We start from the raw sequence: 66,807 nt of genomic DNA, 5'->3' as shown, positions 1-66,807 counted from the left end.
CCTTTAAGCAACTCATATTTGTTTCCAACATCAACTTGTAGAGTAGCAAACATGGCGTAACATCACTTAAGAACAAAGATAATACAAATACTAAAATTTGAAAATCATCATGTCATCAAATGTTAAAAAAAATCACACAATTTTTTTTTTTCAAACGACATTCTACCCCCAACCTATTCTAAATATGAAAAGAAAATATGTATGCAGAAAGTGAAAATGATGCAGAAAAACTAATTAGAAATGTTTCACTTAAAATGATGGAAAAAATGTTTGAATTTTTTTTTAACTAAGAAGATGCGTTTCTAGAGTCATTATACTCCATATTCAGCCATCTTAATGACTCAAAAATTTGAAAGTATATATTTATAATGGATAAATTAGAAAGAAGAAGTTAAAAAAAAATGATTGTCAAAACTTAATAAAGAAAAAGAAAATGTGTGGATTGTTTTTGTTTATTTTTATTTTTTTACTTCAATAATTTAGCCTTGAACTTCACCTTTTTCAATAATTTGGATCCTTGAACTTCACATTTTTTCTCAGCTTAAAAAATTTAGCCACTCATTTTGAAAAACAAAACACTCATTTTTTTAAAAATAAACTTCTATAATATATTACAAGAAAAATGATTACACAAGAAAACAAGAAAATAGAAGGAAAAAAAAGAAAAAAATCCTTAATTTTCCCGTTCTCTCCCGCTCTCCTCGCACTGCTTGCATCCCCTTGCCTTTTATAGGCGAGGAATGCATCCTCTAATTTTATTTTATTTTTTTGTATTTTATTTTATTTTTTTTATAATATGTATACATAGAAAAGTGTGATGGTCATGTGGTAAAATGGCCACATGATAGTCACGAGCATGTCTGCTAACTTTTTCATCATTTTTTTAAATTTTTTATTATTTTTTATTTTTTATTTTTTATATCTCCTCAATAATGCATTCCAAATGACTCTAGCAATTCTTTTTTGCTTTCTACTTCTAGTTCCAACTCCTCTTTGTTCTTGAAATATATATACAATATAAAATTAAAATAAAATTAACATATTACAAATTAATTTAACAAAAAAATATTTTTGGGGAGTGTTAAAATAATTTGGGAATAATGAGTGCATTAATCGACATTGTAAGCGAAAACTGATAATTTTATCTGTATTAAATATACATTTTTTAGTGTCAATCACAGTCCTCAACCAACTTATTGCTAGGTCCTAATAATTTAAGTGATAAAAATTTAGCAAAATTTTAAAACCAAATTGATTTTTTTTTTAAAATTGTGTTTACTTCTTTCATCGGATTAATGACAACAATCAAATAAAAGTATGAGCATTATCTTTAGCCTAAAGAAAATCACACCCATATAAATCCGTAAAATGATCAATTATTAGAACTACATTAATCAAACTACTTTTAAGTATGATATAATAACTCCAAATCCTCACCCATAACGTTTTCTCTCAAAAGAAAATAAACCCCCAAAAAAGAAAATAGTCACTCTATGAAGTGGTAGATTCACAGAATAGTAAAATAATATCATATGTTCTCACCAAGATGAAAGAATAATGCCCACATAAAATGATCTCAAGTCAAGGGGATTACTAGCCAAACTAATTTATTTCTATTTTTTTTCATCACTGCATTTTTAGTCCATACTACCAACTTCTACTTTAGACTATAATTCCTTAAATTAAGAAGGGCTTCACTAGGATGTAACGTAAAAAAATAAAATATATGTTTGAAAAATAGAGGACTTTTGGAGATTGCAAAGTGCTTTTAACTTAGATTTTTTTTCTTTTTTTTCATATTATTTATTTTTTTTTTTTTTCATAGCAACGTTTTCACGAATACATGATCGTCCCTATTTTCAAATATAATTGAGTGGTGATATAAAGTGATACTCCACATTAGAGTGAGACAAGATGATAGGTTACGAAGGAAAACGTGTGTATACACACACACACACACACACATAAGGGGTTAACTATGAATACTTTATAATAAGGGTGGCTGGAAAGGTTTAAACGGATCAAAGATGGCCTTCTGTATCTTTTAGAGCTCTAAATAATCTTTCATATCCACTAGTTCAATGGACTTTCAAATACAGCTGCATAATTAATTTTTTTACTTCATTTTTTCACTTTTTTTTGTTAACTTTAAAGAAAATATAGAGATCTTTTATACTAAACTGTGAAGCTGTATAGGCAAGCAGGGTTACTCTTCTCGAAGGATAATTGGCTCAAAAACTCACTTTGACTTACCATAACATGTACATTCCTTCAAATGGCTTAATCAGTTTTACTCATCAAACTTCTCAATTATAATTCACATGCAAAGTGGAAAACATGGTGTAACATAACTCAAGGATAAAGATAATGCAAATACCAAGATTTGGAAGTCATCATGTTATCCAATGTTAACATATCACACAAAAAAATATTTTTTTTATTTATTATTATTATTTATTTTTAAAGTAAAAAAAATAATAAAAGAAGAAGTTGGAGCGATCACATTTGAATCGGTTGCAGAAACCTAAAGGAAATGATTAAAAAAAGAAAGAAAAAAAGATTTTTTTTAAAAAGCAAAATTCTAAGACTAAGGAGATGTATCTCTAGAGTCACTACACTCTATATTCAGCCATCTTCGACTCAAATTTATCTAAAGTTAGTCTTTACAACAAAAATTAGTAAAACATCACCAAGACTGAGACATTCCACAACTGTCAACTATTCTCCATATCTTACATGAGACATTGTCTTCAATGTCTGAGAAGAATGAAGTAGATTTAGAACACATTACCTAACGACTGTTAGAAAATATTTACAAACAGAAAGTTAAATCTAATTTACACTTCTTACAAGGGTTACTGCCTTCATGATCAGTTGACCACCAAAGTCATGGGATCTAGCTCCAGTTTCTAAGCTTGCGAGAGATCAAGTAGCTCATTAGCAATAGGAGCACAAATAAAGAGTTTTTTCACTGAGGATTGAATGAAATAATTATTGATTGCATGATTAAGAAATGCTATTAAGCCATCATAAAAGTTATTAACATTTAACAAACCGATGGGTTTTTTATGGATATTCAAATGAGCCTAAGAAGCAAATAGAATTAGCGCATCTAAAGTTGCAAGATCTCCTGATAATAAAATGAAGGTGTCAGCATGATTTAACATTTCAGATATTCTTACTTGCATATTTGAGACAACTAATTATTCTCTAGTTGTTGGGCTAGGCAGACATCCTAAAAGTTTTAGGGCTTTTGGAATAATGCCCAGCACTTGGCTTCCTTGAATGAAAATATCTTTTGAGATAAGTTTTGATAACCCTCGGTCACCTCCTCCATATACTAGATGTAGTTTTTTCTTTTCTATAGCACGACTAAGATCTATGGTTCCCTGAATGAACTCCTTATACTTTCTATAATGGAATCCAAAAAGTACATAAATGTTCTTAAGTTATTTGTTCGAACGAAAAAAAGATGCCTACAATTTAGCTTCCTTAAACGAAAATAACTTCTAAGATAAGCTTTGATAACTCTTGGTCACCTCCTCTAAATACAAGATGTAATTCTCTCTTTACCATAGCACAACCAAAATCGACGGTTGCCTGAATAAACTCCTTATACTTTCCATAGCGAGATTCAGAAAGCACACAAATATTCTTAAGTTGTCTGTTCAAAGTTACTGCTATTAGAACAATTTAAAAAAAAAAAAATTTGTGAGTGCTTGAAAAGGAGCACTTATTTAAAGATCTTGGTGACATACAAAATGATACACAGCTGTAAATGAGGTGGTATGTTTGTCAAATAACGCGTAAAACTTGTGGCTGGATAATTCGAAAGCAAACAGTAAAAAGAAAAAACAAACAACAATTAGATATAAAATTACAACAACAACAATAATAATAATGCAAAAGACAAAAGAGCAATAAAATAAAAGGATGTTTACTGGTAGTTGGATCGTGGTTCATATCTTCCTCTGATTTTATGTTCAGTAACGACTTGAACGTCCTCTATGGGTTTAGGATAGGCTTCCAATATATTTTTATTATAAATTAGCAAACATGGTCTTTTAGAGTCAGATTTCTAAGACTAAACTATGCACTATCCTTTTGGAATAGCTTTTATAAATTATGAATCTCACGTTGCACATATTCACTCGGATGCATCTTAAAAGATCGTAAAATATTATCTAATGATTCTTTATTCATGCACTCCTTAACGAATTTAATTTTATTTTCACGATTTACAGAAACCATACCTAAAGTTTTACAACATGGTTTATTGTAAGTAAGTCTTACACAGTTAGGATATTTACATCCGAGCTACTAAGCTCTTTTATTTTTAACAAATAAGCTTTTACCAACAAACGTCAGAAGAAATTCCATTGATTATTAACAAACTAATTCATTCACAACGAGTTTTGTAAATCTTCTTGAGAGCATTTTAAGGGTAAGAAGGAAAACACTTACGTAATTTATGTTGTATTCTTCCATACTTGATTTTAAGGTTTTAGTTATTGTAGGAAATTAAAAATATTAACTCAAAAAGTCATGGAGTACCGTTACCCACCATTTATATAGGGAAGTGAATCAAAACATATCAAAGAAACAAATCAAGTCAAAAGTGAAGGAAAACAAAACAACAAAATAAAACACACAATGAGTACAATCAAACATGTAACTCACCTTCGTTCTTTTATTGAATTTACCTCAATTTCCAATTGGAGTTCATAAATACCACTTTCTATTTCCTTGAGTTGTCTTTCTAGATCTTCAAAGTGGGATACTAACACTGGTGGTCGTACGTAGATCCTAAATACGATGTGATTTACAAATTCGAAGCAACCTTCTTAGGTGAAATTTTACACGTAAAAGTTCTCTAAGATGTTTGAAAAGGATTATTCTCATGGAGGTACATGACATATATCAAAAATGGTGAAATGAAACACAATTGTCAAACAAAAACACTTAAACAAGAAACAACGTAAGACACTTCATTCAAGATAGAAAAAAGAGAAAAAAAATTAAACAATTCAAATGGCTGAGTAACAATAAAACAAAATGACAAAAAGTTAAAACAAAATGTTTAATCAAGATTTGGTATGTTACTCAAATTGATTTCAGTATCTACTTCACATGGTTGGCATTCTAGATATGGTTTCAATCTTTGACCATTAACTTTAAATGTGACACCATCCTTTGGATTCTCAGTTACTACGACCCATATGAATTTTTTTTTACAACAAATGGGTCACCCCACTTTGACTTTAACTTCCCTAGAAACAAATGAAGACAAGAATTATAAAGCAACACTTCTTGAGCAATCTCAAATGTTTTCCAAAAAATTCTTTTATCATAAAAAACTTTGGTTCTTGTCTTAATGATTATGGAATTCTCATATGCATCATTCCTTAATTCCTCAAGTTCATTCAATTATAATTTGTACACATTACCAGCATTATCAAGATTTGAACGCACAAGATCGACCTAAAAGAGGGTGTTTGTATTCATTTTTGAACCATTGAAAGTCTATGTGCACATTATGGCAAATCCTTGAGGTTTAAGTGTCTGTTTGCCTTTAGTTTTGTTCGACATATTATATGTATTCTTGCTGCCACATTGAGGTAAAGAGTTTCATACATTCGCATTCGTTTTTCAGCTGGGTTCATCCGCTGTATACTTTACTGCTGTGTTGTTTAGTATGATATTCACCGGCCAAGAGCACCTCCTCGAGAAAAAGCTTCCACGACCAGTTGACCAAAATGAGGATCCCCAGTAAAAGTACCAAACAAAGGGTTCCACAAGCAAGCTATTAGTCTGGGGATCCCCATTGAGGAGCAAGTCACGTCACTAACTTTCTATTGACTACGTAGCTACTTAGTATTAAAATTTATTTTATCTCCCTATTTGCGAATTCAAATTGATCACTTGTTTGAGGGTAATAAGGGGTAGCAACTTTATGTGTAATTCTATATTTCTTTATTAAGAACTCAAATGACTTGTTACAAAAATATTTACCTCCATCACTAATAATGGCTCGAGGTATTTCAAATATGGTCAAAAGATTTCCTTTTAAAAAATATATCATAGTCTTGTGATCGTTGTGCCAACAAGGAATCACTTCAATCCATTTTGAAACATAATCAATGGCAACCAAAATATATACAAATCCGAATGATGATGGAAAAGGGCCTATAAAACAATTCTCCAACAATCAAATATTCAATGATAAGGATGTGGTTTAAAGACATCATGTTTTGCTTTGAAATAGACGCTGTCATTTGATAATTTTTACACACTTTGCAGCATGCATATGAATCTTTACATAATATAGGTCAATAAAATCTACATTGTAATATTTTTGAAGTTGTTTTTTTTAAGAAAAGTGGCCACCACATGCTTCAGAATGATAAAATTGAATGACCCTACTTACCTTGTCATTTGGTATGAATCTTTGAAAAATTTTATACGAACAACATTTGAATAGGCATGGATCGTCCCAGTAAAAACTTCTTACTTTTGTTAAGAATTTCTTCTTGTCTCGGGAGCTCTAATTTTATGGCCTTTCACATTTTTAGCACCCTGTTTGTCCTTCATTGTCGGTTAAATTCTTGAAGTAGCAAAATCCATTATATCAATCATGTTTTGGCATCGTGTCTAGAAAATAAATATCTTTTTTATCACTTGTGAGTTGGGATGAAATTACCACTGGATATGTCTGCTGTTCTCCAAGATATGTATACTTTAATTCTTTTGGTAAGGACTTTAATTCGAGCTTTAATGCTTTATCTTTGTTTGGCACTTCAAGTTATATCATATCTGCTAGAAAAGCTTTCTTTTACATCTTATTTTTTTTTCACAGTGCACATATCTTTCAGCAATTCAGCATAAGATGGTACTTGTTTAATGATGTCCAACAAAGGAATGTTGACTTTGACTGTTTAAAGACTTCATAAATTTCTAGACTGTGGTTTGATTTCTTTGGCTTGACTATTGCTTGCTTGAGGAAAATGAGAGTATATGAGAAGAGTTGGTTATTTCTTTATAGGTTAAAGGTTCAATAGATTCTTTCTTATTCTCTAAAATTAAATCTTTATTAGTTCACGAGTGTCCAAAATGTGTTTTTCGACAACTTTACAATTACGAAGGGTTATACCCAATTTGAAATGGCTCATATTTTGGTTCCTAACAAACTTCCTCAAATCTCAATGCAAGTATGGATTTTCAAATTCAAAACCATGAAAAGTATGTAGAAGTTGAATGATATCAGGTTTGAAATTAAAACAAGATGTCTCAATGGAAAAAATTATGCATGATGGTGACCATATTCTAGTAAGACGCATGAAATTTCTAAGTGTCTTAAGCTGTTGATAACTCTATGAAATAAGAGTTATCATGACACTTTTAGACTTAAATCAATAATACTGAGAGAGTAAATAATGTGTTTTCATTGCATTTTTGTTATATTTTGCATAAACATTCATCTTAGTTTATTCGTAATAAATTTTGTTTGATTTAGAATAATTTGTGTGCTTAAATCATATGCATAATTATAGGTGTCCATAAGCTCAAATTTCAAGGAAGGAATGCTGATGCAATAAGCTTGCAAAAATAAGGAAAGAACATGGCTATAAAAGAATTGAAGCAAATTTGGAACAGTGCAGTTGTTATAGCCGTTGCTGTGGCAACCATTGCTGTAGCAATCCTAGAACAAAGACAGAGAAAATTCTGTGCGGGATAATTATAGAATTGCGATCTGCAGTTTCCTAATCTGACTTATACGCGACCTAGGATTCCGTTTACCCTAATTTTCAACTATAAAAAAAAACACACATCATAAGGAAAAGGGGAGCCGTCACCCAAAGAGAAAAACCATAAATAAATAAAAGAAAAACAAGATTCAAGAGAGAGATTAAGGGCTGCACAAGAAGAGAATTTACATAAATAAATCAAGAACTCAGTCCTTCTTATTCTTCTCTTGTTTTCTTGTTTACTTTTTAGTCTTGAAGATGTGTTTGATGGCTGAAATTTTGTTCTTTATTTTTCTTTTACAAATCATGAGCTAAATTTATTTGTGGTTGAGTGATAAGCAATCTTTATAGTTTATTGACTGAATTTATATGTTGCAGCATGTTTGCTGTAGCATTTTGTTTTGATATTATTTATTTTTATTCATTATTTTGGCTGATCACCCATTTAATGATACTAGCTAAGGAAGAGCCACAAAAAGCCTATCTTAGTGGAACATATCATAGCAATACTTGGTTTTAGATTAGGTTTCCTGGATTGAGTTTTACTTGATCCCAAAAGGGTCATGCTTAATCTAAAATTAGTGATAAACTAAATATAGATATTCACCTTGTAGGGTAAATAGAACTTAAGCTTGCAATATTATATCTTATGGTGGCATAACAACTGATCACTGTTAGGTTTCATATAGATATAAGAAATCCAACATGTGATAGCTGAGGATACATAAGGATTCTGCCCAGTGCTGTAGCAAATGCTGTAGCAACCGAGCCAAACATTAAAAAAATAGTCAAAACCATTAAGAGAGTTTATTCATTCAACTATTCTATATTTTCATTGGTTTTATCCTTGCGTTTGACGTCATAATTTACTTTTTTGCATTTTATTTATTGCGTTTTTATTTTAATTAGTATATTAGTTTCATTAATTGTTTTTTTTTAATTTAGAACAAAATCTGCACTGCTAAAACTGCTGTAGCGAATCCAATAACATCAATCCTTATGGAGACGATCTTGAATACTCATCATTATATTACTTGTTTTGTACACTTGCACATTGACACCAATAGCATTTGAATTTATATCCAACAGTTGTTCATGAAGATTTTGTGAGGCTTGGTTATCTCTGTGCTTTGAAACGTGATCAGCTCCAATGTCGGCCGTGTCTAAAGGTGGCGAAGATAATCTCTTAATTAGTTTGCTACTGTCTGTACGAGACTAACATCGTATGCAATGCTAATGATGTGTGTTAAACAAATGAGTGATGCATAAAATACTAAATGAAAATTGCACAATTAAAAAAAAACTAAAAATTAAATAAGCAAATAAATGTATAGAAATTAAAAATAAATAAATACGAAATAAAAATAAACAAATTGAAATTTAATTAACTGAAATGAAAATATTAGGCGGTTAAACCAGCCATATAAACAAAGTAATTAAAGGAAACAATTAACAAAATATAACGATGTAGACGGTATTTTAGAACCAGCTATATAATAACATATAAATTAATTGTGGAATGAAAATTACAAGAATAAAAATAGATAAACTGAAAACAAATTAACTAAATTTTAAATAACAATTTAGGTTGTTGAATCGACTACATAAATTAGCAATAAAAAAATACAAAGGAAAATAAATAGAAAGTGCAGAACTTTCTTTTTTTTTTAACGAATTTTAATAATTACCGACTGACTAGAAAATTAATTTAATTTTTAGTCCTTAATGGTAATTTTAAAAGTCTGAGTCCTTGTCTATAATGTCCAAAAGTCCAAGTTCACATAGACTTAAGTCCAAAAGTCCAAAGAATAAGTTATAATCTAGAGATCCAAGTTCCACTTCGATTTAAGGATTGATTCGCAAAGTTTCTGGGTTAAAATGAAATTATTCACAAGTTTTATGGCAATGCTATGATTATAAGAGAGAGAAGAGAGCTAATTAAAATTTTACAAAATGAATTATTAGAACCAAACAAAGGAATGGCGTAAGGGAGATGCTCAACATGGAAAATAATAGAGACGAGAATAAAAAACTAAAACTAAAATTGACACTAAATTTAAAAAACTCCCCAACAATGGCACTAAAAATTTGACATGACTCAAAAGTGTTATTACTCGATGAAACTAATAAGCAACTGAAAAAAGCACAAGGAATTTAAAATATAGTGGTCAATTTATTAAAAAAAGAAAATTAAATGCGGGAAAAGAAATTAATAGGAATCCATTTTAAAATATGTTAAGGTTACGGGATCCACTCTTGGATTTCAAATTATGGTTATAACAGTTTCTCAAATTTATATTTTGCATTTCTTTTGTCAGTTGCTTATTATGTCATTTAATTTTTAACTAACTAACCATTTGTGTGGATAAATATAGGACCGAGTACTTGATGTACCACAACTATATTGGAGTGTCGGTATCATGTCAAAATATCATATAATTCTGAAGAGATCTGTATTTATAAATTAACATGACATAAAAGAAACATGTAAGGAAGAAAAATACAAACAAATAAAATAAACTTTAACACTCACTTGAGAAAGTAATTGATTTAATAATTTGAATCCTTGAACTTTACCTTTCACCTTAGTTTAGAAAATTTAGTCACGAAAAATAAAATACTCATTTTATTTAATAAACTTCTATATTATATTATAAGAAAATTGAATATACAAGAAAATAGAAGAAAAAAAGAGAGAATGAATCTCTCAAGTTTCCTCTCGTTCTCTCCCGCTCTCCCGTACTGCTTGCATCCCCTTACTTTTTATAGGCGAGGAATGCGTCCTTTTCTTTTATTTTATTATTAGTTACTTTATTTTATTTTATTTTATTATTATAATATATATATATATATATAGAAGTGTGAAGTGTGATGGTCAAGTGGCAAAATGACCGCCTAACCATTACTAGCATGTTTGCTTACTTTTCATTCTTTTTAAAATTTTTTTAATTTTTTAATTATTATTTTATTTTTTACATCTCCTCAATAATGCATTCCAAATGGCTCCAAGAATTCTTCTTTATTTCTTGCTTGTAGTTCCAACTCCTTTTTATTTTTGAAATATATCTACAATATAAAATTAAAATAAAATTATCATATTACAAATTAATTTATTTACGTATTTGAGAAGTGTTAAGATAATATGGGAATAATGAGCACATTAATTGACATTACAAGTGAAAAATGATAATTTTATACTTATTAAATATACACTTTTTAGAGTCAATCACCTATCAAGGTCGGAATTAAATATGATATTGATGAAGATTTTGTCTTAATAATCATAGGCCAAGAGTGAGCTTTTGTGGTTGGGTTATTGTTGATTGCTTTAGATTTAAATAAGCGAATTCATGCATAATATTTATTGTGAGTATATATGTAACTATTTATGAAAGGAATAATGTTGTTCAAATGGATTGCCATTTTACTTTTTTGGAAGTTATTTTATTGTTATAGTTTATGATAATGAGTTATACTTTGGTTAAAAACTAATTTAAAATATTTTCTTAAATTTGTTTTCAAAATGACTTGAAAATACTTTTTTGTTCATAAATTGTTCCTAAAAAATATTTATAAAGCTTTGACAATTAAATGTCTTATAGGAGTGTTTTATTGATACTGAAAGATTGAAAAATTGTATTTAAGGTTTTGGCTCATTATCCATAGTTACCGTTATTGATATGACTGAAGAGTTATCTATAGTGTGAACACCTATTGATGATTATTGTGGGGTACAATACCCTGATTGAATTATTGGCTAGGTCACTAGGATTACAGGTGACACATTAGTTGTCCAAGTCAATGAGAGTGTAGGTGACACTATGTAACATGAGTTGTTGTTTTAAGTGAAATGATTTATTGAACAAATGGTTATACGTGCAAATGATTTTTGGCTAGTAATTGAATGAATGAAAGGTATTATTAATAAATGATTTCTTAAAGGATTATTAATTGAAAATGATTATTATATTATAACTTAACTGATTATGAGTTTTATTATACTGTACATATGAAATAGATTATAAAATGATTGTTTGTTTCTAATTTCTAATACTTCAAAATGATTATGATGTACTTTATTGTTATTAGTAGTCTTATGCATGAGTTTGCTTATTGGATTGATAGCTCACTTCTCATCTCCAACATTTTGCAGATTGATTTTAGAGATGTGGGTTTTTGAGTTTACAGAAGAGAATTTGTTAATTGAAAAAATTGGTATTTTCTTGATAAATAAATTATTGCTACTTTCTATTATTGTTTAGAGCTGAATTTTGTTTTGGAGGATTATTATTACATTTGTTGTTTTAGAGACTATGTTTCAGCTATAGACAATTTTGATTTTCTTTTGGGAGTAATAACAAGATTAATGTTATGAGGTTTTATTCCAAATTCCTTTAGAGATTCTTGGGCGAATTTGGAGTGTTACATTTATCAGAGCAAAATGCTATATAATTCCGTAGATATTTAAGGTCAATGATTAATAGCTTAAGATTTAAATTCCATAGAGGTCTTGCACATTTTTAAGACCGAAAGTAATGGTGAGGTTTCCTTTGGGGATATTCAAGACGTTAACAAATTTTCAAATGTATTTTTTGAGGATTTGCCTGGTTTGCCTCCTAATTGAGAAATCAAATGTTTTATTGATTGATTGCCTGGCACTACATCTATCTCCAAAGTGCTTTACCATATGGCACCTCTTATGTTGAAGGAATCAAAAGTTCAAATGCACGAACTTCTTGATAAGAGTTTTATCCACCCTTGTTGTATCTCCTTGGGGAACTTGATATTGTCTATAAAGAAAAAAAAATTGTCTTATGTAATTATGCATTGACTACCAACAATTTAATTCGATTACGATCAAGAACATATACTTATTCCACGTATTAATGATCTTTTTGATCAACTGCAAGGTGCAATAGTATTTTCCAAAATTGATATGTGATTTGAGTACCATCAACTGAGAGTGAATAATGAACGTTGCCTAAAATAGCTTTCTGAACTCATTATGGGCATTATGAATTCCTTGTGATGCCTTTTGGATTAACTTGCTCCATCAATATTTATGGACTTGATTAATAGAGTCTTCTGGTCTTTTCTTGATCGATTTGTCATTATTTTCATTGATGACATGTTGTTGTACTTTAAAATCATAGAGGAGCATGAGGAATATTTAAGGGTAGTTTTTCAAATATTCTGATAAGAAAGCTTCACTCAAAGTTCAAGAAGTGTCAGTGTTGGCTCCACTAAGTAGTTTTACTAGGGCATATTGTTACTAAAGAGGGCATCTCCAATTATGTAGGCAAGGTTGAGTTATGGTAAATTAGCCAAAACCAACTGTTGTTCTGAGATTAGAAGTTTTTTGGGTTTGGCTGGTTATTATAAGTGGTTCGTGAATAGATTCTCTAGTCCTACTGCTCCATTAACAAAGTTGATTAAGAAGAATGCTAAATTTCAATAAAGTGACGAATGTAAGATGATCTTCCAAGAATTAAAGAATAGACTACTTTCTACTCATGTTCTAACAGTTCCTTCTAGTAGCAGTGGCTATGTTATTTATACTGATGCTTCTAAAAAAGGGTTGGGATGCGTATCAATATAGCATAGTAAGGTAATTCCTTATGTATCTCGACAGTTAAAGAGTTATGAGCAGAACTATCCAACTTATGACTTCGACTTAGTAGTTGTAGTCTTTGCTTTAAAGATTTGAAGACATTATCTTTATAATGAAACTTGTGAAATCTATATAGATCACAAGAGTTTGAAATACTTGTTCATCTTGAAAGAATTGAACTTGAGGCAGAGGAGATGATTAGAGCTAATGAAAGATTATGATTACCTTAATTAATTATCATCTTGGTAACGCGAATGTAGTGATTGATGCTCTTAGTAAGAAATCATCTAGTTATTTGGCACATATGATCATTACTCAGGGTTATATACTAGAGGATTTGAAGAAGATAAATAATGAAGTTGTTTTACACAAGCAAACTGAACTTTTGAGAGTTCACCTACTTTGGTTGATAGAATTAAGATTGCATGAGGATCCACCAATTCACAAAAAATTTTAAGGCAGTGAAGGTTGGACATTAAGAGTTCATACTTGACAAAAACAGTGTTCTTTGTTTAGACAACGACTTTATTTACTAGCAAATGATTAAGCTGAAACGGAAGATTATGTGAGAGGGCCATGTTTCAAGTTCTAGTGTTCATTTCAGGAGCACGAAAATTTATCGAAACTTGAATCAAAATTTTTAGTGGAGGATTATGAAGGGTGATATTGCTGATTATGTTTTGAAATGCTTGATGTGTCAGCAAGTGAGAGCACATAACTATAAATTTTATAAATGGGTTGCCCTGCTCGAGTAAAACCTGTAAATTGATATGGGTTGTTCTAAATCGATTGACCAAGTCAACACACTTCTTATCCATGAAGAGTACTGACAAGTTTTGGAAGCTATGCCAACATTTTTTATAGATGAGATAGTAAAATTACATAGAGTGCTAGTGTTACCACTAATTTTTAGGGTGGTTTACAAAAGGAATTTGGGACCAAGTTAAGGTTCAACATGCCTTTTATCCTTAGATCGATAGATAGTTAGAAAAGAGTATCCAAAATTTTGAAGGCATGTTATGTGCTTGTGTGTTGGATTTAGCAGTTAAGTGAGAAGAACATTTTCCATTAGTGGAGTTCGCTTATAGTTATAGGTTCTGCTCTAAAACAGACATGATACTTTTGAAGCTTTATATGGATGGAAATGTAGGTCGCCAATTTGTTGGGATGAAATTGACTAAAGAAAACTATTGGGGCCAGAATTAGTTTAGATTATTGCAGACTGTTGAGTGTTAGAAAATGTATATTTATAAAGGAGAAAATCATCATTTTACATTTCACGTCTTACTAACAACCCTTACTTTTATGTATTTAAGCTTCTTGTAATTTAATTATGTGTGTTTTATTTTAATTAAGTATTTTATGTATTTTAGGGGCATCATAGTCATTTCATAATAAACGAGAGATCAGACGGCAAAACGGACATCACTTTTGAACTCAGGACGGTCGAAAACCTTAGGAGGAGCATAAAAGGAAAAATAGCATTGTTCACATGTACGGTATTATTCACGTGTACGGTACTGTCTACGTTACTGTTCACGACACTGTTCACATAGACGGATCGATGACGTGGCATTGACCGATGATGTGGCATTGACTAATGAGGTGTCACGATCCTGTTGGACTAAAATTCTTATGCACTGTTGATCGATAACGTAGCAGCATATCAGTGGACCAAAAATCTCGCGGACGGTACATGCATCACACAGGATTATTTTCAACCAAATCGCGTCACTGTTCAACCCGGGTCAAACTGTGTTACTGTTCATCCACGTGGTCAAACCGCGTACTGTTGACTGATGATGTGGCACAATCCTGAGCGTCCAAACTGTTTTTAATCCGATGGCCACGATTTACTCAATGTTTCTATAAAAAGGGGGCCTCCCCCCCTAATTGGAGATCTCTGAATCCATTTTTGGGATCCATTTTCTGTAATTCCTTCTCCATCTTGTATTTTCTACGTATTTTAATAAATTCTCATTTTGCCCCTAGTTCAATTATGAGTAGCTAATTTTCTTTCAAGCTTGGGTTGAAGGTGAAGTCTCAACATGTGTCATGGGCTTTATTTGGTAAATTTACTTTCTCTTTCCCTCTAATTGTTGTGGATGTTTTGACTTCTCGTCGACAAATAATACTAATCTTGTCTAGTACCGCCTTGGTTTCACCGGCTCCTTAGTACAAGGTTATTATTATTTGGCACGATAAGCCCTTAGCACCATATTAATTAGAGTGTGGTTCATGAGGTGTGGATTCCCCCCTCATGATTTAATTGGTATTAATAAGGAATATTTAGCCCATGATGCATGTTGATACGGATCCAGATACCCAAGTACGTCAATTTAATATATTTTTACTTCAATTTATTCTTGCCATCTTAATTCGAATTTTAGGATAATCCAAAATCCTTTTCACCACAAATCCAACCACCTTCATACAAAATTAATTCTACATATAATTAAAATCCACCTCCTCGTGGGATCGATACTCGTCACTATTGATCTATACTACAATAGATTCATGCACTTGCGAGTTCAATGAAATTTGCACAACACAGACAAAATTAAGTTGACACGAGAGTGTCTTCATATAGCTCAAAATAGGAGAACAATTATGTTGATCAAAGTAGAAGTGATCTAGTGTTCCAAGTTGGGGAGTATATTTTCTTAAAGGCTTCACCTTGGAAAGGAGTTTTCCATTTTAGGGAGAGAGGTAAACTTAGCCCTAGAACTATTGGGCCTTTGAGATTTTGGAAAGATTTGGCATAGTGACATATCGAGTGGCTTTGCCACTGAGACTTTCAAGGCTTCAAGATATATTCTATGCTTTAATATTGACTACTGCTGGAATTGAAGACTGCTGCTGGAAATCAAAATTTTCTAGCACCGGTGTTCTAATTCGAAAAATCATTATGATTAATATACAATGAGTTTTATTAACATATGGATAGAAAGACAAAGTGATCTAGTTTAATAAATTATAAAGTTCTTGCTTGGGACTCAATGAAAATAGTAGTTGTATAATATTCAATCTACACTGTTTATAGTTTTTAGGATAATATGATAGCATTACTTCCACTCAAAAACAACAGAAATCAATGTATGATGATACTTTCACAATTTTATCTATATAACACTCACAAAATCATTCAATCGATTACATAAAATCTAAAATAAAACTAGAGGTGCAAAGGATTATAAATACTTATCTATCTGCAAAACTAAATAAAAATTCAAGAACTTCTTTAATGAAAAATAGAAATATAATGAAAATCTTTTGCTTTTTCTATTCCAAAAAGTTATGAGTTTACTTTTGTATTTGCTGCTATATTCTTTTTTTTTTTTTTGTTAGCCTCTAGGATTTTGAAAAATAAAATAACGTAAGAGGAGTTTTTATAAAGGTAAACCTTTTAATACCCTCACTCATTAAAGGATGGATTGCTTTGTTTAAAAAAATATTTAATAAATTAGTAGGTCAGATAAAAAGTTAAGTAATTTTAAAATTTAAAAAATTAAAACACCCATAAATATCATTAGCCTAAAATACTATATTCTATAAAATACATATTAGAGTAATAATAATAATAATAATAATTAATTAGGGTTGAATAACATCTTTAAAGTGTGAATAAATATTTTATTAAAAAAATCAGTTATTTAATCGTTAACACGAGTTTTTATTAAAAAATATCTTTATTTTTATAAAAATATTTAAAATTATATATTTATATATTTTTTGTTGCAATTTATTTGACATTAATTGGCCAGATTAATATTATTTTATTAAAGAAAAAACAAATCAAACCATTCAACTTAATACTAGCAATTGGATAGAAAAAAAAAAAGAAAAAAAAAATTAGAGAATCGATCACTCTTACAGAAAATTGGAACAATCAGATAAATCGAAATTAGAAAGCAACAAGAAACACTTGGAACAATCATATATTATTTCCCACTTTACCAATCCTCAGATAAATTGGAAAACGAACCACCTTTCGACTTTGCCCATCTTCATTCCAAGCCCGTCTAAAGTTTTCTATCACATTTTCAGTCAAAAGCTCAACACCCTTATCCTTAGCCGTCTGATACGCTGACCATGACCTTATGTAGGAAAAGTAACCCTCCAGATCCATCGTTTTCTCTATAACAAACCGATCAAACGGTCCCGTACTATCCGCTCCATCCACAGGCTCAAATGGAAAATCAATGGTCATGTACTTGTTGTCCACCAATTTGCGTTGTGGCTCCCAGAACGGGTCAGAATCAACGGTGTAAAACGGTTGGAAAACTGCATCGACGGATACGTTCACTTCTGGGACTGTGTAGCACCATGTAGCTATTACACCATTGGGTTTCTTGAGTACCCATTTGACTTGGTTGTAAAACTGTGGCAAGTCGAACCAGTGCATGGCTTGAGCAATCGTCACCAGATCTACGGTTGATTGTGCTGCCACGTTTTGTTCAAGCTCAGCTATAGACATGGCTGGTGAAGTAAGCTCATATCGAATGTTTGGTAGCTTTGTTGCGAATTCTATTTGTTTGGGGCTTGTTTCCGTGCCTATAACATTTTCGAAGATCCCGGATAACTGAAAATTTGCGTGCACAAGACTTTTCATCGCTAATGTCACGTCACTTTCTTTTTTATTTCCCCTAAATCTCACAGATATTATAATTAAACTATTATTTATATTATATTAAACAACTATTATATTTATAATTAAATAATTATTAAGAGTAATTTATATTAAATTATAAATTTTTTAAACTCATCAATATCATTAATATTTGAAAAAATAAATTACTCAAGTAAAATGTATCTCTACTCAATTATTCAACTATTCTATGATTGACGGAAAAATTAAATCTTTACGTTCCAATATATGTGAGAGAAGCACCACTCACCGCCGAGTGGCTACTCTCACATCACCTAATTCATTAAAGTAATATTTACCCAAAATGCTTACATTAAGGCCACAGAACCGGCAGCCTTCTGTTGGCGTTTTGTGGCCAAGTGTTGGCTTCGGGAAAAAAAAAATCAGAAATGAGCCACAAAAACGGCAACCAATGGTGCCGTTTCTATGGCCCTTCTGTGCCCATCTTGGGCAGGTATCAGTGCTCATTCATTAATGAAAATAATTAACTAAAAAAAATGTGAATTGTAGACTCACAGATGCAGCGGCCTGGCCGCTTCCGGTGCCGACGTCCCATGCAAGTTCGTGATTGGTTGTCTTGGATGTTATGAATTTGAACAATTCTTCTGGGTAATTTGGTCGCGTTTCCGCGTATTGCTTTGCCTGCTTAATGAACAATTCTGCCATCTTTCTGTTTTTCTAAATATAAGTATTGAGAATTTTTTAGAATTGAGATAAATCTACTCATTTCGTTTCTTCTTTATATAGATTTTAGAATTTCATGGAGCAGACAAAAAGGAAAATTTTAATTAAAAATAAATTTGTTGGGGTTTATCTGGGGAAGCCAATTTGGACTTGGAGAACTTATGAAAGTATTCAATTTTGACCCGAATTTTTCCTTTTTCAACAAGATTCAAACTTGCCCCCCCCTTTTTTTCTAATTCAATTTGTTTAAATACGGGTCCAAGTTGTCTTACTTTTTGGTCCTTTGCTGTAAAGAATTTAAAAATAATGGGATGGCAAATGGGATTTGTCTTTGTCACGCTCTGTTTTGAGGCCTTTGCTACAATACATGGATGTATCACATACATGTAAGGAATAAAAAAAAATTAAAAAAATTAAAAAAATTATTAGCATTGTTTAGCTGCCACTTGGCAGCCAAATATTTAAAAAAAGAAAAAAATTGGAGCAACAGGTAAAGAGCAACCAGTTGCTCTTTGAACGATTAACAAATTATGAAATAATATAATAATAATAAAATAATAAATATTTTAAAACAAAGGCTAGATAAGAAAAAAAATTTAGTTTTATAATAATAAAAAAATTAGTTTCAAGTTTAATGATACCAATATCAAGTTAATGGTAGGTGTTAATGAGGTTAAGTTACTTTAATTTTAAGTTTAATGGTCTCAGTATTAAAATAATGGTAGGTGTTTCATGTTTAATGGTCCCAGTATTAAATTACTAGTAGGTGTTTCATATTTATTGGTTCATTATTTCATGTTTATTGGTCTATTAATTGCATGATTTTCAGGGTTGTAAGTTAATAATCGCAAGTTTCATGTTCATTGCCTTCAGTTTCAAGTTCCTTTGATTTCAAGTTTAATGATAGCAGTATCAAGTTAACAGTAGGTGTTTTGAGTTTATTGATCCATTAATTGCATGATTTTCAGGATTGCAAGTTAATGATCCCAAGTTTCATATTCATTGCCCTCAGTTTTTAGTTCCTTTAATTTCAAGTTTAATGATCCCAGTATCAAGTTAACAATAGGTGTTTCATATTTATTGATCCAATAATTGCACAATTTCTAGGATTGCAAGTTAATGGTTGCAAGTTTCATGTTCATTGCTCTCAATTTCAAGTTTATTTAGTATCAAATTTAATGGTCCTAATATCAAGTTAACAGTAGGTGTTTCATGTTTATTGACCCATTAATTGCATAATTTTCAGGCTTGCAAGATAATGATCCTAGGTTTCATGTTTATTGCTTTTAGTTTCAAGTTCCTTGTGGTTTCAAGTTTAATGAGCCTAGTATCAAGTTAATGGTAAATGTTTCATGTTTATTGGTCCATTAATTACATGATTTTTCAGTGTTACAAGTTAATGGTCCATGTTCATTGCTCTCAATCTCAAGTTTCTTTAGTTTCAAGTTTAATGGTCTCAATATCAAGTTAGAGGTAGGTGTTTCATGTTTATTGGTTCATTAATTATATGATTTTCAGGGTTGTAGGTTAATGATCCCAAGTTTCATGTTCATTGTCCTAAGTTTTAAGTTCCTTTGGTTTCAAGTTTAATGGTGCCAATATCAAGTTAGTGATAGATGTTTCATATTTATTAGTCCATTAATTGCATGATTTTCAAGGTTTCAAGTTAATGAACTCAAGTTTCATGTTCATTGCTCTCAGTTTCAAGTTACTTTAGTTTCAAGTTTAATGGTCCTAATATCAATTTTAATGGTAGTGGTTTCATATTTATTGGTCCATGATTTGTATGTATTTTTGGATTGCAAGTTAATGATCTCAAGTTTTATATTCATTGCCCTAAGTTTCAAGTTACTTTAGTTTCAAGTTTAATGATTCTAATATCAAGGTTAATGGAAGTTGTTTCATATTTATTGGTCCATAATTTGTATGATTCTTAGGATTGCAAGTTTATGATCCCAAGTTTCATGTTCATTGCCCAAAGTTTCAAGTTACCTTGGTTTCAAGTTTAATGGTCCTAATATCAAGATTAATGGTATGTGTTTCATATTTATTGGTTTAAAGTTTCAAGTTACCGGTTTTACAAGTTTCCATTTCTTACAGATTTTTTTTTTATTGAACACTAAGATGAATCTCAATCATTGGATCCACTCTATTTAATCCAATGGTAATTTTTTATGCATTTACTGTAGTTGCCACCCTCTTCTGAACATTCCATAAAATTGTAACAATATGGGGAGATGCGCATTGTGAATGAGGAAAGTACTGAAGCAACAAGTTATCTTTTCTCAACGTGGCCTCCAAGCTTAAAATAATGAAGTGATTCTTGGCATTATATTTTGGGCCCGCATGGTAGTCATATTGGCCGGGAGGAACTTGTGAGACAGTAAAAAATTTGGTTCATGTCTTGTGCTCATCATCAATAGAACTTATGTTTAAGTTCTAAGGTTTTTTGTGGCGAGTTTGATAATATTGTAACCGAATAATAATAGAGCACAAATAATTTTATGTAAATTAATATTTAAAAATTGATATGACATGAAGATTGAAGACATTGATCAAAAAGTGACAACTATTATTTTTTTTGTTATGTGGACCCATGATCATTTTATACAATTAATCTCCTAAGCCATATTAGTTTTTATAAGATGATTGTGACTCTATAATTACTTTATCATAATTTTTAAACAATTTTTGTTAGTTATACTGTAGAAATAATTAATAGTAAATCGGTTAAATATTTGCTAAATTTTATTTTTAATAGTGACTGTGGTAAGAATACAAATAACTGAAAAGAGATATAATATTGAATAAAATTTACTAGCACGTTTGTAAATATAGATATATAACATTTTTTATTATGTATATATAATAATTGATAACTAAAAAGTATTTTTGTTTATTAATATTATTTCTTTTGTTTTGTTATTTTAATATAAATGGTAATATTTAAATTTAATAATTTGTTTGATTGTACAACGTTTTGTGTTACACTGTACTGTATTAATTTTTTAATTATATTATGTTTGGTGTTGCACTATACTGTATTAATTTTGATTAAATATTTAGAAAATAATATTTATAGGTACTTAGAAAAATACTAAATATAAAACTCTGAAATTGTAGAAATTTAACATTATTTTTCAATATAAATGTTAAAAAATCATAATTTTTCATAAAATCGAAGGTTATGTCCTTAAATTTTCAGCAGCATAAAATTTATTTTCACTATTGTCCAAATACATAACCTGTGAAATAAAGAATGAAGCAAATAATTTAATCAAATAATCAAGATAATATCACAATATAAATAAATAGTTAAAACCAACAAAATTAGTTCAAAAGTTATCTTAGGATGATAGAATAAAAGTTTGTACATACCACAAGATAATTACAAAAATAATAAAGTGATACAATAGTTGTAACATATTCACTAATGAAATGAATTGTGCTAAATAATCTAACTAAAAGTTCTGTAGTATATGTAATAATATTTTATATCATTATTTATATTATTATTTATTTTAAATTAATATTATTCAAATTTATTCATATTTAAATATTTATTATTAGTTATATTAAATTTTTAAAAGTAATTAATTTTTATATATTCATTATTGTAATATAATTAAATAATGTAATATTATATTATATTTTTATATATTATTTAAGTACTTATTATTCATATTAACTTATTAAATATTAATCAATTTTATATATTAATTATATAATATAATTAAGTAAAATATATTACTTAGTTATATTTTTAATATAATAAACATTAAAATATAATATAATATTATTGAATAATAATTAATTAATTTATTAATTTATATAAACTATTATAATGTAAAAATAAAATAAAATAAAAATTAAATTATGTAATGTTGTATTAAACTAAAAATTTATATTTATTTATTATTATTATTATTAAAAATAATACTGCCACTACCCCATAAGCTAAACTGAGGTGCATTATCATGCATCACGATTCAACCACTTACTGCACTAAACATGGGGATTGGACGTAATTAGGGGTTCTAAAAACCCCCTAAGAGGATTAAATGTATATGTATGTAGACTTGCCCAAAGGTCTTATCTCAACAGTAGTCACAACTCATTTCGAAACATGTGCATGCATGTTCGCCAAAAAGAAAAAGCTTAATTTTTAAGTAGTTGTATTTAGTTGGCCATTTGTTTAATCAAGTAAACGATGAATAAATATAATAAATGAAATAATACATGTTTTATAATTTATTTTAAATATTAAACACAATTATTTTTCAAAAATCAATCATAAGAAAAATATTATTGATGTCAAGATATTTATAAGAATTACAAACTATTTTAAATATTAAATATATTATGTTACACCAGTTTTACAAAATTTTAATTTTTTTAATCCACAATGACTTTTAAATCACCTCACCTTAATTCTAAATAAGATCTAAATCAACTATATATTATTAATTTCTTGAAGTTGAGGTTTAGATTCAGTAGAAGAAGCAGCCTTGTTAAGGACTTAGGTTTTGTGGGCAAAAAATAAAAACAAGAGTTACTAATTTCCTACTTTTCCAATTCTCAAATAAATTGGAAACCGAGCAACCTTTTGACTTTGGCCATCTTCGTTCCAAGCAACTTTAAACTTATCCATCACATTATCTGTCAAAAGCTCAACACCCTTGTCCTTAGCCGTCTGATAACCTGAACATGACCGTATGAACGTGAAGTAATTATCTAAATCCATCACCTTCTCTAAAACAAACTGATCAAACGGCCCCGTGTTATCCACCCCGTCCACAGGCTCAAACGGAAAATCAATGCTCATGTACTTGTTGTCCACCAATTTACGTTGTGGTTCCCAAAATGGCTCACAATCAACGGTGTCAAATGGTTTGAAAACTGCTCCTACGGATTCATTGATTTCGGGCATGGTGTAGGTCCATGCGGCTATTACTCCATTAGGTTTTTTGAGTACCCATTTTACTTGTTTGTAAAATTGAGGCAAGTCAAACCAATGTAGTGCTGCAGCGATTGTCACTAGATCTACACTCGATTGTGTTGCCACATTTTGTTCAAGCTCAGTTATGGACATAGTTGGAGGAGTAAGTTGATACCGAATGTTGGGGAGCTTTATTGCGAATTCTAGCTGTTTTGGGCTTGTGTCTGTAGCAATGACATTCTTGTAGATTTTTGCAAGCTGAAGACGTACAATTGAGAAATTATAAAATATAGGAAGCCATAGAACAAGTATGAAAATTTTAGTGGGCCCAATGGCACTAAAGTGAGAGGTCTCCATTCCCACTAACTAGGTCAACTAAAATGGTAGTTTTTGATCGATCGGGTGAAGCTTAAAAACGTTTTACCTTACATGCATTGTTATTTCTTTATTATTTTCATTATTATTATTTTTTCTTAATTTAATAACTCAAATCACTAAGAATTTTAGTTTTAATGATGCGGTAGAATATCATATACATACTGGTTTGGCAGCCTGGCCGCTTCCTGTGCCTACATCCCATACAAGGTCGTGATCGGGTGTTTTAGAGGCCATGAATTGAAACAATTCTGCTGGATAACTTGGCCTAACTTCGGCATATTGCTTTGCCTGCTTAATAAATAATTGATCTGCCATCTTTATGCAAACAAGGTTAAGTATTCAGAAATTTTTCGGTGTAATGAAGATTATGAAATCAGAGGATATGCCTATATGTGCTTCAAGAATGGTGAAAAATAAACCTGCTTTAATCACATTTAAAAGAAAAAAAAAAAAACAACAACGGCGGATCCTTTGCTATAGCTCTTGGTTTCTTGGTGCAAAGTGGGTGCCTACGATACAAACGGAACATGCATGAGGGCCTAAAGAAGATGCAATAAACTAGCTGTAAATGGACGGAAACAACGTGTGCGCTGTATTATGTGGTAAAATTTATGGGTGAAAATTTTATGTGCCTTTATTTTAGGTACAATCAGCTAATAGAATTATGACGTGTATTTTTTTTTTAATTTTATATAGATGTCATTTTGTTGGTTGGTACTTGGTCGTATACTTGTACGCATATATATACATGTGTGTGTGTTTTGAAATGTTCCAGTTCAGAATCCTACATTTGTTAAAATCTGAGAAAGCTATTAAATTGTGGAGTTTAATAGTGTAATGTATGTGAAAACTATTAAACCTTGCGAACTTTAATGAAGAACTAGATTCTGGACCATATTGAGACTTTATACACACACACACACGCGCACACACACACACACACACACATTCGAGTACAAGATCCTGAATTTGTTAAAGTCTAAGAAAACTATTAAATCGTAGGGTATAATAGTGTAATATCTGTGAGAGTTATTAAATCATGTGGTTTAATAATATTATTGGCATAATGTTATTAAACCCCGCAACTTAATAAATAGTTTTTTCGAACTTTAATAAAGTACAGGATCCTGGAATAGAATTTGTCGAGATACCTTATTTTCTTAATTTCGAATAATTTAGATTTACAAGTGATCAGAAGGTACTTAGAAAAGGAAGAGAGCCATGCTATTGTAAATAAGTCATTGGATAATATTATTTGGATGAATAACTATCATTGTAGTCCATAAAAAAGAGTCTCAGAAATTGATAGAGTAGTTTTCAAATAATTTTATTTGATTGGCCATTTGAATTTGACTTAGGAAGATGAAGATTAAAAAATTAAGTTAATTTTTACCTACCTCTCCATTTTTTTAAAGGGTAAGGCTATTGGAACCCACAATAGTACTCTTGACACTCATATTTCTATAATTTTTTTTATTACTTTAATAGCCTTAAGTGAAATTACTCAAAAGTTAAAAGGACAATAGATTAAAATAATATATACACCCAACATATTATGATTCATAAATCTACCTATTTTCTTTTCATAAATTTTTATTCAAAGTAAGAGAGAAAGTTTCATAGTATTAAACTTGCTAATTAATTATGTATTCAAGTATAATATTTGCGTTTGTGGTAACTAGTTACTGATAATCAATGCCCCTAATTGTGCATTTGGTGTAAAGACACGGATGCAAGAGGAAAGGCTACGCAAATACAGTCCTTTGATTTTTCCATGTTTTAAAGTTACAAAATTTATACATGGGTTGATAAAGAATGAATTTTCTCTTTTTCAGTATTTACATCACATCACTGTGATTTCATGTTCAAATCTTACTATTGTACAGCTCGATATGAATTTTCTTTTTCTTTTTTCTCTTTAATCAAATGATGGCAAGCAACTCAAAGTTTTGTTGAATTTTTAGATGATTTGAAATAGTTTTATGGCCATTTTTACTTCTAACTTTTCGCAAACATCAATTTATCTTAAAGACACGGATGCAAGAGGAAAGGCTACGCAAATACAGTCCTTTGATTTTTCCATGTTTTAAAGTTACAAAATTTATACATGGGTTGATAAAGAATGAATTTTCTCTTTTTCAGCATTTACATCACATCACTGTGATTTCATGTTCAAATCTTACTATTGTACAGCTCGATATGAATTTTCTTTTTCTTTTTTCTCTTTAATCAAATGATGGCAAGCAACTCAAAGTTTTGTTGAATTTTTAGATGATTTGAAATAGTTTTATGGCCATTTTTACTTCTAACTTTTCGCAAACATCAATTTATCTTAAAGACACGGATGCAAGAGGAAAGGCTACGCAAATACAGTCCTTTGATTTTTCCATGTTTTAAAGTTACAAAATTTATACATGGGTTGATAAAGAATGAATTTTCTCTTTTTCAGCATTTACATCACATCACTGTGATTTCATGTTCAAATCTTACTATTGTACAGCTCGATATGAATTTTCTTTTTCTTTTTTCTCTTTAATCAAATGATGGCAAGCAACTCAAAGTTTTGTTGAATTTTTAGATGATTTGAAATAGTTTTATGGCCATTTTTACTTCTAACTTTTCGCAAACATCAATTTATCTTAATGGAAGAGGAAAAATAATTCTTCATGCGTGGATTTGAAAAGAAAGAAGAAATATGAATAAAGGAGTAAATTAGAATTATATTTAAAATTTAATGGGTCTTAAAAGTAAAAATATGATTTTTAAAATTTCACGATGGGGGTATTGAGAAATCGAATGGAGAGAGTATTTTTGTGTGTTGAAATAACCCCACCCTTTTTTAAAACTCGTTAATAGAACAAATATCGGTCAAACAAATGACCAAATTGTTTGACTTTTTTCTTCTTTAACAACATTAATAGTTTCTCTCTCTAATGCGTTTGTGATCTCAAGTAGATAGGACAAGCAAATGAATTTGGGATTATAATGATAAGGAAAATGCTTAACATCTCGAAGGTTGAGGCACGCTGCCGTTTCGCCTTTCTCACACACACACACACACACACACCCCTTTTGGCTCTGCCTATCTTCATTCCAAGCAAGTTTAAAGTTTCCCATCACATTTTCATTCAAAAGCTCAACATCCTTATCCTTAGCCGTCTGATATGCAGACCATGACCTTATGTACGTAAAGTAACTCTCCAAATCCATCGTTTCCTCTATAGCAAACTGATCAAACGGCCCCGTACTATCCGCTCCATCCACAGGCTCAAATGGAAAATCAATGGTCATATACTTGCTGTCCACCAACTTACGTTGTTTGTGGCTCCCAAAACGGGTCAGAATCAAACGGTGTAAAACTGTTCGAAAACTACATCAACGGATACGTTCACTTCTGGGACTATCTAGCACCATGTAGCTATTACACGATGGGTTTTTTGAGTACCCATCTAACTTGATTGTAAAACTGTGGCAAGTCGAACCAGTGCATGGCTTGAGCAGTCGTCACCAGATCTACGGTTGATTGTGCTGCCACGTTTTGTTCAAGCTCAGCTGTAGACATGGCCGGTGGAGTGATCTGATATCGAATATTTGGTAGCTTTGTTGCGAATTCTATTTGTTTGGGGCTTGTTTCCATGCCAATAACATTTTTGAAGATCCCGGCTAACGGAAATTTACATGCATAGGACTTTTCGTTACCAATGTCATAGCGCTTAATAGCAGTATTTGAACACAGTAATTTTCTCTACAGTTTTTTTTTCCTCTGTACACCTTTTTTTTAATTAAAATTTTTATTATTTTAATAAGTTTAAAAAAAACTTAATTAAACCTTTCTTCTTTATTTCTTCTCAATTTCATAAAATTCTCATCAATTCATTTAGACGTACTCTTTAGCTATAAATAATTAGTATCATTAACTAAGAGGGAAAAAATCTACTATCTAAGGATGAACATCAACACGGGTGGACTAGGATTTTATGTTACCCCGAGCTAAACTAAACATTTTGAAGTGAGCATAAACATTCATAAGTAGAAAGAAGAATATCAAATAAAGAGGATATGAAAAATTTTATGAATACATACTCTAAACAAAAATAATTACAGAAAATTTATAGAAAACAAACGACGATTAAAATATAAAAACACTGTTTTCGATTATGGAATCTAACATTGCAATCTATAATAACATATAATTATATAAGAATTAATAAATCAATTAAGAATTTCAAGCTAAAATAAATCAATACATGTAATTACAATCTATTAAAATTTGTAAGTAGAACTTGTATATTTGAAAAGTGCTTAATTACCAGGTTAAATAAATTAAACAATTAAAGTTTATTCATATTTTTAAATTACAAAAAATTATTAGCCAAAAGTTTTAATAATAAACTAAACTCAACCCACCAAAAAGGTATTTACGTGTCATTATTTATGTGTTGGCATTCTTATTCTCTTTAAAAAAACCAGATGCTAATGATTTTTCTATCAAAAACTCCTCAAAATACTCAAATTTTATTTTCTAACTTGTCCTCTTAAATAATGTAGCTAATAAATAAAGTCTCGAAATTCACATAAAAAGTTTATGAAAATGTTGGTAATTGTTATTATGTGTTTTTTAATACTTTTAATACGAGTGATAATTTTATTTACATCGACATACTTTTCTTTCAGTTGAAATTTTTGAAAATAAATTAAATCAGTAATAACATTTTAGACCACTAATGTTTTCTATCTATTCAATAAATATATGATTTAATAATTTTATAAATAAGTCACTAATTTTAATTAAATTTTTTTATTGAATTGGGGATAAATTTGAAAATAAAATGAAAACTCTATTTTTATATAAAATTAATAAAAAAATATGGGATATAAATGATTTTTTCTAGACTAAAAGTGTGCCACTAAACATCAACAAACTTTTATTAGTCATAAAAGTTTATGAATATAAAAAAAAATTGTTATATATAGAAAGGGTGAAATATAGATTATGATATAATAAAAAAGATTAAAAATTAACTTAAAAGAGAGTAAATTTGAGTGTTTAGTTTATAAAATATAAGAGTAGAGGACAATATATAATTATTTAGTGTTTACTTTATAAAATATAAGAGTAGAGGACAATATATAATTATAAGTTAGAAAGCTAAAATAATTATAAGATTTTTTAATAATAAATTTAATTTTTAAAATAAGTGTAAAGAGAAATTTGATGGGTTTAAATATTGGGAGACGCGTCATGGGTGATGAAAGTAATGAAGCAACGAGACATCTCAATGTGCTGTTTTCCCAACGTCCACTTCAAGCTTAAAATAATGAAGTGATTCTTTGGTAATAAAAAAAAAAAAAAAATGACGTGACTCTTTGCATTGGATTTTGGGGCCCGAATACTAATATTGGCCTGGAGGCCTGGAGGCCTTGTGAGACTGTAGAATTTGGTCCATGTTTTGCGGTTATCAAATATCAATAGAACCTTTTTTTTTTTTTTTAAGAGAATAGAACTTTGTTTAAAAAGAAGGTTTTGCAACGGCACTTTGATAATATCGTAATTTTTAAATTAGTTAAATATTTATTTATATTTTTATAATAAATATAAATAACTGAAATATATATAATATTGAATAAAATTTATTAGTATATTTATAAGCATGGTTATATAATTTTTTTAATTTTTATAGAAAATAATTGATTACTAAAAAAATATTTATATTTGTTTAACAGTATTTATTTTGTTTTGTTATTTTAATATAAATGGTAATCATATTGCACATAAATTTAATAATTTTTATTTTCTACTGAGTGTATGTGTGTGTGTGTGTGTTGATATATATGTAGTTTAAAAATAATTCTCAAAATTATATTTGAAAAATATATTTCTTCCTTACTTTTTAAAATTTTACTGCATAATTAAGTGATTTTGCCAAATTTTTTAAAAAAATTATTAAATATTAAAATTAGTTTTTAATTTTTTAAAATTACCTTTAAACCTTCCAAAAACAGCTCCAAAGTCCAAACGAGCCTTTAATAGGATAATTTTTATACATGGGACAAATTGGGGCTAAACTGAAAAAGCTTAATCTATTTGTTGTTTTAATGAAAAACTAGCCAAATAGTTATAAGTTATTGCTCTTCGTTTGTTGGAAATATTATAGTATTTTCCGTTATCACTGGTGGAGCTGTGAAATTCTTCGATAAAAATAAAATACAAATTTGACTAGGCTATAATATAAAATCTATAAAATTGAAGATGCCAACAGCAGGGGTTATAATAGATAGACTATAAAGTTTGATAGTCTATTACAAAATTTAGTAAAAATTTAATGGACAAAACGTAAAATTGTGATTAAAAAAATTAACTTCTATATTCATCATATTATTTGACGAATTTTCAACAGGAACAGCATACAACAAGGTTATTCTTCTCTATGGATTAGGTGTTGATTTTCGTATTTTTACTGTTTATTGCTCATTGAATCCTTTTCCTTTTTCTTTGCTTACTCCCAGGGTTCACCTTTCCTTAGCATATGAAATTGATACATTTTATTTTTTTCTGGTTTTATTTTTTTTTAATTACTTAATTGTGACACTAGTTTAGAAAATTCATGTGATCTTGCCCACACTCCTAGACTATAGGCATGAGTTTTTCATACCTGAATAAACAACATATGAATTTTATTACTGTGAATTACGCGGGGGGTTTAGCATCTTGAAATTTACCTACACTCAAATTAAGCGTACTGGTGAAATTACATCCCAGAGTACTTTTTTGCCCCCTTAACATAAGCTTAATTAGTTGGCAGTGGTGAAGTTCATCCTTAAAAATATATTTCTTCCTTACTTTTTTTACAAACGGTATATTCGGTTTTTTAAAAAAATAAAAACCAAACCGAATTAGAAAAAACCGTCGGTTCGGTTCGATTTTTTTAACACTATGATTTTTTTATCCACCCCTACCAATAGTCTCATAAAATAAAAAAAAAAAAAAGTAAAGGATATTGCTATGTTACAAAAACCGTGTCATACGGGAACTTTGATATGACAAGGGAAGGTTGGTGAGCTTGGCACGTGTAGCATTAAAAATAAGGAAAAAAAAATAGATTTGTGTCCGGTAAGGAAGAATGGTAATTAACTTTGAAATGTGGGCCAATTTAGACAGCCCATTTGAGAAGATGGAGTTGATGGAATACCAAAATATCCCCTTCCGTTATCTAATGATATCCCAACTATTTATAAGCAGATGCAACCCAATTATTTTTTTCGGCAATGGACTAGATTCCCTTTATTTTAGTATAATTTATGAATTACTGATAATCAGGAGAAATATATTAATAAACACATTTGGTTAGATTGAAAAATTGTAGCCAAAAACAGAAAACACTCGTATACCGCATAACATTTATCTCTTGGTAACATTTGAAATAAAATTCTGATTTTAAATTAAATGATATATAAATAATGTCAAGGACAAAGTGAATTATTATGAGTTATGATAATTGTATGTAGAGCTGGCAAAATTTGACATGACTTGATTATCCGACATGAAGATGACACGAATAAATGGGTATGAGTTGTCAAATTTGATACGATTATTTTCAATTTTCGAACAATTGGACCAGCTCGAGCCATGTCACCTGGAAAATGAGCATGTACTGTACACTTGAGTATGCTGCTTTTGGTAAGAAGAGGTCTAGAGGCACAAGGAATCATAAGTAGGGTGGGACTTTTGGTTTTCGATTCAATTTTTTCAGTTTTCAATTCAGTTTGCAATCCGTTTGAATTTAAGAAGTCAACCCAAATAGGTTGAAAAATTATTTCAGTTCGTTACGGTTTGGTTTCAAATTTGGTTCAGTTTAGTTCAAATTCATAATTCAGTTCAGTTTCGGGTTGTGAATTTTGCTTTGCAAACAGTTTGGATTAATAATTTAGTATGGGTACTAATTCGGGTTGGGTTAATAATTCCGCTCAGACCAAGAATAGCCAAAGATAAACAAATTAAATAGCAGAATGATGAAATATTCAGGTTACCAAAACACCAAGTTCAAAATATTCCAATACAAATTACAATAATAAAAGAAAACAACAATAAAGACATTACAACAATTACTTTTCGTAGTTGCATTGTTTGATGATGATAATTGATAAAGCAAGCAGTTGGGCCACTATACATAAGTTTCATAATTAATTAAACTAATAAATAAGAAGAAATTAGCTTTCTCCATGCATTAACTGATCAACATATTCTGTCCTATCTTTCTTATCATTTACAAGAAAAAATTAAACATGATGTCATATATTTCAGCTACAGCCGCAATATAGTATTAGTACATAACAAATAAATTGTTATAGATTGTAGTTGCAGCCACTATATAGTACACAACAAATGTACCCAAATCAAAAAATTTTAAACAAAAAAGGCAAGAAAATGTAGAAGCAAACAAACTTTGTAGTTGACTTACCATGTGCGAAGAGTCGATGGCGAGTTCAGGTCGTTGGCGAATTTGTGAGAGGAAAGATAAGGTGCTATTTTGGTGAGGGCAAGCTAAAAACAAGCTGTGGTTGTGGCTCGTGGGTTGATTTCAAAGAGAATACTGGAGAGTGAGGCTGTGCTGATAATGCTGATGTGTAGCAGCAACGTGGACTAGTGGAGGAACTGCTAGGATCAGGTTAGGCTGTGGCTGAGTTAGAGTTGGTTTTGTGCTTGTCAAATTGTGAATTGGGGATTGGGTTTGTGAATTGAAATTGGGTACGTGTGATGTCTTGAGTGCAATTGGAATTGGGTTTGCCTTTTTTTCTTAAAGAGTTAAAACCAAATCGAATTTCAAGATCGATCGAACTTGAAGATGTAACCCGTTCAGATTTTATGGTTGACCCGAACTAAATCAAAAATTGAATAAACTTTGACCCAAATAGAACACCCACTCCTAATAAGTAGGGATTAGTAAGTGGAGATGAGAGATTTAAAGTATCTTTATTGTACTGCACCCACTTCATATATGTATGACATGTGTGCATGAATTAAATATAATTACTAATTATAAGATGATTCAAATTAGCGCACATAGATTATACATATATTAAGTGAATTAATACAACTTATAGTTTTGGAGGAAGCGGATGGTGTTGGTGACCGAACACACCATAAATTCTCACTCATCTTTTTGGATACGCATTCACGATTTACTATTGTCTTGTACGAACGGAGATGTAGGGCTTTTCCTTGATAGCATGATTGGTAAAGTAGATACTGATAAAACAGGCCTAAGCTTTGAGAAATTTATGAGAATTCAAGTCAAGATAGAAGGCTGCGACTTAAAGATGGTGCACCTGTATTTGTTTTTTGCATTGTTTATGAAAGATTTCCTAATTTCTGTTTTCATTGTGGTAAAATTAGGTATGTGTAAAGAGAGAGTTCAAAGCTTAATTTCGATGTTATAGTTTGTACCACTCAAAGTGCAAGATATATGGCTTATGGATGTCGAAACCAACTTTTGCAGAAACGAAAAAACCTACCACGAGCATAGCCAATGAACAAGAGAATGTCGCCGCTCTATTTTCGTGATGAATGAAAATCTTTAGGTTGCACCATTGAGGCAAAATAATAATTTAAGATGGAGGAAGATACAACTAATTAATGCATATATAAATGTATAATTAAATTTAATATAACTACTGTTTCTATAATTATTTTAAAATAAATACACAAATATTACAATATTATTTACTTCTTGTAATCTACACAGTACCTTAAATCATCCACATTATGCTTGAGACGTCTCAGGTGATGACGGAGGACAACATGATAATCTCGTTAAATGAGGTACAGAGAACTTTTAACACTGATTTTGCTCCAGTACTAATGAAGAGAGTGTAGGGCTCGATAGAATGAATTATGAGTTATTTATTAAAGATTTTGGGACCAAGTCTAAGGAGAATCCAGCATTGCATTAGAGCCAATTTTCTCCAAAACCAAGCCCAAGCAAAATCACTAGGTGGAAGAGAAAGGCTGGATGAATTGGGCTTAATTATCAAATTGTCCCCGGCAATGATTTGCGCCCCAAGAGACATTCTAATAAGTAATAAGATTTGTAAAGAATTGTCCGACCCCAAAGAATACAAGATTTCAAATAGCAATGCTACCTTCTCAGAAAACAAAGGAAAACTTTGTAATGTTTCCTTTTTCTTGCTCCAATTGTCTTGGTTGAATACTCTCCCGTAGTCAATCCTGATAAAGTTTCAACGGTGGTTGCTGGTATCCAGCCCTGTTTGGCCAAATGAGGATTTTAAATTGGCACGTTCAGTGCTTGGGAACACCTGAACATTCAATGCATTAGCCAAAGTTCTCCAAATTCATAAGCTGGATATCTTATTTTTATGAGAGGCTAAACTTTTGACTGTACAGATGGAGATTATAAGGGTTAAATTATGTTATGATAACTATTTTGTTGTAAACCGACAAGGTCTGAAGGGTGCGGTTGGCTATTGGGGTGGACCCTTCTTCTGTTTAAGTATACCCCATGTCCCTTGTGAAATAGACAATAAAAAGAATTTCGTCACGTTTAAATACAATTGAATTTCTTATAGTATAGTGGTAAGGGTTCTCTTTTATTGCTTTAAAGGCGCAGGGTTTCCTGGATATTGAAGAAAAAAGAGGGGGCATTGTTGTAGCTACGAAGTCAATGGTTGATTTCAAACAAACTATTGAGGATTGTGGATTATTTAATGCTAGATGGTCAGCTACTCTGTTTACGTAGTCTAATTAATAAGAGATTTGGCACAAATTTGATACAAAAGTGATTAGATAGGTCCTTTTACAACTACCGGTAGAGATATTTGTTCAAAGATTTCTTTTTTGATCATATGGAAACTGTGGTCTCGGATCATAAGCCTACCATGATGGCAATTGCCAAAAGAGTCGAAGTAGCAGTTTAAGCACCATAAATCTTCTCAATTCTATTTGAAGTTACATGGATCACTTATGATGACTGAACGGATATAATCCAAAATATTTGGTCAGTCAATGCGACTAGTATAACCACATATCTCACCAGAATATTTTGTTAGCCAATGCGACGAGTATAACCACATATCTCACTAAGGATTTTATCTTTCATATCTCAGACTAATTTTAAGGTCCTTTTTAGGACTGAGATTGGGTATCTGTAACTTAAAAAAATACAATATTAAACTGTTTGGTTAATTGGTGTGTGTGCTCAATATATTATATAGTGGTGTCAATATGCAAGTATACACAACAAGTAATATAATAATGAATATCAAGATCGTCTCCATAAAGATTGATATTATAAAACTTGTTACAATAATCGTAATAGTGCAATTTTAGTAAACTAAATAAAACAAAATAAATGATGAGATTAATGATATAATGAAATTAAAAATGCAATAAACAAAATGTAGTAAGGAAAAACTAGAGTCAAACAAAAAGATATACTTCAATGATAAAAGGGTAGTTGGGTTTTAAACTCACTTAATGGTTATTAACTATCTTACACTTGAGATGTAGTTGGTACAACATTTACTACAACACTAGACAGAATCTCTATTGCATCCTCAGTTTGTCGCATGGTGGATATCTTATGTTTATATGCAATCTAACAATGACCAATGGCACAACTTAAAAGTAATTTTTAACTCCCAAGTATAAGAGTGTCTTGTTGTATTATAACTCGGTGAGTCCGAGGTCGATCCACAGAGAAAAGATTTAATTTGTTTATTTTATTTTAACTAAAAATTGAAATTAAAACTTAAATATAAACAACTTAATTTAAATGAAACTATGAAATTGAACTAGTTAGGGTTATAAATCCACTCTTAGAAGTAAATAAAACTTAATAAATTCTTTTTGCCATTTTTTTTAGATTTATTGCCCAAAAGATTAATTATATAAATTATTATTATTTTCCCCTTAATTTTATGATGGATTAAGTATTTATTGTGCCAAAATTTAATTTGTCTACAATAAGTCATCGTTTGACTCGTCCAATTTGGCCAAAGAACGGTTGAGATTTGGCGGGTTAATGGGTGGATCGGGTCGACCCAAATACAAAGATTCGGATCATACAACTTGCTTCACCAACCATTGCCACGTGGCACAATCATGGCCATTGAATCATGAACGGTTGAGATTTAGTCAAAATTGCCAGCTATCCCATGCACTCATATCTATTATAAGCTCATTTCATCATCCAATTAGTGCTCGGTCAACAGAAAAAGTCAACTTTTTTTACACAAGCCCAATTTTAAGCGGATCTTGATTGATCTTAAGATTTTTGGACATCCGGAATCCAAATTTGACCTCCGTTTATCTGTTTGGAGCCTCGAATTACGTGAAATTAATATTTTTCCTAATAAACACATAAAAATATACAAAATTAAATATATTTAAAACATAATTAATAATTCTTAATAAATTACATAAACACAAATATAAATTATAATATAAGCATAAAATAACATATTATCGCTTGATAATTAAACAATTTTTAATACTAATCACACCCCCCAACCAGCTTATTGCTAGCCCTCTAGCAATTAAAGCGTTATATTAAATTAAGATTTATAAAATTTACATGCAAGTTAATAGTTATTCATCTATCCTCTAAATTACCAAATAAATGAACTCTCCAAAATTTCTTTACCACATTGATGTTAACTCATTATCCAGAATATTATTAAACCTTCTTTTGTGTTCAAGTAATTAACACAATACTTATGGGGCTTCATTAAAAGAAAAACAACATTTTCGTTACAAAATTCATTAGAAATTATATCTTTAGGCAAGAGATTATTCACACATATTTTTAAAATATTACATTTCTAACTTGTGTAGCGAGCTTTAGGTCAGTGACTCCCAGACCAGTTGGCCTTAGGGCACTAGGTGTTGAAGCACCCCTATGGACTTAATTACTTGGGTTTCTAATAAACAAACAATATATCTATTACCCATGTAGCGAGCTTTAGGCCAGTGACTCCCAGACCAGTTGACCTTAGGGCACTAGGTGTTGAAACACCCCTACGGACTTAATTACTCGGGTTTCTAGATATAGCAAAATTAAAAACATTTTTTTTTCTTTCTTCTTTGTTTTTGTTTTTGTTTTTGTTTTTTGTTTATTTTTTTTTTGCAATATACACTTTCTACTACCTTAGATACTATTCCTAATAAATCAAAAGAACTAAATGCTGTAAAATTTTAACTTACAACCCACTAGTAATGTCATAATGTGTGTGTGAAGAATGATTTAATAATACCTGTTAAATGAGTAAACAATTAAATAACTTAATAACCAAGTGGAGAGTTCACAAATTCGAGTAATTCAAAGAAAAGGGAACAAAAACAATTTACTATGAATTTCAAAATCAAAATATAATACAGCAAGACTATTAGGATGCATTTCAAAAGTCGTGACTCTTTACACAGCCATCCTAGACAAAAACAAATTTTTTTTTGTTTTTTTTAAACAAAGAAAAGAAAAGAGAAAAGAGAAAAACAACACACATTTAAAAACATACGTCAATTATCCCCACCCCACAACCTAATCTAAACATTATCTTAACATTTTATAATTTTACAAATATGCAAATAATAATAATAATAATAAAAGAAGAAGAGGAGGAGATCTCACATGAACTTGATGCAGAAGCTTGAAAGCGGATAACAAAGATGAAGAAAAAGTTAATTTTTTTTTTAAACAACACTCTTAAGATTAAGAAGATGTGTTTCTAAAGGTACTACATTCTCTATATCTTGCCATCTTTGACTCAAATTTGTCCTAAGTTAGTCAACCCTAATTTAAGAAGATGTGTTTCTAGAGGTACTGCACTCTCCATATCCAGCCATCTTCGACTCAAATTTAATCCAAAGTTAGTTTTTACAGAATTGTTTTTTTGTAAACGCATCACCCGGACTAAGACATTCCACAATTATAAACTATTCCCTCCCCCCAACCTGAAAAAGACATTTTCCTCAATGTTTTAAAAGGAGAGAAAGAGTTTAGAAGACAGTACATAAACATTGCAACAGAAAATATTTACAGACGGAGAGTTAAATCTAATTCGCACTTCTTATTACTGCTACTGTTATCGCTACCATCATCAGTCGACCAATTCAGTGCAAAAGTCTTTGGATCTGGCTCTGGTGTATAAGCTTGTAAAAGATCAAGTAACTCATTAGCAGTAGAAGAAGAGATATAGAGTTTTTTTTTTACAGAATATGGAACAAAATGATTCTTTATTGCATGGTTAATAAAAGTTAGCAAGCCGTCATAAAAATTATTAACATTTAACAAACCGATGGGTTTTTTATGAATGTTCAAGTGGGCCCAAGATGCAAATGTAATTAGTGCTTCAAAAGTAGCAAGATCTCCTGGTAAGAAAATAAAAGCATCAGCATGATTCATCATTTCAGATATTCTCTCTTGCATACTTGATACCACTAATTCTTCTCCAATTGGTGGGCTAGACATGCACACTAGCGGTTTCATGGCTTTTGGGATAATGCCTAATACTTGGATTCCTCTAGTAAAAATAGCTTTTGAGATAAGTCTTGATAACCCTCGTTCACCTCCTCCATATACAAGATGCAGTTTCCTCTCTGCTATGACACGACCAAGATCTACTGCTGCCTGAACAAGCTCTTTGTACTTTCCATAGTGAAACCCAGAAAGGCACACAAATATTTTTGAATTGTTTATTCGAAGATGCTGCCATCAGACTAATTTTTCAAAAACAAGTTGTGAGTATTTGAAAAAAGAGCTCATATTTAAAGATCCTGGTGACATAAATAATTAGAAACAGTTGTAAATGGGTTGGCATATTTGTCAAATGACAAGTAAAGGTTGTGGCTCAATAATTCAAAAACAAACAGTAAAAAGAAAATAATGATTAGAAAAAGCAAATAGTAAAAGAAAATTAATATTTATTAAATACAAAATCACACCACTAAATGCAATAATGCAAATGATAAAATAACAGTAAAGTAAAATAACAGTGAAGTAAAAGGATATTTACTGGTAGTTGTAATTGTGGCTCACATCTTCCTCTGGTTTTATATCTAGTAACGGCTTGAACGCCCTCTATGGGTCGAGGATAGGCTTCCCATCCAGTTTTCTTATAAACTGGTAAACAATGTTTTTTTGAATCAGATTCTCAAGACTAAATTGTGCACTTTGTGTTTGGAATAGTCTCCATAACTTGTATATCTTATATTGCACATGCTTGCTGCGATGCGTTTCAAGAGATCATAAGATGTCATCCAACGATTCTTTACTCATGCCATCTTTAACGAATTTAATTTTATCTTCACAAGTATTAGACACCATTCCTAAAGATTTACAAACTTTTCGGTTGCAACCAAGTCTTACACAACTATGAAATTTTGAGCCAAGTCGTTTAGCTCTCATTTTCTTAGCAAATGTACTTTTACCAAAACCAGACATGTAAGAACAAATGGATCAGAAAACTGACCTGCTAATCGGACCTTTGCTTTAATTAACCAATTAAATGTCAGAAGGAATGCCTTTGATCATTAAAAAAATATGTACAGTGCATCAATTTAGAGAAAAAAAATCAAACAATGAAACGACAAAATAATAGTAAAAAAAAATCAATCATTAAAGACTTAATCAAGAACTGGTGGGTCACCCAAATTAATTTCGGTGTCCTTGTCACGTGGGTGATGTTCCAGATATGATTTTAATTTTTGACCATTAACTTTAAATGTGACACCGTTCTTTGGATTCTCAATTTCTATGGCCCCATATGAATAAACATTTTTTACAACAAATGGGCCACTCCATTTTGACTTTAACTTTCCTGGAAATAAATGAAGACGAGAATTATAAAGCAACACTTTTTGACCAATCTCAAATGTTTTTTGAAAAATTCTTTTATCATGAAATGCTTTTGTTCTTGCCTTAATAATTCTTGAATTTTCATATGCATCATTCCTTAATTCCTCAAGTTCATTCAATTGCAATATTCGCACATTACCAGTATTATCTAAATTTGAATTAAAAGCTTTAATAGCCCAAAGTGATTTATGTTCAAGTTCAATAGGTAAATGACAAGGTTTACCATAAACTAACCGATAAGGTGACATTCCTAATGACGTTTTAAATGCAGTACGGTAAGCCCAAACTGCATCATTAAGTCTAAGAGACCAATCTTTTCGATTTGGGTTAACCATTTTTTCCAAAATTTGTCTTATCTCCCTATTTGCTAATTCAACTTGACAATTTGTTTGAGGATGATAAGGGGTAGCAATTTTATGTGTAATTCCATATTTATTCATTAAAAACTCAAATGACTTATTACAAAAATGCTTACCTCCATCACTGATAATGGCTCGAGAGATTCCAAATTGACTTAAAATGTTTTCTCTTAAAAATTTAACCACAGTTTTACTATCATTATTTTGACAAGAAATTGCTTCAATCCATTTTGAGACATAATCAACTGCAACTAATATATACACAAATCCAAAAGATGATGGAAATGGACCCATGAAATCAAATCCCCAACAGTCAAATATTTCAATTTCAAGTATGGGATTTAAGGGCATCATGTTTCTTTTTGTAATTGATCCCAATTTTTGACATTTTTCACAACTTTTGCAAAATTCATATGTTCTTTGAACATTGTAGGCCAATAAAATCCACACTGTAAAATTTTAGCAGTAGTTTTTCTTGAAGAAAAGTGTCCACCACATGCTTCAGAATGAAAAAAAATTAATGACACTACTTACCTAATTATTAGGAATACATCGTGGAAAAATTTGATCTGGGCAATATTTGAACAAGTAAGGGTCATCCCAATAAAATTTCTTTACTTCAACAAAAAATTTCTTCTTCTCTTGAGCATTCCATTGCAAAGACATTTTACCTGTAATAAGAAAATTAACAATGTTAGCATACCATGACATTGAAGTAACAGAAAATAAAAATTCATCAGGGAAAGAATCATTGATGGGTGTTATATCATTGCAAAATTTGGATGTGAGTCTTGATAGATGATCAGCAACGACATTTTAAGCACATTTTTTATCTTTGATGATAAGGTCAAAATTTTGAAGTAACAAAATCCAACGAATTAGTCTCGGTTTGGCACCCTGTTTACTCATCAAATATGTCACAGCAGCATGGTCAGTAAACACAACAGATTTAGAGCCAAGCAAATATGAATGGAATTTGTTTAATGTAAATACCATAGCAAGTAATTCTTTTTCAACTGTAGAATAATTCATTTGAACACTATCCAAAGTCTTACTCGCATAATAAATCACAAAAGGCTTACAATCCATTCTTTATCCTAAAACAACACCAACAGCAAAATCACTTGCATCACACATTAATTCAAATGGCGAAGACCAATCAGGAGATTGCATAATAGGTGCAGATATTAAAAGACAAATTATTTTTTCAAAAGATTTTTGGCAATCATCATTCCATTCAAACGGCGCATCTTTTAATAAGAGGTTACAAAGTGGTTTAGATATGGCACTAAAGTTTTTATAAACCTCCTATAAAATCCTACATGTCCTAAAAAGGATCGCACATCTCTAACTATTTTTGGTTGTGGCAATTTAGATATGACTTCGATTTTTGCTTTGTCAACTTCAATTCCTTTAACAGAAACAACATGACCCAAAATAATTCCAGAAGTAACCATGTAGTGACATTTTTCCCAATTCAACACTAGTTCTTTTTCAACACATCTTTTTAAAACTTTCTCCAAATTATCAAGGCAATCATCAAAAGAATTCCCAAACACAGTCAAATCATCCATAAAGACCTCTAAACAATGTTCAACCATATCACAAAAAATGCTTAACATACATCTTTGAAATGTCGCAGGAGCATTACAAAGCCCAAATGGCATTCTTTTAAATGTAAATGTTCCAAAAGGACATGTAAATGTGGTCTTTTCTTGGTCCTCAAGTGCTATAGGAATTTGATAATAACCTGAATATCCATTTAAAAAACAGTAGTGGGGATGTCCTGCTACTCTTTCTAAGATTTGGTTAAGGAATGGTAATGGAAAATGATCTTTTCTAGTGGCTTTATTTAAGTTTCTATAATCAATGCACATGCGCCAACTAGATGTAATTCGTGTTAGAATTAATTCACCTTTTTCATTTTTAACAACAGTGATTCCAGATTTTTTAGGCACTACTTGTGTAGGACTTACCCACTTAGTATCAGAAATATGGTAGATAATTCCCACATCAAGCAATTTAAGGACTTCTGTTTTGACTACCTCTTTCATGTGTGGGTTTAATCTTCTTTGAGGTTGTTGACATGTTTTAGCATTTTCTTCCAAATTAATTCTATGTGTGCAGATTAAGGGATTAATGCCTTTAATATCATTTAAAGTCCATCCAATAGCATTTTTATGCTTTTAAAGAACAATTAGTAACTTACCTTCTTGGTCGCTTGTTAAAGTAAAAGAAATCACAACATGATAAGTTTGTTCTTCTCCAAGAAAAGCATATTTCAATCCTTCAGGCAAAGGTTTCAATTCCAGTTTAGGTGCTTCTTGTTATTCTGTCTTTTCAATACTTCCAAGCTCCTCAAATTTTGGCTCGTCATCATAATTTTGTGAAGTCTGCACAGAATCAAGCAACAAATTTATATTAGAAATATTAAGTTCAAGTTGCTTATTTGACTCAATTGAATTAACTAAACAAACATTAGAAAGTTCAGAAAAATCCCCTTTTTGAATATTTTCCTCGATACAAGATTCAAGCAATTCTTTTTGTTCATCAATATCATCTTCATTCTCATTTTCTTCATTAGGTTGCCTACACATGTTGAAAACATTCAATTCCAAAGTCATGTTCCCAAAAGATAAATTCATTAAACCATTCCTAGAATTAATTAAAGCATTAGTAGTTGCTAAAAATGGTCGACCTAAAATTACAGGAATTGGCTTGTAATTATTCACAACAGGTTCAGTTTCCAAGACAATAAAATCCACAGGATAGATGGATTTATCAACTTGTACTAAAACATCTTCCACTATTCCTTTTGGTACTTTAACTGATCTATCGGCAAGTAAAAGTGTAGTTGAAGTTGATTTTAACTCACCAAGATTAAATTAAAGATAAACTGAATATGGAAGCAAATTAACACTAACATCAAGATCTAGTAAAGCATGCTCAATTCTGTGATCACCAATAATACAAAAAATGGTAGGACAACCAGGATCTTTATATTTCAACTTATTATTAGTAGACAAAATTGTACTTACCTGTTTGGCCATGAAAGCACTCTTTCTTACCTTCAATTTCCTCTTAACAGTGCACAAGTCCTTTAAAAATTTGGCATATGAAGGTACCTGCTTGATTGCATCTAATAGAGGAATGTTAACTTTCTTGCTTAAAGATTTCATAAATTCATAAGAGTGGTTTGATTTCCTTGGTTTATTCAATGCATGCAGAAATGGTGGTTCAGGTGGAACACTAGTTATTTCTTCACTAGGTGTAAGTTCATTTAGTCCTTCCTTACCCTTTGAATTTTTATAATTTTCATAAGGTTCAAGCATAGGTCTATCAATAACCTTACCACTACGAAGAGTTATAATTGACTTGACTTGATCTGTGGGTGGATTTTGTTGAATCTTAGGATTTGGTTGTAGTTGGGCTGGAAATTTTCCTTTTTCTTGAATGGTGAGTGCAGAAGCAATTTTAGCAAGAGTATCTTTCAAATCAGAAAAAGTTTGTATATTTTGATTGTTAATAACATCTTGCTTTCTGATGAATAAATACATTGTGTCTTCCAGATTTTTCCAGGGTAGTGGAACATATGGTGCATAAAGTTGAGCATTTTGAAAATTTTGCGGAGGTGGTGCTTGTGAAGATTGTGCATTATTATTATTCCTCCAACTGAAATTCGGATGATTTCTCCAACTAGGATTATAAGTATGTGAATATGGGTTTGGTTTATTGAAAGTGTTAATGACATTAGCTTGATCATTTAGACATTCTTTAAGTGCAGGCAAAGCAGGACACTGTTGAGTGAAATGATCATTCGAACTACATATGTTACATGTAATTTCTTGAACAAATTTTAATTGATCACTTTTTTTATGCTCCAAAGCTTCAACTTTCCTAACTGAGGATGCAAAATTTGCTTGTAAATCATGATCTTCCCTAAGGTTATGGATTCCTCCACTAGATAGAGATGGTTGTTGCGTATTTTTCAATTCAAAAGTTTCAATAGTATCCCAATGTTGTGCATTTTTAGCTAATTGGTCTAGGTAATCTAGTGCATCCTTAGGATTTTTATTCCTAAATTCACCATTACACATCATTTCAACAACCTGTATACTTTGGGGTATTAAGCCCTCATAGAAGTAAGTGACCAATCGCCAAGTTTCAAAACCATGACGTGGACATATGTTGAGCAACTCTTAGTATAATGTTTCTCCATTTTTTTGAGTGAAAGAAGTGATTTGCCTTTTAAAAGAATTTGTTCTATGAGGTGGAAAGAATTTTTTCAAAAACTGTTCTTGCATGTTATTCCAAGTTCTTACTGATCCAGATCTAAGGTTTTGTAGCCAAGTTTTAACTTTTTCTTTTAATGAAAAAGGAAAAACCTTTAATCTAATTATGTTTATGCTACAATTTTGGTCCGTGTATGTATTACAAACTTTCTCAAAATCTCTTAGATGCAAGTACGGATTCTCAGATTCTAAATCATGAAATGTTGGTAAAAGTTGGATAATACCTGATTTAAAGTTGAATCGAGATGCTTCTGGAGGAAATACTATACACGACGGTGCTCCGGTTCCGGTTGGATTCATGTAGTCTCTCAGAGTTCTTGGTTGATTCTGATCATTCCCATGTTGAGAATGGTTGTCTCCCTGATCAATTTGAGGATTAAGTTCGCCCAAAACGTTTTCTTCTTGACTCTCATCCATGATTGGTGGTGGAGATTGAGATCTACGAATTCACCTGCCACTTGAAGATCGAGACCAACGTCTCATGCAATTGTTATGTTATAAAGATAATATTCACACAAATTAATAACAAAAAAAAAATAAATATGCAAATAATATAAGTGTACAAAAGAAAATTAAAATTAAAATTAAATAACAATTTTGGTGGTTGAACCCACCAATTAACAATAAAATTAAGTGTAAAATAAATGTGAAAGAAAGAAAAAGAAAAAAAAATGGTGGTTGAACCCACCAATTAAAAAAAATAAAGCAAAAAAAAAAAAAATTAAATAAATACTGAAAATAAAAATTAAGAGTTATTAGTTAGTTTGGTGGTTGAACCCACCAATAAAGCAAAAATAAATAAATAAATACGAAATAAAATAAATACAGAAAATTAAATAACTGAAATAAAAAAAGTTAGGAGTTAACAGTTAGTAAGTTAAGAGTTAGTAATTAGAGTTAGTAGTTAAAGTTAGTTTGGTCCAAATTAAGTCCAAAATAAGTCCAAATATGTCCAAAGTATGTCCAAGATGTAAGTCCAAGTCTTGATTATTTTGAGGAATTTTGTCTAGGGATTCTATTGCAAATTATTTTTAATTTTATGGCCACACCGTAATTTTTAGAAGTTTAGAATTGAGCCATTTGGGATGAAAGTGAAACGACTGAAAGATGTTGGGGTCAGAATGAAATTTCGAGAAGATTGAGCTAGAAACGAGAATTGTTGGGGTGAAATGCAAATTATGAAAGATATATGGACAAAAGAGAATTTAAGAAAAAGAAAAGGGGATAAACGAAAATTTACACAAAGAGAAAAATCAAAAACAGAAAAATAAAGCAAAATAAAAATTTTTTCCTGGCAACGGTGCCAAAAACTTGACACAATTTAAAAGTAATTTTTAACTCCCAAGTATAAGAGTGTTTTGTTGTATTATAACTCGGTAAGTCCGAGGTCGATTCACAGAGAAAATATTTAATTTGTTTATTTTATTTTAACTAAAAATTGAAATTAAAAATTAAATATAAACAACTTAATTTAAATAAAACTATAAAATTGAACTAGTTAGGGTTATGTATCCACTCTTAGAAGTAAATAAAACTTAATAAATTCTTTTTGCCTATTTTTTTAGATTTATTGCCCAAAAGATTAATTAAATAAATTATTATTATTTTCCCTTTAATTTTATGATGGATTAAGTATTTATTGTGCCAAAATTTAATTTGTCTACAATAAGTCAAAATACCATTTTACCATACCTTATATTAAGATATTAAGAATTTATTGTGCCAAATTCATTTGTTTGTCTACAATAAATCAATTTTCTAAATATAAAATATGTATCAATTTTCAGACCTCCGAAATCCAAATTTGACCTCTGTTTATCTGTTTGGAGCCTCGAATCACGTGAAATTAATATTTTTCCTAATAAACACATAAAAATACACAAAATTAAATATATTTACAATATAATTAATAATTCCTAATATATTACATAAACACAAATATAAATTGTAACATAAGCAGAAAATAACATATTATCGCTTGATAATTAAACAATTTTTAATACTAATCAACCAATTGTTAACTAATATTAAACATAACATTATACGATCTACGCTTTATTTACCCTACAAGGTGAATTCTTATGTCTAGTTCTTCACTAATCTTAGATTAGGCATGACCCTATTCAAACCTAGAAAAATTCGACTTGGGAAATCCAATATAAAACCATGTATTATCTTAATTTATTCCACTAAGTTAGACTTTTTTTAAGCTTCTTTTAGCTAGTATCCACTAAATGAGTAGTCAACCAAAATAAAGATTCGCAATATGTAAAATCAAAATAAAATGTTATAGCAGATTCTAAGCAACATACATATATAATTTAAATAACCATTAACATCATTTAAAACTCAACTACATTAAAGTTTAGCTCACGATTGTTAACATGTATGTGTCTATAATATTGATTTTGATGATAACAAACTTGATATGTTTTTGATTAAAAATGTTGGAGCTTTCATTAATAAACAAACTCTTAAAAGCCGTATAATATTTCTAGACATGAATTTGGATAATCGTTAACTTTAATTGGAAAATCATTCTTTGCAAAAGTTTGTTAAAATACTAATTCTGGAAAATAACGGTGAACCATTTACTAAAAATGGTTAACTGATAATTTTCAGAGAGGTAATAGATTATAACTGTAAATTGTTTGGCAAGAACAGATAGCCACAATTTGTTTTGCAAGATTATGGAAATAAAAAACTAATCGATAATTCTAAATGGCTAACTGATAATTTCCAGAAAGCAATTACATTCTAATCGAGAATCGTTTTGCAAGAATGGTCAAACCAAATTTGTTTTGTAGGTTTATGAAAATTAACGGCTAACTGATAATCCCAAATGGTTAATCGATTATTTAAAATCTCAGTTCAACGGTCATTTGGACTAGTGAAGCAGTTAATGGCAATCCGATTTTGTCCAGAAAGTCAACAACGGCTAGTTTTCAGCTCCAACTATAAAATGGCTCAATTAAATTCAAAAAAGCTAGATCTATGAGTTATCAGTAAGCTTGCTACTGAGCATACAACCATTATTGAGCTTTAAATTTGTTTTATGTTTCTTTGATTTATACATTGAGCTTTCATTTGTAATCAAACACATTGTGTGAGAGAAAAATTCATTTGTACTATTTTTCTTTAAGAGGTTGTAAGTATTGGGATATACTTGGGATAAGAGATTGGGGATAATTTCTTATTGTAAAGGTTTGTTGACACCTTATAAGTTAATTATAAGAGTAGTTGAAGCCTTGGAGGCTTGCTTACTGAAATCCTCAAGCCTGGTGAGTTTAGAGGCGTGGACGTAGGCATAGTTGGCCGAACCACGTAAAAATCACTTGTTTAGTCTCTCTTACCCTATTTCTTTATTTTTCATTGCGCATTAATTTGTTTATTTCGAATTTGATAACTTTTTTTGAATTGCATTAAGTTTTAATTGCTTAATTTTTAAAAATCCAATTCACCTCCCTCTTGGGTTGCCTAGTTAATATTTCAATGATGAGCTTTAAAATAATAAAAACATAAGTGTTTGCCATGAAATACATCATCAAAGAGAAAATACAAGTAGCAAAATATAAGGATAAAGTTGAGATACAAAAAGGACCAAAGTGTCATGCGTTAGTCTTTAAGTTTTTTCTCTTTCTTCTCCACAAGATACCCACTGTTGCAACTCTAAAATCCTTTTTTTTTAGGTCATTTTTTGTGTGTGTTATGGCAATGGATATATCTATATTTTGTTTCCTTAAAATGTGCTCTTTCATAGCTTGGGATTAGGTCAACCCAAAAAGGCATGAGAACACTTGTCCATTCTTGGTATTCTAGAACAATATTTCTTTTTGTGCTAGTTGCCGCTGTTTTGTCTGCACCTGAAAGTGGCAGTGCAGTAATGGCTGCAACATAATTTGTCAAATAGCGTGTGAACAGCATGGACAATTTTGTTTGTACTTAGTCCTGGATTACTACAGCATTTGCTCTAGCATTTTCTCTGGCTCAGACTTATTTTTGTTCATATACAGATAAGTACTTTGTCGTTTTCTGCAAGCCTGTTACTGCATGAATGTAGTTGTTGTGCAAATTTTATTGAACTTGCAAGTGCACGAATCTATTGTAGTATAGATCAATGGTGACGAGTGTCGATCCCACGAGGATGTGGATTTTAATTATATGTAGAATTAATTTTGTATGAGGGTGGTTGGATTTGTGGTGAAAATGATTTGGATTATCCTAAAATTCAAATTAAAATGGCAAGAATAAATTGAAGTGAAAATCTATTAAAATGATGTACCTGGGTATCTAGATCTGTATCAACATGCACCATGGGCTAAATATTCCTTATTAAAGCCAATTAAATCATGAGGGGGGAATCCACACCTCATGAACTACACTCTAATAAATATGGTGCTAAGGGTTTATCGTGCCAAATAATAATAACCTTGTATTAGAGAGCCGATGAAATCAGGGTGGTATCTAGACAATGTTATTATTATTTGTCAACGAAAAGTCAAAACATCCACAAAAATTAAAGGGGAAGAGAAAATAAATTTACCAAATAAAGCCCATGACACATGTTGAGACTTCACCTTCAACCCAAGCTTGAAAGAAAATTAGCTACTTATAATTGAACTAGGGGCAAAATGAGAATTTATTAAAATACATAGAAAATACAAGATGAAGAAGGAATTACAGAAAATGGAGCCCAAAAATAGATTCAGAGGTGCTAAATTAGGGGGGAGGCCCCTTTTTTATAGATACATTGAGTAAATCATGGCTATCAGATTAAAAACAGTTTGAACGCTCAAGATTGCGCTACGTCATCAGTCAAGAATACGCGGTTTGACCACGCAGTTTGAACAGTGACACGGTTTGATCACGCTGTTTGAATAGTCAACCGGCCTGAACAATAACGCGGTTTGGTTGAAAATAATCATGTGTATATGCATGTATCGTACGCGTAATTTTTGGTCCACTAATATGCTGCCACATCACCGATCAACAGTGTATAAGAATTTTCTCCAATGGAATCGTGACACCTTATCAGTGAATGCCACATCATTGGTTAATGCCACGTCATCGATCCGTCTATGTGAAGAGTAACGTAAACAATACCGTACATATGAATAGTATCGTACATGTGAACAGTGACATTTTTTCTTTTATGCTCCTCCTAAGGTTTTCGACTGTCCTGAGTTCAAAAGTGATGTCCGTTTTGTCGTCTAATTTGTCGTTCATTGTGAAATGACCATGATGCCCCTAAAATACATAAAATACTTAATTAAAATAAAACACACGTAATTAACTCACAAGAAGCTTAAATACATAAAAATAAGGGTGTTAGTAAGACTTGAAATGTAAAATGACGATTTTCTGCTTTATAAATATATATTTTCTAACACTCAACACACCCCCAACCAGTTTATTGCTAGTCCCTAGCAAATAAAGCGAAAAAAATTCAAATCCAAAATGATTTTTTTTAACAGTCATGTTTATTCAATCAGACTAGTGATAGTAATCAAATAAAAGTATAAGCATTATCTCCAGTCTAAAGAAACATCACACCCACATCAATCATCCACATAAATCAGTCCAGTAGACTTTGTCACAGTTACTTTCAAGAATGACATGTTAAACCCCAAAATCTCACTGGAAATAGTGGCACTCTCACAAAGAAATTAAACCCAATAAAAATAGTCACTCCAATGAATGGTAATTGAGAGAAAATAATAAAGAAATGATATTACATGCTCTCACCAAGATGAAAGAAATATGCCCTCAGCTTAGAAATAATACGATCTCAAGTCAAATGAAAATGCTAGTCAACCCAATTTATTTATTTATTTATTTTATGCACCACTATATCTTTTTAGTCCATATAACTAGCTTCTACTTCAGACTATAGTTACCTAAAATCAAGAATGACTTTTATTAGGACGTAACGTAGGCTAGGGACATGGCTAACAATGGAGGGGAAATAAGGAAAACAAAGTGTATATTTGAGAAAAATACGGAGATTTTTTTAAGGGAGTTGCAAGGTGGATTTCACCTATTATTGTTATTTATTTATTTTTTTAACAACAATTTTTTTTTTTGCTTTTGTTTGGCACAACTTCACTGAACAAAATAAGTATTTACATTTTTCTTAAACATAAATAGGTGATGAAACTTGTAAGATATCAGGTAATACTCCAAATCAAAGTGGGTTAAGATGATAAGTTTGACAAAGAAAATTTATTTATTTATTATTATTTTTTAAAGGCTCAAAAGGGTTAATTATGGATAATTCATAATAAGGATGGCTAGAAAGGCTCAAACGGGTCAAAGATGATATTTCCATCGTCTTTTAGGGCTCTAAATAATCTTATATATCTACTAGTTAGATGGGTCTCTAGATGTAGCAATACACATTTTTTTTTAGTTTTTGAAGTAATTAATTTTTTTTAAAGGGTTGACTGAAAAGAAATCTAAAGATCGTATATAAAATAATAAATTGCTAAGCTGTATAAAGAATGAGCAAAAATGGTTACTCTTCAAGAAAAATGATAGGCTCAAAAGCTCACTTGGTACTCATTATGACATGTTCATTCCTTCAAGCAACTCATATTTGTCTTCAACATCAACGTGTAGAGTAGCAAACATGGTGTAACATCACTTAAAACTAAAGATAATACAAATACTAAAATTTGAAAGTCATCATGTCATCCAATGTTAAAACAAATCACACAATTTATTTTTAAACAATATTCTACCTCCCAACCTATTCTTAAACATGAAAAGAAAATATGCATGCATAAAGGTGAAAAATGATGCAGAAAAACTAATTAAAAAAGTTACACTTAAAATGATAGAAAAAGAAAATGATATTTTTTTTAACTAAGAAGATGCGTTTCTAGAGGCATTACACTCCATATTCAGCCATCTTCGACTAAAAAATTTGAAAGTGTATATTTATAAAGGAGAAATAAAAAAAAAAGAAAAATGATTGTTAAAACTTAATAAAGAAAAAGAAAATGTCTGAATTTTTTTATTTTTTTTCAAACGAAGAAGATGCATTTCTAGAGTCACTATACTGCATATTAAGCCATCTTCAACACAAAAAGTTAGCCACGGTTAGTCTCTACAACAAAAAATTAGTGAAAACTTAACCAAGATTCTACAATTGTCGATTATTCCCTCCCCCCAACCAGAACGAAACATTGTCCTCAATATTTGAAAGGAAAGAAGTAAAGTTTAGAAGACATCACCTGGGTGGTGAAACACAAGAGAAAATATTTACAAGCAGAGAGTTAAATCTAATTTGTACTTCTTACTACGACTACTATTACCATCATTATTTGGACGCTCCAACACAAAGGTCCAGTGGTCTGGCTCTGGTCTATAAGCTTGTAACAGATCAAGTAGCTCATTAGCAGTGTAAGCACAAATAAAAAACTTTTTCGCTGTGGAAGGAATGAAATAGTTTTTTATTGCATGGTTAAGAAATGCGATGAAGCCATCATAAAAGTTATTAACATTTAACAAACCGATGAGTTTCTAGTGAATGTGCAGATGGGCCCAAGATGCTAATGTGATAGGTGCCTCTAGAGTTGCAAGATATCTTGGTAGGAAAATAAAAGTATAAGCATGATTAAGCATTTCAGTTATTCTTTCTTGCATACCTGAGACGACTAGCTCTCTCCAGTCGGTGAGTCAGACAAACTGCCCAAAGGTTTTAAGGCTCTTGGAATGATGCCTAACACTTGGCTCCCTCTGACAAAAGCAGCTTTTGAGACCAATTTTGATAACCCTCGGTTATCTCCTCCATACACCAAGTGTAATTTTTTCTTTGCTATATTTCGACCAAGATCTATGACTGCCTCAATGAACTCTGTATGTTTGCCATAGTTAAATCCAGAACGCACACAAATATTCTTGAATTGTCTATTGGGAGTAGCTGCCATTGGGATACTTCTCAAAAATAATTTGTGAGTGCTTGAAAAAAAATCATATTTAAGAATCTTGGTGATAGTGAGTCATAGCTGTGTATGAGGTAGCATGTCAGTGTCAATTAACGTGTAAAGCACATGACTTGCTAGTAAAAAAAGAAACAGTAAAAAAGAGAAAGAAACAATGATAAAATAAAATTATTAAAGACAATAATGCAAATGATAAAACAACAGTGAGATAAAATAATAGTGAAGTAAAAGGATATTTACAGGTAGTTGCGACTGTGGCTCACATCTTCCTCTGGTTTTACATCCAGAAACGGCTTGAACGCCCTCTATGGGTCGAGGATAGGCTTCCCATCCAGTTTTCTTATAAACTGGCAAACATGATCGTTTAAATTTAGATTCCCGAGACTATATCGTGCATGCTCTTTCTGGAATAATGGCCATAACTGGAGAATCGCTCCTTGCATATATCCATTGGGATGCATTTTAAGAGATAAATGGATATAATCCAATGACTCCTTATTCAAGCCATCCCTAATGAATTGAATCTTATCTTCCCTATTATCAGACACCAATCCTAAAGAACATGGATTTTTATTGCATCTCATTCTGTCACATTTATAACAGGCAACAAAAATTCTTCGAGTTCTTCATTTTCTTGCATAATTTCCTTTACCACAACCACGAATGTATGCAATAAATTTTAGAGGTAACTCACCTGTCAAATGTACTTTGGCCTTGATTAACTAACGGATGTCAGCAGGTATGTTATTCCTCATGAGCAATTGCGTGCGTTTGGACCGAGCTTTATAGATTGTACGGAGGGCATTTTGAGGAAGTGAAGGGAATCGATTGTGAAGCTTTGCTAGAATCTCATTTCTATCCATACCTTCGCCTCAGAATATCAGTTATTACGGGAAACTGAAGTAACCGACTTGATTGTCACGGAATACCGTTATCCGCCACTTCACCAGGGTAATAAACTAAAGCACACAAACAAAGAAAAACAAACTAAAACACATAAGGAAAATTACAATCGTCCTTTTATTGAATTTACCTCAAGCTCCAACTGGATGTTGTAGACACTTCTCTCAATGTCTCTGAGTTGGATTTCTAAATCCTCAACATAGGATACTAACTCGTTGCAGAGCCCAAATATGATGTGTTTTACAAAATCGAATCTGCCTTTTGAGATGAGATTTTACACGTTCAAGTGGTTTAAGAATGTCCAAGAGGAAATGTTTAGCTATGGCACCCATGATTAACGATGATAAGAGAAAACTTAATGGTTAAACAAACACACTTATGCAAAAATAATTTCAATTAGCAAAAGAATAATAAAAAGAAAGAAAGAAAAAAATCAAATCACTGAAAAGAAAGAAAAAAAAACTCAATTCAAATTTGGTGGGTCATTTAAATTTATTTCGGTGTCCTCTCCATGTGGTTGGTACCCTAGATATGGCTTTAATCTTTGACTATTAACTTTAAACGTGATACCGTTCTTTGGGTTTTAATTTCAATTGCCCCATGTGGAAAACAGTATGAACAATAAAGGGGTCAGACCATTGAGAGCGTAACTTACCTGGGAATAGGTGCAAGCGAGAATTGAATAAAAGCACTTTCTGACCTGGAGTGAAAGATTTTCTCATAATTTGCTTGTCATGGAAGACTTTCATTCGCTGCTTGTAAATTTTGGCATTTTCGTATGCATCATTGTGAATTTCTTCAAGTTCTGCCAGTTGTAATATTCTTTCTGAGCTAGCTTGCTGCATATCAAAGTTGAATTTCTTGATGGCCTAATATGCATGATGCTCGAGTTCCACAGGTAAGTGGCAAGCTTTTCCATACACTAGTCTGTAGGGTGACATCCCAATCGGGGTCTTGAAAGCCGTTCTATATGCCTATAATGTATCATCAAGTCTTCATGACCAATCTTTTATGTCCGCCCTCACCGTCTTTTCTAATATGTGATTATTTCTCTATTGGAGATCTCAACTTGGCCACTTGTTTGCGGATGATATGGGGTCGCCACTTTGTGAGTGATGAAATACTTTGTCAAAAGAGCTTTGAATACTTTGTTACAAAAGTGGGCACTACCATAACTGATTATCGCTCGAGGGAATCCAAAGTGTGAAACAATGTTGCTTTTCAAAAATCCTATCACCACCTTGTGATCATTGGTTCTACATGGAATTGCTTCTACCCATTTCGATATGTAGTCAACAGCAACCAATATGTATTGATGGCCAAAGGCCCAAAAGAAGGGGGAAATAGTCCCATGAAGTCGATACCCCATATATAAAAAATCTCAACTACTAAACTTGGATTTAGTGGCATCATATTCTTTCGCGTAATGCTCCCCATTCGTTGACACCTATCACATGAAGAACATAAAGTGTAAGCATCTCGAAATATAATTGGCCAATAGAAACCATATTGTAAAACTTTAGTAGTTGTTTTCTTAGCACTAAAATGACCTCCACAAGCTTGTTCATGGCAGAATGAAAGGATATTTTGAATTTCACTTTCTGGGACATATCGTCTAACAATTTGATCTGCACAATGTTTGAACAAATAAGGGTCATCCCAAAAGAAATTCTTTATTTCTGTAAAAAAAATGGCTTTGTCTTGCTTGGTCCAATGCTCTGCAAGTTGACCTGTAACAAGATAATTAACGATATCAGCATACCACGGTAATACTTCCACACTCATCAATTGTTCATCTGGGAATGACTTGTTCAATGTTAATGGTTATGTGATTGTGTCAAAATAGAGATGAGAGAGATGATCTGCAACAATATTTTCTGTGCCTTTCTTATCTTTAAATTTCAAGTCGAATTCCTGCAAAAGTAATACCCAACAAATTAGTCTAGCTTTTGCATCTTTCTTTGTGAGAAGATATTTAAGAGTAGCATGATCTGTGAACACAATTATTTTACAACCAATGAGATAAGATCGAAATTTCTCTAATGCAAATACTATTGCTAGCATTTCTTTTTCAGTAGTTGAATAGTTCAACTGTGCATCATTCAATGTCATACTAGCATAGTAAATAACATGAGGAATTCTATCAACCCTTTGTCCTGATACTGCTCCTACTGTATAATCAGATGCATCACACATGAGTTCAAATGGTAAGCTCCAGTTTGGGGGCTGAATGATGGGTGATGATGTCAATAACTGCTTTAATTTTTCAAAATGCCACAAGACATGAATCATCAAAGACAAAAGGTACATCCTTAGCAAGTAGATTGCATAAGGGTCTAAAAACTTTGCTAAAATCTTTAATGAAACGTCTATAGAAACCAGCATGCCCAAGGAAAGATCTTACTCCTTTAACTGTTTTGGGTGGAGGAAGATTAAAAATGAGATCCACCTTGGCTTTGTCAATCTCAATACCTTTGCTCAAAATGATGTGACTGAGAATAATACCTTGTTTAACCATAAAATGATATTTCTCCCAATTTAAGACTAAGTTCTTCAAGATACATCTCTGCAGAACTAGTGTTAGATGATGTAAATATTGATAAAATGAATTACCAAAGACAGAAAAGTCATCCATAAAGATTTCAAAAAATCATTCAACCATATTAGAAAAAATGCTCAACATGCATCGTTGAAATGTAGCAGGTACATTACATAATCCAAATGACATCCTCCTATATGCAAAAGTGCCAAAAGGGTAAGTGAAAGTGGTTTTCTCTTGATCTTTTGGTGCTATGGGAATCTGATTATATCCTGAGTAACCATATAGAAAGCAATAAAATTTATGGTCTGCTAGTCTATCAAGCATTTGATCGATAAATGGTAAAGGAAAATGGTCTTTACGTGTGACATAATTCAACTTTCTATAATCAATGTATACACGCCATCCTGTAGTCACTCTAGTTGGTATCAATTCATTATCAGCATTGGTAACTACTGTGACTACTGACTTTTTGGGGACAACTTGTACATGATTGACCCATGAACTATCAGAAATTGGGTAAATGATACCTGTGTCTAATAGCTTAAGAACTTCAGTTCTAACAACTTCTTTCATGTTAATATTTAACCGACGTTGCATTTCCCTAGTAGGTTTAGTATTTTCATCAAGATAAATGTAATGCATGCAGTCTACTGGGTTTATACCTTTTATGTCTGCTATGGTCCATCATAATGCTCCTTTGTGCGCTTTTAAAACATCCAATAACTTACCTTTTTGTTTGTCATTAAGGGATGATGAGATGATTACTCCCAATGCTCTTTTGTGCTCTTTTAAAACATCTAACAACTTACCTTTTTCTTCGTCATTAACGGATGATGAGATTATTACCAGCAGAGTACTTTTTTCTCCCAAAAATGCATATTCCAATGTGTTGGGTAATGGTTTGAGCTCGAGTTTCGGTGGTGATTCTGATACTGAGATGAGTTTCTTCTCTGATAGTGCTAGTTGTTCAACTCTTGACTTCCATTTATTAGTGTCCATGGATGGTGTTGAGTCAAGTAGGGCGTTGACCTTATCAATTAATATGTCAATATCAAAATCACTAAGGTTTGAAACAAAAGTATAATCAACTAATGCTTCTATTAAATCCACATCAACAATTCCATCATCTGCATTGTGAGGTTGTTTGACAATGTTGAAGATGTTTAGCTCTATAATCATGTTGCCGATGGACAACTGCATATTTCCAGTTCTGCATTGAATGTGAGCAACCGCAGTTGCCAAGAAAGGTCGGCCTAGAATAATGGGGATGTGCTTCTTTGAATCCTAGATTGGTTGAGTGTCAATTACAATAAAATCAATAGAAAAATAAAACTTGTCTACATGGATAAGCACATCCTCCACAATATCATGATGTATTTTCGTGGACTAATCTGCAAGTTGTAACACTACTGGAGTTGGGTGTAATTCTCCCAGTCCAAGTTTCACAAATACTAAGTAGGGTAACATTTTACACTAGCTCCTAAGTCCAACAAAGAATTCTTAATTGTGTGTTTCCCTATACTACATGAGATAATGGGGGAGCCTGGGTTTTTACATTTTAGAGGAATTTTGTGTTGTAGTATAGAACTAACGTTTTCTGTTAAAAAGGCATTCTTTTGAATGTGAATGTTTCTCTTTTTAGTACAAAAGTCTTTAAGAAACTTGGCATAAGATGAAACTTATTTTATAACATTAAGTAAAGGGATGTTAACACTTACCTGTTTGAAGATTTCAAGAATCTCACCTATGGATTTTCCCTTTTTTCCTTTAGCTAACTTTTGAGGAAATGGAGCTTTGGGAACATATTCTCATGGGTTGGTTTCTTCTTTCTCTTCGGATGGTGAGTCCTTATTATTCACAGGTACAATTTGATTTTCTTTTGTCACCGACATCTCCGCTTTGTTTTCGACTTCTTTTCCTTTTCACAAGGCCATGACTGTTTTGACCTCTCCATGCTGCTGTGGTGAACTGGTACTTACTTCATGTACTCCTTTAGGATTAGGCAGTGGTTGACTTGAAAACTTGTCTTTCTCAACAGTCATTGCCAAGGTTTGAACTGAAGAAGCAAGCTGTCCCACCATTTTCTCGAGGCTTGAAACTGATTGGGTTTGTGAGTTGAAACCTGCTCTCATCTCATTTCGTAGTTCATCAATGGTGCGGTTCTGCTGCTCAATCGTGGAGTGAGTAGCATTCCTGAAATTCTGGAATGCATCCTCCCATGGTCTGGGTTGAGAGTAGTTCTGGTTCTGATTGTATGGTCTAAATAGGGGTTGAGAGGCTTGAGGAATTTGAGGAATTGGTTGCATTGGTGGAGCTGGAGCTGCTGGTCCATTCTGTTGGAATCCTTAAGACCATGAAAATTTTGGGTGGTCTCTCCATCCAGGGTTATATGTGTTGGAGTATGGGTTATACTTTGATGGTTTTTTCATTACACATATGGCATTGGCTTGATCTGAGTATGAGCCATGGTCATGTGGTTCTGTTGATTTAGCAGTCGATAATGATGCTATTTGTCGAGAGAGACCTTCAATTATTGTTTTGACTTCTTTAATTTCTGAACTTGACTCGCCAATGTAAACCTCATTTACTCCCTTAATTCTTCTAGTATTCCTAAGTGATCGACTCCATTGTTGGGAATTATCCGCTTGTCGCTGGAAAAATTCCCAAATCTCTGATGCACTTTTTAACATTAACTCTCCTCCACTTGTTGCCATTAGCCATTCTTGTACATTCGGTAATAATCCCTCCAAAACGTATTGGCATTGGTGCCATTTTTCGTACCCATGATGTGGACACTTCAAGAGTAGCCCATTGAATCGCTCCCATTTTTCGAAAAACTGCTCGTCTTCTCTCTGGGTAAACTCTGAAATTTCCCTGCGAATAGCATTAGTTTTATGCACTGGAAAATATTTATTCAAAAATTTTGTTACCATTTGTTTCCATGATGTAATGCTATTAGTAGGCAATGTATTAAGCCATGAACGAGCTATATCCTTTAAAGAAAATGGGAATAGTCTAAGTTTAACATCATCATCTGAAAAATTCTCATATTTAAATGTTTGACAAACAACATGAAAATCATTCAAATGATTATAAGGGTCCTCATTTTCTAGGCCATAGAATGTTGGGAGACAATTTAGCACACTAGGTTTTAATTCAAAACTCTTAGTAGTTACATTTAGGTATCTTATGCATGATATGCTCAAATTAGCTAAAGGATTGAAGTAGTCCTTAAATGGCCTCTCCTGTAGTGGTGCTTGTTGTTGCAAATCCATTGTATTTTTAACGTGTTTATGTGTGTGAAGTGTTTTCTCAAGTTCAAGGTCTATAGGCTCAAGATTATGTAATAATGACCTTCGAGCATACATGCAATGAATACAAAAAAATTGAGAACAAAAATAAAAATAAACAAGAAGGAGAAATTACGGTACTAACCTTATCACGTTGTTAAAACCTTTCTATAAAAACACTAAAAAAATACGTGAAATAAATTAACTAAAAATAAATTAATAAAATGAACAAAAAATTACAAAGAAAATAACTTAAAAATTAAATTGCAGAATTGTAAAGAATAGAGAAAGAAAAGAAATTATTACCTCTAAATGCAGATTCATTTTTTTCTTTTTTTTTAATAAAAAATACAAGAAAACAAATAAAAGAAATTATTCACAAAAATTAATTTTACGAATTAAAATAACTTACCTCCCCGGCAACAGCGCCAAAAACTTGTTGTGCAAATTTTATTGAACTCGCAAGTGCACGAATCTATTGTAGTATAGATCAATGGTGACGAATGTCGATCCCACGAGAAGGTGGATTTTAATTATATGTAAAATTAATTTTGTATGAGGCTGGTTGGATTTGTGGTGAAAATAATTTGGATTATCCTAAAATTCAAATTAAAATGACAAGAATAAATTGAAGTGAAAATCTATTAAAATGACGTACTTGGGTATCTGGATCTGTATCAGTATGCATGGGCTAAATATTCCTTATTAATATCAATTAAATCATAAGGGGGAAATCCACACCTCATGAACCACACTCTAATCAATATGGTACTAATGGCTTATCATGCCAAATAATAATAACCTTGTACTAGGGAGTCGGTAAAACCAGGGCGGTATCTAGACAAGATTATTATTATTTGTTGATGAAAAATCAAAACATCCACAAAAATTAAAGGGGAAGAGAAAATAAATTTACCAAATAAAGTCCATGACACATGTTGAGACTTCACCTTCAACCCAAACTTGAAAGAAAATTAGCTACTCATAATTGAATTAGGGGCAAAATGAAAATTTATTAAAATACGTAGAAAATACAAGATAGAGAAGGAATTACAGAAAATGGAGCCCAAAAATGGATTCAAAGGTGCCAAATTAGGGGGGGAGGCCCCCATTTTATAGATACATTGAGTAAATCATGGCCATCGGATTAAAAACAGTTTGGATGCTTAGGATTGCGCCACGTCATCAGTCAACAGTACACGGTTTGACCACGCGGTTTGAACAGTCAACCGACTTGAACAGTAATGCGATTTGGTTGAAAATAATCTTGTGTATATGCATGTACAGTACGCGTAATTTTTGGTCCACTAATATGCTGCCACGTCATCGATCAACAGTGCATAAGAATTTTCTCCAATGGAATCGTGACACCTCATCAGTCAATGTCACATCATCGGTCAATGCCACATTATCGATCCATCTATATGAACAGTAACGTAGACAATACTGTACATGTGAACAATGATATTTTTTCTTTTATGCTCCTCCTAAGGTTTTTGACTGTCATGAGTTCAAAAGTGATGTCCGTTTTACCGTCTGATTTCTAGTTCATTGTGAAATGACCATGATGTCCCTAAAATACATAAATACTTAATTAAAATAAAACACACGTAATTAAATTATAAGAAGCTTAAATATATAAAAGTAAGGGTGTTAGTAAGACTTGAAATGTAAAATGACAATTTTCTCCTTTATAAATATACATTTTCTAACACTCAACAATAGTCCTTGTTCTTAAGCATCCATCAACAAAGCATGAGCTTTTAGGTCACCTACAATATCACATTTAATTACAACTAAAAATGATCTAAAACACATCAAATTATTATAATTAAGTTTAAATAGATACTCATGCAAAATTTACTAAAAGTAGGATAAAAACTCATCATTAACTCTCTAAGTAATATTAGTTTAGGTCTATAAATGTTATGATAACTCATTTCATAGAGTTACCGTTAACGATAGCTGCTGTAGCTTGAAGGATAAGTTAATTTAATTTTACACTTTTAAGATGAAAAATTTATTATATCTTTAATAATTTTGTCAAAATTATTATTCAAAAATTATATTTACTACATACTATTAACTTTATTTTATAGTTACAGTTCTATAATTACAGTAACTCAATAACAAACAGGATTTAAATCAAAATTATTATTTAAAAATTATATTTACTACCTCAATAGTAAACAGGACCTAAATCTTGGAGTTTATAGAAATTTCAAAAGAGGAAGTAGGAATTTAATTGCCTTCAACACAAGCTAACTACCCTGAAAAATAGCCCTTTGGAATTAATTAATCCTGATGAAATCAATATGTGGAGTAGCAAATTGACAAATTTCTGATGAATGAGGAATTATACTAGAGACAAAAGTTTAAAGTCACATGGTTAAAACATGGGATAAAAATAAAAAATTCTTTCATGCAAAAGCAATTGACCGGAGAAAAAGAAACACAGTTCATGATATCATAGACATAGAAAACAATTGGATAGAGGACCCTGAAGATATTGGGAAGGCATTTGTGGACCGCAAAAACAGCCAATTGGAAAGCAATAGTCATGTTTCTAATCCTCCAAGCTACCAACAAAAAAGAACTATACCGTTTGATCCCTCTATCAGCCAAAAAATTGGAATAGAATGCATCCTAGAGAGATTTTACCATGAATCCATTGATTCTATATGACGTATTTCTAACCCTTTACCACTTTGATTCAGACATGGAGCCGAGAGTACTTATTTTTACTTCAAAAATGGGAGTCCTGGATCATATATCGATCTATTTCTATGTATACACAGATAGATTGACCTATAACCTATAAGAGTCACGCATAATATCTTTATATACATAGTAATGGTATCAACTAGCTCATATAGCCATGTTCTATTCAGTAAAAGTAAAATAGAAATTGTCTTTCGAAGAGGTGGCCGAGTGGTTGATAGCTCCGGTCTTGAAAACTGGAATTCTTTGAAACAAAGATCTATCGAGGGTTCGAATCCCTCTATCTCCTTGTGCTCGGTGAATCACTTTTTTACTTTATTCGGTTTGCCTGGCTTTTTCGTCTCATAAAAGGGACTACCTTGTGACTTTATTTCAATTAACAAATCCTTTTGAGGACAATATGACTGTTACTTTAGTCTAGCCTTTTTTTTCTAAAGAAGTGCTTAAAACAACTTTATTTCAGTTAAATCCTTTGAAAGCTCCTTGTTCGGATGTTCGGATGTATTTCCAGCATTATTTTTCCAAAAATATTGGGATTTGGTTCAGGAGAAGGTAACAAGAGTGTGCTTCCATTTTCTAAATGAGGGAGGAAATATTTATTAACTACTTAACCATACTTTAATTGCTCTCATCCCTAAAATTAAGAGTCCAGAAAGAAAGGTGCATGAATTCAGACCATACTTTAATTGCTCTCATCCCTAAAATTAAGAGTCCAGAAAAAAAGTGTATGAATTTAGACCAATCAGTTTTGTGCAATATGGTGTATAGGATGATGGCCAAAGCAATTGCAAATAGAATTAAACCTCTCCTGGATCAAATCATTTCCCATGTTCAAACCGCTTTTATTCCTTAACGGTCTATTAGAGATAATTTGGTAATTGGATATGAATGTTTTGCATCAGATCAGAAATAAAAAAAGGGGGCAGAAGAGATATGGAGGCTCTGAGTTATGTGTTAGTAAAGCCTGTAACAGAGTGTAGTGTTTTTTTTTTTTTAAACAAGCAATGTTCAAGATGGGCTTTTTAGCAAAATGATTGGATTTAGTTATGTGAGGTATATCTTCAGCCTCTTTTTCAGTCGTATTTGATGGAGACATCAAAAGCAATTGATGAAAAGTTGATACATATTACATTTACTATCTCATGCAATGGATGAAAAGTTGATACATGGGATTGGTTTCAATTGTAACGCGTTGACTTTTTCTCACCTCTTGTTTGCTGACGCTAGTCTTATTTTTGCTAGAGCCACTAGTGAAGAGTGCAAGCAACTGAAATCTATTTTCGATCAATTCATGGCTGCATTAGGACATCTCTTTAATTTAGAGAAATCTTCCATATTTTTCAGCCCGTAATGTGCAACCATAAATCATAAATGAAACTAAGGGGATTTTCAACGTTAATGTGGTTTCCCATCATTAAAGGTATCTTGGACTTTCATCCATGATGGGAAAGAATAAGGTGCAGTAGTTTAACGCAATTAAATCTAAAGTGCTTCATAAGATGAGGGGATGGAAGCACAATTATTTTCTTATAGAGGGAAGGAAGTTCTCCTGAATGCTGTTGTTTAGGCCATTCCAACATATGCAATGTGTGTTTTGAAGCTTTTGTGGCAGTTGTCAGTGGATACTCAAAAACTAATTCACTGGTTTGCATGGAAGAAGATGTGTTATCCCAAAAACGATAGAGGGTTGAGCTTTAAAGATTTGATCTCTTTTAATCAGGCAATGTTAGGCAAGTTGTGCTGGAGAATTCTTCAACATCCTGATTCACTCATGGCTAGAACTTTGAAGGCTCAATATTTTCCAAAAATGCAATTCATTTAATGTTTGAAAAAGCATTTTATAGGGAAGGAAGGTCATAAAAGCTAGATCAAGGTGGAGACTGAAGAGTAGGTGATGGTTGAAAATTTCTATTTACAAAGACAATTGGTTCCTAACTTATAACTTTTAAACCTCTATGGCCTCTTCTTTTGAGAATTATAGTAATTGTCGCTGATTTAATATTAGAGGGCAAATTTGGAATAACAGTTCATTATAAGTTGTTTCCCATACATGAACGTAGATTTGATACTAAAGATCCCCTTACGTCGAGTTTCATGTCCTGATCAGTTCGTTTGGCATTATGAAAAGAGGGGAACATACACTGTTAAGAGTGGATATCAGGTCGCTTTATTTCTTAATTATGTAGCTCCTCCTTCAAGTTCTAGCAAGTTTTCATATTGGTCGAAGTTCATTTGGGCATTGTCCATTTCTAGCAAATTTAAGTTACTTTTCTGGCGAGCACTCCATGAAATCCTTCCCACCTCTTGCAATCTTTTCAAACATAACCTCTTGTAACCTTTTCAAATGACATCTGCAAATCGAGTATGATGTGTATGGATGGGTCAAAATAGGTTACTTTGAACTCTTAGAATCAGTTTGGTAATACTACAACTTTTAAAATAATTACTGTTAACTGTGTTGTAAAAATAATCAGTTACGAAGAGAATTAGTTGAATGATTGATAAAATTTATTTTTAAAAGTATTGCTAGTTTTAAAAACAATCCTATCTATTTGGTAAATCTTATTGTTAAACTACTATAGAATGTAAATGACTGAATTGGGGCAAAATATTGAATAAAGTTTATTTATACATTTATAAATTTAAATATAACATATTTTTTATTGCGTATATATAGTAAATTAATAACTAAAATAAATATTTTATATTATTTTGAGAATCAATTTTTTCTTACTTTTCAAAATCTATTATAGGATAAAGTGATTTTGCCAAAAAGATTTTTGAAAAAATTTATTAAACACCAAAATTAGCTTTTATTTTAAATCCCCCAAAAGAAATCTTACTATATCAGCAGTAATTTGAGAAAGAGTTAGGGCTACTGTGAATATTTTCACCTAAAGTTTGTACATTAATCCATGATATTTCTTTACCTTCACTTTCTAGTATGTCAACGATTATTTGCGTCTATGTTTAGCTTTTCAAAATCACTTATGCGTTATGGCCTCCCAAAAGTAATTTTACTATATTAGTAGTAATTCATGAAAGGATTGGGGCTGATGTGAATATTTTTCCCTAAAGCTTATACATTAATAAGTATTTTTCCCTAAAGCTTATTCGTTAAGCCATGATATTTCTTTGCCTTTACTTTCTGATAGGTTGACTATCATTTGTGTCTATGGCTCATAACATTCTTTTCTGGAATATATTCCAGCTATCTATTAGATGCTGAAAATTATTGTGAGTCATATTCAAACTATAATTCTTATATGTAGTTGCTGGTGTTGGGAAAATATGCTCTTTAAAAGCATATATGTTTATTTAATTGTAATAAATAATTTTTTTGATTAATAAAATAAATTAGGTATTTTATTCAAATATCTTAATTGCATTAATATTTGTATTAAAGTCCATTTAATCATATTATATGTATTTATGTGATCACCATGTGGATTCACAGAAGATATAAATACAAGTATGTCAACGATTATTTGCGTCTATGTTTAGCTTTTCAAAATCACTTATGCGTTATGGCCTCCCAAAAGTAATTTTACTATATTAGTAGTAATTCATGAAAGGATTGGGGCTGATGTGAATTTTTTCCCTAAAGCTTATACATTAATAAGTATTTTTCCCTAAAGCTTATTCGTTAAGCCATGATATTTCTTTGCCTTTACTTTCTGATAGGTTGACTATCATTTGTGTCTATGGCTCATAACATTCTTTTCTGGAATATATTCCAGCTATCTATTAGATGCTGAAAATTATTGTGAGTCATATTCAAACTATAATTCTTATATGTAGTTGCTGGTGTTGGGAAAATATGCTCTTTAAAAGCATATATGTTTATTTAATTATAATAAATAATTTTTTTGATTAATAAAATAAATTAGGTATTTTATTCAAATATCTTAATTACATTAATATTTGTATTAAAGTCCATTTAATCATATTATATGTATTTATGTGATCACCATGTGGATTCACAGAAGACATAAATACAAGTTATCTTATGATTAAATAAATTTAGTTCGCAGTTGATAAATAAAGTTGGACACTTTATTTAGGTATAGACTGTAATAAATTCATTGAATGATTTATCTTAATCATGTATGAATTTATTGATGTAGTACGACTACATTGAACATGATCACATATGAGATTTAATTAACTTTGTAATAACTGTCAGACTTATTAAATCTCATAGGCATTGATTTTACTGTAATCTTAATCTTGAGTTAATTATGATTTCATGATTGTAATTGTTATTCCATTTGAGTTACCAATGGGCACGACACATCCTTGTGGTCAAGATTACCCGGTATCTTGGTGGGAGCAATTATGAGTATTGGAGTTATGGATTAACAATATAGAATTTGTACAACACATCTCTTGATGGGTTTACGGCACTTGATCATAGAATTCTCTGGCCAGAGTGTGTCAACATATTTAGTATGTTGAAAATGATCATTAGAGAAAACCAGTAAGGATCAAGGAATAAGATGTTATTAAATTGATTGGACAGTTGAGATATCAATTTAATTAACGATGTGGTACAAAGGATTGTGCAGTAAAGAAATCAATGTGGCTTGGGATGAATTATTATTCGAGCATACAATTATGGAAGTCAGTTCCAATCTTTTAGTGGAGTAGATTTGGAATTAAATAATTGGGCTAGTTTAATTACAGGCCTAATTATTGTAGCCACTATTGTATGTTCCCAAATGATCCCTGGGTTAGCTCATTTAATTGACTGCACCACTACTGGACTAATAAGTAAGATAATTAGCTATTTAGGTCAAAAGCCTAAATATATCATTTAGTGGGAGGCTCCATTTAATTAGCTTTTGTGTAAGGGGTCTTATGTTATTTTACAAGGTGGG

At 31.2% G+C, this 66,807-nt stretch overlaps 2 protein-coding genes and 1 pseudogene across 3 annotated transcripts; all 3 read right to left on the bottom strand.

Moving 5' to 3' along the window:
• Positions 1 to 17,208: 17,208 nt before the first annotated feature.
• Positions 17,209 to 18,731, bottom strand: LOC102622441 (uncharacterized). Of its 2 annotated transcripts, none has more exons than XM_006492936.3 (2): positions 18,521 to 18,731; positions 17,209 to 17,938 (listed from the first exon to the last, which is right to left on the bottom strand). In XM_006492936.3, the coding sequence occupies exons 1-2, from the start codon at positions 18,668 to 18,670 to the stop codon at positions 17,291 to 17,293; spliced, it is 798 nt and encodes a 265-aa protein (XP_006492999.2). In that variant the 5' UTR covers positions 18,671 to 18,731; the 3' UTR covers positions 17,209 to 17,290. The 2 variants fall into 2 exon arrangements, with proteins under 2 accessions (XP_006492999.2, XP_024949099.1); XM_025093331.2 differs by having other exon boundaries at positions 17,209 to 18,002; positions 18,521 to 18,669.
• A 4,512-nt stretch (positions 18,732 to 23,243) lies between these two features.
• Positions 23,244 to 24,320, bottom strand: LOC127900068 (uncharacterized). Its single transcript, XM_052434517.1, has 2 exons — positions 24,168 to 24,320; positions 23,244 to 23,885 (listed from the first exon to the last, which is right to left on the bottom strand). The coding sequence occupies exons 1-2, from the start codon at positions 24,318 to 24,320 to the stop codon at positions 23,244 to 23,246; spliced, it is 795 nt and encodes a 264-aa protein (XP_052290477.1).
• A 2,044-nt stretch (positions 24,321 to 26,364) lies between these two features.
• On the bottom strand, positions 26,365 to 44,942 carry LOC127898587 (uncharacterized; annotated as a pseudogene).
• Positions 44,943 to 66,807: the final 21,865 nt, after the last annotated feature.

This window comes from Citrus sinensis, chromosome 9 (genome assembly GCF_022201045.2).
Source record: "Citrus sinensis cultivar Valencia sweet orange chromosome 9, DVS_A1.0, whole genome shotgun sequence".
Classification (NCBI taxonomy): domain Eukaryota; kingdom Viridiplantae; phylum Streptophyta; class Magnoliopsida; order Sapindales; family Rutaceae; genus Citrus; species Citrus sinensis.
The sequence above is the reverse complement of the archived record's forward strand: the minus strand, read 5'-3'. Positions and strand labels throughout refer to the sequence as shown.

Coding starts and splice junctions, on each gene's coding strand:
- LOC102622441 (XM_006492936.3), bottom strand. CDS start 18,670: ATGGCAGAATTGTTCATTAAGCAGGCAAAGCAATACGCGGAAACGCGA. Junction 17,939..18,520: donor GCGGCCAGGCCGCTGCATCT/GTGAGTCTACAA, acceptor GCAAATTTTCAG/TTATCCGGGATCTTCGAAAA.
- LOC127900068 (XM_052434517.1), bottom strand. CDS start 24,320: ATGGCAGATCAATTATTTATTAAGCAGGCAAAGCAATATGCCGAAGTT. Junction 23,886..24,167: donor GCGGCCAGGCTGCCAAACCA/GTATGTATATGA, acceptor GTACGTCTTCAG/CTTGCAAAAATCTACAAGAA.